Source organism: Nesoenas mayeri (assembly GCF_963082525.1).
Source record: "Nesoenas mayeri genome assembly, chromosome: 4".
NCBI classification, from domain to species: domain Eukaryota; kingdom Metazoa; phylum Chordata; class Aves; order Columbiformes; family Columbidae; genus Nesoenas; species Nesoenas mayeri.
The window spans coordinates 69184160-69256248 of NC_137540.1; the positions used below are offsets into that span (position 1 = coordinate 69184160).

Sequence of the window (72089 nt, forward strand, 5' to 3'; positions counted from 1 at the left end):
AGTTTTGTACATTTTCTTTTTTCAGTACAGGAAAACTCAACGCTTCGAGTACTTGGAATGTACACCATTAGCAGACATTTGTAAGAAAATACCAACAAATTCTTTTTTATTCCAACGAAACAAAACAAAAATCTATAGAAATCTACGTCCTCAAACTTCCATTGAAATAACCTCAAACTATAAATTATTTATTTTAGGATAAGGATTTTGTGGCTCTAAGGAGAGAAAAAAAAATATCTTAAAATGAGATGCTGTCATCCTGTTATTCTGAAACACTGATATGTAATACGCACCAGAGAAAAATGGAAAGAAAGAATTCAGGATGCAACTTGCCTCTTCGTGGTAGTAGATAAAAGTCTTCTGGACAATAAGACCCAAAAAAACATCCCACAAAAAAACTCCAGCCCAAATCTGCCCTTTTGTCAGCTTGATCCACGCTAATATTCCCTAGTTCACTCCTGTGCTTTTACACAGCTATAGGACACGGAGGAGCAAAACAGCACAGCATTTTAACAACAGAAAATCAGGCATCACTGGCATTTTCCAATGAATTAGATGCAAAAGAAATAAGCAGTCGTTGCACTTCTCCTGCAAACAGTGTCGCTTTTCTGGCTATTTTGCTCACAAGGCATTTCTGAAGCCCAAAATACAACGGTACTGGCAAAGGGGAAAAAAAAATTATCCCGCATCATCCAAAGTCAACATTTCGCTTTGCTGCACGCTGGTTATGAAGTCGACCACAAAGAATACCTTCATTTGAAAATAGAAAAATAAACATCCACACCCCCTTAATGCACAGTGGTTAAACTGATGGAAGAATTCTTGGCCCTGTTTTTCTGAAATATGTAAAAATCATCTCTTGGCTGCTATTTGTTTGGTTTTAACCACTGGTGATGTATGGAAAAATAAACTTACCTCTGCTCACTGCAATCCAGGATAAACTAATACTTTTAAAATGAATACATATATATATTTATAACATTAAATGTAATTTGTTAAAGGACTGTACACCTATACATTCTTTCAATATTTCCCATAAACACAAAAGAAAAACTTGATTAATATATTTTTTCTCCATTTTTAATAAGTTAAAAAAAAACACCCTTAAGCTTGGTGAAATTTGAAGTTTACAGTAACTCTACGCTATTTAAACCAATGAACAGATATGTTAATGTCTATAAATAACTTTACAAATATACATGTTAAAGTACAATTTTTAAAACAAAACTGTGAAGATATAAAACAAACAAAATCTTTCCTTTTGCCCAGATCAGTATATCCTAGATTGCAATGCTCGTATTTTGAGACTCTCAGTACTGCTTTATGTTGCATTAGTATTATACATTCTTTTTTTTAATATATTTATTTATATATATACAGGATATATTTATAGATATATACACAGATTCTCTGGAATAAACCTTTTTGATATAAGTTAAAGGCTCTTGCCTACAGGTACCCGTAACTTCTTTCTCCGAGTCACTGCACGTAGATGGAGCCAAATCACTGGCGCGAAGGGGCGGACAGAGGAGCTGCTCCCCTCCTGCTCACCCTTGGCAAGCAAAACTATGCAAACCCCAAAGAGAGAGATTTTCTTCCCCAAAATGGTTGTTCCCAAGGGTGGGGATGAGGCTTGAGACACTGTGTGGGCATCCAGGAGCTCGGTCCCCCACTATTCTCAGATGATGCTCTGCTGGTCCCCAGGGTCTGCTCCTGCATCCGCATGGCCCCATCACTTGCAGCCCATGGCAGCTGCCGAGCCCGGCCAAAGCGCTGCCATTTCAGATGACTTGACTGTCTGTTTTTATTATTATTATTATTTTTCCTTTCTCCATGATGATTTACATTTTCCTTTTTTTTTCGTTTTTCTTCTTCCTTTTCCTTCTATGTAGCTGGGTAATACGATCATGAAGCTATAAAAACGACGACAACAAAAATATAGATTTTTTTTTTTATAAATATATGAATCCCTGCAGGCAACGTGGCTTTTCAGCTCCACCAAAAAGGTTCATGTACAGATTGCATAAGCAAAGAATTTCTACATTCTTTACACTTGTTCGTGTGTTTTTTTTAAAAAAAGGAAGATTTTTTCTCTCTTCGTATTGCAGGCACAGAATGGCTACTCTGGCACTCAAAAATGTAAGCATGGAGGCTGGGGGGTCAGAGCCCCCCAGGTTCAACATTCTGCTTAGTAAAAAAAAAAGAAGAAAAAAAACCAGAAAAATAACCCCCCAAAAAATCATATATGATAGATCATCTCGGCAAGAAATTAGTTCCTTCAGGCCAAACAGTGCTTCTTGACTTTTTATACAGCAAATGGGAAAAAAACCCAAAAAAACCCTAAAAAAATGTTTGTTTTTTTCTTTTTACCCTGAACAGCTCAACAACACAAATCTCCAGGCACCACCACACAGTTCCACTGGAAGATCCTTCACTACGGTTTCATCCTCGGCGTCCCATGCTTAGGCCTCCGTGGGCATGCTATCCGCCTGTCCATCCACCTGTCCGTCTGCCCAGGGGTGTCCTCACGTCCGGATGACGCCGTTGCAGGGGGGGTGCTTGGGCAGGCAGGGCTCATCGGGCAGCAGATCATGTGCAAAGACCGAGTCGTCCCCCGAGGAGCAGGTGCTGTGGGTGTCCTGTCCAGCCGGTGAGTACTGCTCGAAGGGCACCGAGAGGTCCAGGTATTCCTGACAGGGTGACAGACCCATCAGTGCCAAGTTTCACCCACCATGGACCAAGTGAGCCCTCCCCACGACCACTCCACCACACTCACATCGGTAGATGTCACGGTGAGGACCCTGTCCAGGTCTTCCACCAGCTGCTTAAAGGTTGGCCGCTGCGAGGGGACGGCGTGCCAGCACTCCCGCATGATCATGTACCTGCAGGAGGGAAGAGGGGACCATCATCCATGGTGGGGTTAAGTGGTGCCCACCAGCCTCTGCCCGCCCACCCCCAAATTGCCTGAGAGAACAGCTATGGCCAACGCAACTTCAGCCATGGTGGCCTTGGTGCGTGGCCGCCTTGGGGGAGGAGGAGGGTTTTGTGAAGCCATGCTCCTTGTTACTTGTCACCCCATGCATGTCCACACTCTTGAAGCAGGAGGGGGAACCATTCTCAAAGTGACACACCAGAGCTTCACCCCCAACAACCATTCACCAAAAGAGGGAGGTGCTTTATGTCTCCTGGCAGTCATGGACTGAGTCAAAACACATGAGGGTGGGTGAAACTACCCGCTGCCAGCCCCACAATTGCACTCTGGGGACGTCCCACCAGCTGAACCACGGCCTGAAGCCACATTTGGCCACAGAGGGAAGGGGGAGTGGGGAGAGGAGGTCACCCCCCACCATGCACTCACAGGTCGTGGGTGCAGTTTGCGGGTTTGTCCATCCGATGGCCTTCCTTCAGGAGTTTGAAGAGTTCCTCAACAGGAATTCCTGGGTATGGAGACCCTCCCAAAGTGAAGATCTCCCATAGTAGCACTCCAAAAGACCAGCTGGAAACCAAAGAAAGATCTTTAAAATTCAATGAGTTTTTTTTCCAGCTCCCCCCCATATTCCTTTCCCCCGCTCAGCTTTATTTCTGTGCAGCCATGCATAGCTAACAAAGTCATCAATAGCATGACTAATTGCCTAGGCCATTTTTACTAGTTACTTGGAGATCTCTGCTGATCCAACTCAATAGCAAAGAAATCCCAGGCACCAAGTCTGAAATTGAAATGAGCATTTAATCAGATAGGTGACAGCCCATCTATTACCCCCAGCTCTTTGTTAGGTCTTCCACCAGCTCCACTGAATGGAACAAATCAAATTATTCATGCACAGCTTCACTGAATTGCAGGCTTGGAACCACAGGCCACTAATTGTGCAAGCTGATACCAAAACTTGCTTGTTACAACACTCATTTCACTGGCCAAGCTGGGAGAAAAATACCCCAACAAAAATCAGAGGAGCACTAATGTTACACACTCCAGTCCCGCAGCTGTGCTCTGGTTAAAAATCCTCTTTTTCAAATGTATCTTTTGCCTTCTTCATTTTCCTTTTAAAAACAGGGATTATCTGTCTCTGTTTTGCTTTCATGCATGCTTGCTCTCCCATTCTCTAGCTTTGATTTATCTGTCATGCCTGTTGCAGCATTACCTAAGCATGGAAACTATGATTTAAGATCAATAAAAGCCAAAGTATGTGAAAAATACAGAAATAGAAAGATTAATTTGTCTGATTGCAAGTGGTGAGCCTTGAGGAGCAGGCAGGCTGGCTGCTGAATTACTGTAAAAATGCCATTATCAACCAAATACTGAAATAAAAAGCCAGTGTGTACGATGAGCTACTTAAGCCCCTGCAAAGTTCAGATGCGATACAGATTTACACGTCAGGCAGGCTCTGCTGTTTGCTTACCGTGCAGAGGCACCAAAATGGACAAGACAAGGATTAGGAAAAATAAAGGCAAATAAATGAAGCAGCAAAATTAATCCAAGAATATATTTGTTGAATATTCTCTGATCGACTCTCTGCTAATAGCAGACAGAATATTTCAGGCTCACCCCATGCACCCAACTGAAGTATAACCGTCTGGGACAAAGCGTGGAGGAAGGCGAGGGGAAATTATTTTTGCACGATATTTTTATTTAAGGATTAATCTTCCCATCTATAACCAGACAAGAAATACCTGCCAGCATTCCAATAACTTCTCAGCAGCTTACTAGAGATCCTCAGATGAAAGCAACTAGATAATGGCAAAATAAAACCACGTGTGCAAAGCTGCCGCTTGGAATCAATTCATTTGCTTTTGCGTCCCAAGGTGCCCCAGCAGCAAACGAGCCCTGCTGGTGCTTAGCAGTATGTTTGTCTTTATGATACTATAGGTGTTGATTTCTCTGTCATTTAACTTTTTTTGAAAAAGCTTGGGTATGCTTACACGTCGCTCTGGTGAGTGTAGACCCGGTCAAACAAGGCTTCTGGAGCCATCCATTTCACAGGCAGCCGACCCTGTAATTAGGAAGACAATGGGAACATCCCATCAGCATATTCCCCCAGCCACAGAGGCACCATCTGAATCTTCTCTTCTAATCCAGTTTGAAACATTTTCATTAACAATCACATCTGCCTTCCCGGTCACTGGGCAAAACAGTAGTGGCCACATATAAACAGATTAGAGGATTTGATCCCTGGATCTTCGCTGACAATCTCTGCAGTAAATGCTCTCTGTAGAGGACAGTATTTCACTGCCAAGGCAGATTTAACGTATCAGAGCATCTAAATCTTTGCGTAGGAACAGCATCCGTTGCTCAAAAATGCAGTTCACTCTGCAGCAGAGCATGGGGCAACACTTTCCGTCTCTTTGGTTGCAAGAGGCAGTTTTACTCAAGGTCCAAAACCTGCTTGGAGGTTGAACTTGAGGGGAAACTTCCAGGAGTGCAGGCAAGGGCCAGATCCTGTAAGAATCAAATCCCAGTCCAGCTGGAGGATAAAGGAGGAAGCCTGATCCCAGGTTTCCAGGGGAACATGCTACATCAGGGTCATAAATATGGGCTGTCACATAAGAGAAATATGAAGAAGACTAGATTAATCATAATTCTTTTGGGCTTTGCTTGGCCTCTGGATGGAGTCAGAAAGGACTGTTTCATGTTTGAGGCACAATTTGGCTATGGGAGGGTTCTGTCCTCTTCTGACCTGCTGTCTCAGTGGGGGAGACAACTAGAGATGGGACATAGGCAGGATGCACAAACAGGATTATGCTCTCAGCTGTCCAACACAACTCAATCAGGAAATTAATCTTATTTGGAATTAAATTCCCAAGAATTTTTATTCATTTATGATTAAGAAATCCTGGTATTTAAGAAAGATTTCTGATATGATATTGGAAAGGATCAGTATGGGCATAGCGGGCTTTGCAAGACTGTCTGGACATTCAAATCCCTTGCTGTTGCAAGGCCCTCAGGTTCTGCAATGTCCTCAACCTCTTCCACTCTTCCATCTCTTCCACTGCCATCTCCACGTTGTCATAGTTGTGGCTTTTGCTCAGAGCTCAGCGTCTGCTGCAGGGCTCTGAACCAAGACACAGGTCTTCACTCCAGCCCTTCTTTGTAAATTAATCTCTATAGAAAATATAAATGACTCCGGGACTCAGCCTTTGTCTGCGACTAGACTCACCCTTGGCAGTCAAGGAGCTCAGTTGTAAAAAAGAGAAATGCATGAAAGCCAGGTAGCTTCAGATACACAAAAAGAGACATTCCTCTGTCAAGGGCTCTGGTCGGACAGAAGTTGGCTCTGTGGGACCTTTATGAACAGTAGTGGAGCAGACTGGAAAGGGCTCTGTTCCCCTTTGGTAAAAACCTTGGCTTCTCTCAGTCTAAAGCCACCTGGCCAGAGCAGAGCCCTCACAACCAGCTGCCAGCAGCAGCTGTATCCATCAGGAATAAAATGGATGGTGGGTAGACTCCTGGAACCAGCCTATCTACAGTCCCTCACACTACGTGAGGCCACTGGCAGATTTCTTCCTCCTAAGCCCCTCTAGAGAGGGAGACATGGGACAAGTGCCACTTACTGCAGGGATGGCCAAGCTCCCTGCCAGAAGAACTGTACGTGCCTGGCAGCTCTGTACTTACATTGGTGGTTTTCTTGTAATAGTCGATGTTGTGAACGTCTCTTGCGAGGCCAAAATCGGCAATTTTCATCACATTGTCTTCAGTGACTAACACATTCCTGGCTGCCAAGTCACGATGAATGCACTGTGAAAGGTGAGCAAGTCAATCAATAAGGGCTCGTTAGCTGCTCACGCCCGGAACCAACGGCACCATGTGGTTTATGAGCTGTTGTTTCATTGACTCCCAAGCTCATAAAGCTGTGGGCACTGCTTTAATTCCTTGCCTTCTGTGTCACTGCCCCATCATGCATGCTCAGTGGGAGCCACCTCTTAGCAACACCTAATCGGCAGTGCTGACACAGCCACACGTCTTTTCTCTCCAAAGGGGATACACAGATGAGAAAGCCAAACCTCCTCTTCTGTGGGTGCCTACTGGGATGTGAAACTGTCTTTCTGCCCTGCTTCCTCCAGGAAGAGGAACACAGGCTGATGTTTGAAGGAAAATAATCCTGAAATGAAGACATTCTCAATACATCCAAAATACACCATAGTTGTTAGGTGAGGAAGAAGCTAAATCAGCCTGGACTGTGCAGAAAGGGAGTTTAGAGCCACCACGAACCATCCACTCTGAACTACAGTCACAGGACCAAAGCACCTGACAGGTGAAGCTCAACTTGCTCTTGCCATAGTGCTCCCTGCCTGCAAAACGAGGTCACGCCAGCTTCCCGAACCCAAAGCCTAATTCTCCACTTGCTGATGTCAGGGTAAATCAGGACTAATCCCAGGGTATGATGCAAGCAAATGCAGCAGCCAGCTCAGTGTCAGCAAACTGCTCCCCTGGGAGCATCTTGGGCACAGTCACACATTGAGCCAAATCTGCTGCCAGCTCCACTCCCTCTGAGCCTACACGTGCTGGTGACAGCCAGAAACACGTGAGCTACGTACACCCAGGGCCTCAGATTCCTCGTGGGTGCTCTGCATCTTCAGCAATCTCAGAAGGGAGATGAGGGGCACAAGGGTACATGCAGCTCCTGGCTGTTGTCTAAAATAACGTCTCCCACAGTGGAAGCTCACAACATGGTGTGATACCCACCCCGACCACTGCTGCCTGAGCCTCAGGATCACACCTCTGAAAGCCAGTTATCTCTGTGAGTGGTGCAGGTTGAACTGGTGAGGAACAGCACCAGCGTCTGGGTTGCTTGTGCTTTTGTATGTGTTTTGGAGATGCTGGCAGGCCTTCGGGCGACAGTGAGGGCTATACAGCTGCATGGTTCACGCATACAGATGGCATACGGGAACTCCTGCATAGGGCTGAAGCTATCTCAAAAAACCCCATGATAAATCAGGTCTCTAATGCCTGCAACACTTTGCTTGAGTTGTCCTACACGTAGACAACATCGCATGCTTTTGAACAGATGGGCCTGACTGATGCTTCTACCAAATGAGGTTTCCCAGCTCACCTTCTGAGATGCCAAGTACTCCATGCCACGGGCCACCTGGTAGGCGCAGGAAACCAGGTCTTTAAATGTCAGCTGCTCCTCAGGTAGCTTGCAGGTGTCAAAGGAATAGTCCATGCCAGGTGGGCGACGTGCCCTGAGGTATTCCCGCAAGTTCCCCTTCGACGCGTATTCCACCAGCACATAGAGCGGTCCTGCAAGCAAGAGCATCATCAGCATCCAGTGGAGGAACAGCACATGCTGCCCAGGCGCTAGGCTGACCACTGAAACCTCATCTGGGACATTTTGGGCAGCCAGTGACCAATTACATAGAATGGACAGTCAAATCAGAGCCTCCCACAGCCCTGCAAGCACTGGGCTGCCGTGCTACGTACCGTCCTGCGTGCAGGCACCGAGGAGGTTGATAATGTTCTTATGCTTCCCAATCATTTTCATCATTTCCATTTCAGAGACCAGGTCAGAAAGGTCCTTGTCTGTGGCATCATCTGGAGAGAGCAAGAAAGGAAACCAAAAAATGATAGGAAGAAAAGAAGTGTTTTGGGAAGTAGTTAATGCAACTGCTGCATAGCCATGTGGGGCTTTGATGGGGAAACAGTACTTAAAACATGGCAATATTGGTTTTCATTCTACTTCAGGAAGAAGAATCAAAATAAACCCAAAGCTTACTACCACACAAAAAAAGAAGACAAAAACCCAAATAAATTGAGGTAAATGTTCATATGGAAATCAATAAAGCCTTTAATCTTCTGTTTCATCCTGGCAACAATTAAAGAAAAGAGGTCAGTTTCGGTATCTGTGATTATTTTCCTTTTCTGCTTGTTTCCCCCATCTCGAAGGACAAAGAGTAAAGGATGGTGGAAGATCAGAGCTGGAAGAGGGGCTACAGGAAAGAATGTAATTTTCCTACAAAAGCAGAAAGATGGAGAAAACCTCCCGAAATTAATGCTTTGGTTTGGAAAGAGGGAAACATCTCCACTTTCAAAAACAACTTCAGAATGGATTAAAGGAAATGTAAATTAAAAGAATCCTTTTCTGACAAGAAATATTACTTTTTTAAATATATGACCCCATGTAACCTCAGACCTGGGCTGCTCACTGTCGGAGCACCTGCCCTGTTTATTCCAGCTGAACTCCTCGGGGTGATTTTGTCTGTGCATTGTCTGTGGTTTCTGTGTGTGGGAAGGATGGGAAACAGACTCATTCCAAGGTGCCTTGCGAATCGCCCATTTTGGCTTCCCTTTAACCTCTCAGGAGTTTGGGGTCAAGTTTCTTCAATGAAAAAGCTCTTCAAGAAGGAGTTTGTCAACTGAGTTTCTGCAAACTCCACCTCAGGTTGTTGCATAAGCTTTTAAAACAGGCAGTGCTGGTTAAGGGAGGAGTAAGGAGTGGGTTGATTCACTGAGCTGGCTAGAAGGGAAGGTGGTTCCCCTTCTTCTCAGGGATGCTATTACCCCTTGGCAGAGAACTAGATAATTTCCAGTCCCTCTTCCTGGTGGGATTTTCACTTTTACGTGCTCTCCAAGGAGACAGCCCTCACCTCCAGGCTATGAGGGTGAAGGGCAAGAAAGGCTGTTCTTGCTTTCTTCTATTGTATCTGTTTGTAAAAAAGACTTAAAAGAGGCAAAGAGAGGAAATCCCAGCACAATATGCCATTCTGCCCTCTGTGGACTCCCCATACCTTTTAACATCTTGACAGCAACTGTGATGGCCTTGTTTGGCTTGTCCTTATCAATCCCAATCGCTTCAGCCATCACCACTTGGCCAAAACACCCCTCGCCGAGTGGCTTCCCCAAGGTCAGGCTGGAGGGAGGAACAAGCAGGCACATTAGTGGGTACCAGCTGGTGACACCAGCAGCAGGCACAGGGACCCCAGCCTGTGGGTTGGACTCACCGAGAGCGTGCCAGTTCCCACTTGGGATCAGGAGGCAGCTCCAGCTCGGAGACATTGGCCAACATGGGCCCATCGCTGGAGGAGAGACGTGTGATCCGGACAAGGGGCGTGTTGGAATTCATTGAAGAGTTGGACTCCAACGACACCTGCTTGGGTAGAGCAAATGAAGTGTTATTGCCACCTGTATTCCTAGGGAAAGCAGTGCCTGAGATGGATCACTGAGGGAGTCTGAGCTATCTTTGCCTACCGACACCTTTCTGGTAACTTTGAAATGGGAAATCCCCCCCATCCTCCACCTCTGTCCCCATGCCTGCAGAAATTTTCTGATCTAGGCACTTGTGGTCAGGTTTTTAGCTGGTGGTAAGGAGGACCAGGTCTGACAGTGCCCTTCAGCAGGCAAGAGGTACAATTCATTCATTTGCTCTGTGTGCATCTCCATAGTACCTACAGGCTATTGAATGACTTTTCCTGTTCTGGCACCATAAATGCCCAACACGAGTTTGCAGCCCAAGCCATGGAATCTGCATCCATCACTATGTGGTTTTACATGGTGCCGTCTGCTCCTGCCCTTCTGCAATTACATATGGCAGAGCATCTCTAAGTGCATGGAGAACGAGGAACTTCTCCCACCTCCATAGGAATTGGTTCAAGCCACCAGTGACCTCTGTGAAAGCAGGACCAAGCACAATTAAATGTCCTCCTGCTCTCCAAAGGCATGCTTCACCAGGGAGCCAAGACTAAACTGTTTCTTTGCAAAATGTGCTTTCTGTGGCATCCCCAGCTGCAGTGCCAGCCCCTCTGGGATGAGGACAAGAGAAACGTGGCTGCTTGGGAGCTGCTCATAGACCAGAGTCAGCTGCCACCAGCTACTGCTCCACTGGAACAGAAACAAATGAGTAAAAGGGGGTTAAACTACACCGCAGCCAACTTATGTCCCTCTTGGGCAATGATTTTCTGGTAGAGCTCCTCACCTAGAGAGAAAAATTCAAGTGGGACCAAATAAAACAAAAGGAGGAGTGACGATAGGGGGGAATAGGAATCTTGTATCTACTTTCTGTTACCTGTCTCTTTAGTGGAAATTTGGAGACTTTCTGTACAGTAGGGGTGTTCATGGCTTTTTTGTTTGGCATTTTCATCCTGCAGATAATCACAATGACCACCACCAGGATGAAGAGAACAAAGCCAGTGCCGTAACTGAGAATGCCAGCGTACACTGAGCCTGAATCATCCATTTCCATGAGCTCCTCTGCTGTGGGGTGACAAGAGATGGCAGTCAGGACAGGGCATGCAACTACACACATATAGCGCAAAGAATCTGGGGAGGACTTGCTCATCTACGCCAATTTTTTGAGCAACTTGAGTGAGGGGATCCTCCTAGGCCAGTGGTTTACCACCTGTGGCTGCAGCTAAAACATTAGATCAGTTTGCCTTTTTTGGGCTAGTTTTACTGCCATTTGATGCAATCCTGGGGTTTCTAAGAGTCTTCAGCTCACAGGTTGAAAATCACTGCTCTAGGCTGAAGGCACCTTCACATGTCTGTGCTGTCCCTCTGACCCAGATCTTGCTATCCCTGCACATCCACACCATGTAGCTGGACACCTTGGATGTGCAAAGGCTGCAGGACTGGGGTTTGCTGCACTTCACTCATTCAGCTTCTCCAGCATCTCCATCGGACCAGTGCCTGCCCTGAAGGACCAAGGGGTTTGAAGGGCACCCATGGGTAAGGCATCACATAGGGAAAAACCTCACAAGGGTAATCATAGAATCACAAAATAGTTTGAGTTGGAAGGGACCTTCAAAATTCACCTAGTCCAACCCCCCTGCCATGAGCAGGGACATCTTCACCCAGATCAGGCTGCTCAGAGTCCCATCCAGCCTGGCCTTGAATGTCTCCAGGGATGGGGCATCCACCACCTCTCTGGGCAACCTGTTCTTTCTTCTTACCATCCCCATTGCAAAATTTCCTTCTCATGTCTGCATAATCATTTCATGAAAACTTAGTTCTGCTGAGAAAAAGCTGGAAGGTCTGGCCCAGGGGTGATGGCATGAGCCCATCGACAGTGGTTACCTGCTGGCAAGACTTTTTTGCAACCAGCAAAGCTCAGCTCTGATTCTCCCCTTGTTCCTTTCAGGACAGGCACGTAGACCAGAGGAAGGAGCCATGGTGGGACTGGTTTTCTGTCCCCCAAAGGTGTGTTAGCATCAGAGGAACAGCCAGCAGTGGGAAACTTTATAATGAAGTCATGCCGGCACAGTTAGCTCACTAATGGCTTGCATACACCACTGCTGCCCCAAAGCAGCATGTTCGGCAAGCAGGAGATTTCCCCCGGCAGCAGCAGGCTCCGAGTTAGGTCTTCCATGGCTGTGTTCAGGGGGACATGGGGAAAGGGCCATCAGGGGCTGGACTACCCCCACTGGACTACCCCCACTGGGGGCTGGACTACCCTGTGTCCCAGCTGTGCAGGGCTTGATCCTGCCAAGCGTCCATCCCTTCCTGTGGAGAAACATTACCAGATCTCTCAGGATCAGGCACTATGGTTGGTGCCATGGATCTGTTGCCTTGGTTCACACCATCTTTCCTTCCGTATTGTGGACAGGGGTTTACAAGGAGGGTTCCCCAGGTGACCTGTATCCTGCACCCTCTCCATGGGTAGCGCTCGGAGGCCTGCTGCTGCACAGACGGCTGTCCTCCGCAGCATCTGACTTCAATATAAAGTCCCACTTCAAGTTTTTTGTTGTTTTTTCACCATTTGTTCTTTGCTTAAATAAGAGGTGTGAGTTCATACATTGTAAAAACATATGCGTAACAGTTGGATGAGACAGTATCAGGAGATGCTCAAAATAACAGAGACATTAGTCTTCTAACCAAAGGAAACGATTTCTCATCCAGCGGATGGCAGAAGCAGAAACAGGATCAGTTCAGCTATTTTAGAGCTGGCAAACAAACAGAGAAAAGACCAGCAGATCCCACCGGCAGCAGGGTTGGGCATGGAGGAGACCCTCTTGTGCCCCAGTAAGAGTGATTACATCCAAACCACCCACATAGATAAAGTCAAGATTAGAAATGCCAAAGTTTCCAATTCCTGAACACATCCTGAGCTGGACATGTTGTGAGATGGACCTAAATGTGGTCTATGACTGGGTGACCCAAAGTAGGGTGTAAAGGATTTTGGTTGTTCTTTTAGTAAGGGTCTACTGAACACACTCCAGGTCTGTTCATGAACTCTCTGCAAGGCACAGAACCTTTGAGATTCAATATGAATATTGCTGGTGCTTTCCTAGACCATGCTCATGCCTTCCCTGTAGCTGGAGGCAGATTCTGCAGGTAAAGGGACAGCACAGCCTCATTACTCTCTTTTGGAGAGCAGATCCCTCTGTTGCATATTCTGCGCTGGCTTCATTGTCAACGAGAGCTTTTACACATGAAAGGACCACAAAACTGAGGTCACTCTGGCCTCGGGTTTCAAGCCCACTGCAGCTTTCATCGATCTCAGCTGGAGCAGGCAGCGTGCAATGCCCCTGGGATCCCGGGCTCCTGGTCTCTCTCTCCGGATGACTCTCCTCGACCTTCTGTTTGAGATCGCTATCATGGCCTGTTCATCCGTGAAGCGGAAATAATACCACAGGCAGGGAAGGGTGTACTCACACCAACCACTTATGCATCTAATTTTAGGTTAAGATATGAGGTTAGACAGAACGTTTCCTTCATAAGATGATCCACAGTCCATGTGCAATTTAGGTGACCTGGATCATCTGATGGGGAGGTTTCCTTCTCCCACTGGCAGTGTAAGAAGACAAAGCTCCTGATTTTGGCACTTAAAGACAGTCTCCTAACAAAGAGGCTGTAAACACCTCTCTGTTATCTAGACAAAAAAAGACACTGAGCATTGGTTAGCATTTTTGCAATAATAATTTAAATCTGGAGATACAATGCAAAAAGTGTCATCTGTGAATAGGCAACAGAGGTTTTCTACTGTGTCAATTTGCCACCGGCAGAACAAATCCCAGAGGAGAGCCCTCCTTGGATAACACACCCTCTTCCAAACAAGGGGCAGTCTATGGGAACTTGGCATTTCTAAAGCAAAACATGAAAGCACCCTGGAGAAGGAAGGAGAGGCCAGCACAGAAGGAAATACCTGGTAGCACCGTCAGCCAAGCAGAGTGATGTGAGAACCCAATAGAATTCCCTGCGAGACAAGTATATTCCCCAGCATCCTCAAAAGTAACATTTCGCAAGTACAGAATCTCTAGCTCCTTATCCGTTGTGTTAACACCTGCTGTCTATGGGGAAAAAAAACACACACATATAGAAAGAGGGAAAACAGAGAATAAGCCACATTCCCAGCAAGTGTGAGGACACCACAGGCAAATTTCAAAAGCAGATTAAGATTTTTTTGTATTTCTTTTTCCAATGGCCCATCTTTCACATTTATTTATTCATTCCCCTCTGCAGTTTGTAGTCAAAAGCAAAAAAAAAGTTCCCTTCACCAGGTTCTTACTCTGTCCCACTAAAGAAGCATGCAAGCAAAAGCATCCAAATGAAAAATTTACCCCACAATATGACTGACTTTGGGTTAGTAGGGTGAGTACAGGGCGGGGAAAGAAAGATGATAAAAGGAAAGACAGAAACAAAGGAGAAAGGAGGGGAGATGTAGTGGGGAAAGATTCAAGTGCTGATCAGAGGAACATACAAACATTTTGGTTCATTAGCTCGTCGAAAAATACAGAATTTTAGAATTTTTTCGGAGTGGGCATTTCAAAGCTGTATATTCACTACAAAGCCCTTGATGCTGTAGTAAAACTCTGATTACAAGAAGGTGCTCATAAGGAACATAGCATCAAATCCTCTAGGCTGGAGTCAAACCCCAGAGCCCATGAGATTGCTGCGGCTCTCTATTTGACGTTTGCTTGCATGAGCCAATGTTGATATTTATTTATCCATTACTTCTCCAAGGGACAAAACCGATCATATTGGTTTTATGGGTGAAAATCTTGAAATAGCTTGGTTTTCCAGAGCTTTGAACGTCACAGGTCATTAACATGCAATTCTGTTATCAGCACTCAATTGTAAGGAAGGGAAAGGAATAAAAGTGTAAAGAGTTGATAGTAAAATTTGACAGTCATTTTATTGTGGGAATTTTTCCATGGCAATTGCTGTATAGGCGTTACAATTTTGTAAAAAAAAAAAAAAAAAATTAGCAAGAAAATAAGATAAAGCCATTCAGCGTCAGTTGACAGGGTATAATACAAAATGAATAGTGATTTTAATCACTAGCTTCTTAAAAATGTTATAGCTCATTCTTGCAGTTGCCAGGGCCTTGGGACAGAGTCTGTGGTTTACCTGGTTTTGGTTTGCGAATGTGGAGCCAAAATGGTTTTTCGGCTATGCCTACGAAATTGTTGGCTCTACACAGATATTCTCCTTCATCTTGTTCTGTCACATTGAACAGATTTAGGTTAGCATCGGCTTCAGCGTTTTTACTGATCCAAGACTGCAGGAATAGACAGAAACCTGAACTTCAGTAAACCAAACAATACCTCCATCGCACCTACATTAGCTAGGATTGACTGTTCATGACTATTTTCTTTTTGGCTGTGGCGACATCCCCGGCTCGCCCTGCGGTGAGGGACCTAACCCAGGACCTGGGCGAAGAATATAAGTAGCATTTGGCCCCCAAATCACATGCAGGTGAACTCCTTTCCCTTCGCTACCAGCACACATGCAATTTCTTTTTTTAAAACAGACCGATTTCCCCACTTCTCCATCTGACAGCAGCCAATGGCCCTCAATAACTCTGCAGACAGGAGCACCAGAGAAAGGGCTTAAGGAGAGATTTGTGTTTGCAACCCGGCTCAGCAAATATTGTTTCAATTATCAGATTCCAAAATAGAATTTGGAAACAAAATATAAGCAGCGGCGGTCTGAAACGAGCTGCTGACTTTGCCTTTCAGAAATTAGCTGTAATTTTTTCCACTGCTTATAGGAGCCTCTTCTTTACTAAATAAAGTGGTGCATATAAATCAAACAAATTTCAGACTGTTAAGCAGGGTTTTATTTCTCTTCTTCCATGCTGCCACAACAGCACATCAGTTTGTTCCCTAAACAGTTGTTTTTATTTTGGTTGAAAATGCACAGCTGTTTTGGGTGGCCTCAGAAGTGGCCTAGGGAAAGCCTAGAAAAAAATCAGCTTCAGTTCTGGAAATTAAAATAAAGCAATTGGTTTTCTCATTTTTTGGACTTATGCTCTTCAGCTCAGTCTTGGCATCTTCAATTTCAAAGCCCGATCACGCCTATGTGACCTGCAGCCATTAAAATCAACAGGGCTGCCAGGTCTGATCCAGGTTATTAGGAACTGAACCCAGAGGTGGCATCACAGAGGAGCCCTGATGTCCACGTTCGATGGCAAACACCACTGGTTTTGACTTGATCTCATCTCTAAGACTTACATGCTGGCAAGTTTGTCTTTCCTGATTAGTGGGGAAACGTGCCTGCCTGCTGTTGCTGCCTTGTTTATAATTAAACCGGGCATGTTTCAATGCAGAACATATAATTTAGTCCTTGACAAAGCTTGGGCACAGTGTTGGCAGCCCCCCCTCCGTAACTGGAATGCATTTAGTGCTCTTCTGCAAAGAAAAAGGAGTTTCTTTTGATCACAAATTAACCCAGGCTTTCAGGAACTGATGCAGGTGATGGCTTGGTTTTGTCAGGCTGTTTAAAAAATGTGTTGAAAGTACGGCATTCAGTTTATCCATCTGGAGTGGGGTGGATGTTCCCCCCCCATTTAGATGTGAAGGGGAAATGTCACATGCTGGGCATCTCTCAGTCCCCCTCACTCTGATGGAGACCAGGATACCCCCCATATATAAACTGCCTCACAGCAGCTCCTACACTCCAAAAAATCTCCTGAAAGCAGGAGGGAAGGGCAGGCTGATAAAAAAGCCTTATCTCCCTGCAGGCGGCAGAGCATCGGGCAGGATAGAGCCCTTCCCAAAGCAGCTGGTAACAGCTCCCTGCTCCGGCAGCGCGGCCGGGATGCTGGGTCAAAGCAACAGCACCACGTGGCGCCAGGGGAACAAGTCCATAAAACCAAGGACTGGCCCCAAGATGCCAGTGAGAGATTTTATCAGATCTTTATTTAAAAACAAACCCAAGCGCACACGCATTAAAGAAAAAACAATATATATCCCTGCAAAGCTGGGTCTGATACAGCTCCATGAAGGCCCAGTACTGGCACACAAAAGATGCATCCCAAAATGGAAATGCTCTGTGCCCCAGCGCTGATGCCGGCATTAATACAATTCAAAGCATTTCTGATTAACCAGAAGTAGTAAATAGACGTGTGCTGGTCCTATTCAGCAAAAAAATAAAAACCAAACAAAACTTGTGCTTTCAAATGCCTGCCTGCGCTCCCCTTCGAGGAATGCGGAGCCTTTGCCGTCCACAGAAGAGAAGGTATTTGGCAATTCTAATTACCTAGCCACCCCGGTGCCGCTCCAACTTAATTTTAAAACACTATTTATACGGACTATTTATATGTTCTTTGCCACAGCAAAATGGGAGCTTGTGCTTGTGACACAAGGCACTGTTCGCAGCGGCTCTGCAAACTTCCAAAAGGTAGAACTTTATCCCACGGGGACCACACACGGAGCTCAGAGACTATACTAGATGGCATGTGACACAGCCAGCTATTCAGAGCGTGGTTCTGGGCTGTGAAACCAGGGGGAAATTCAAATATGCATAATTCAAACACATTTGGAGAGACGGCAAGAAAATAAAACGTTTTATCAACTCGCGAGAAGCGCGTGTTGCCAATCCTGAAGAACTGTCTCCAGCCATTTCTTCCAACCAATCTGTTATTTCAATCTGTGTAATTATTTCCAAGGTCTCTGGCTTTTATTATCATGTATCTGGCTGAGTTACAGTTTTGTAGATGCTGCTTGATAAGTGGGGTTTTTTTAACAAAGAGAAGGGTGTGTGCAGCAGGATGTGCACGGGGAATGTCCCTGCACAGGACAACCTCGGCTTGAAACTGCAGCGACAAAACCTGCTTTCAGCTATAATACAGAGCCAGAAAACTTGCATTTGGCCCTATATATTTAAATAAATACCAACATAGGATGCCTTTAATTATGAAAAGAAAAAAAAAAAGGGATTTTAAAAGTCCAAAGTGCTTTTGACTCTCTATTATCTACTTTTTATATTTGCATACGTTGAGGGGAAACCAGACCCACTGGCTTTGTTCTGGCTGTAATCTGGAAGCTGCCTTTCCAGAAAGCATTTTACCAAGCAGAGTCTTACCAAGTGAGTTTTTGCTCAGTTAAAAACAAAAAAAAAGTATAATAGCAATGCTCACAAATGTTAGTGGCTGGAACAACACTATCTGGGCTCTCAGGTGCTGGTACTTCAGCATTATTTAGTATGTGCACGCTGCACTATGTTTACTTGGTAAAGGGAAGAATGTGTTTTACTTGGGAGCCTTTTGTTTTAATAAGCCCCAAAAATGCCTCTAGTGAAGCTGTAAAAAAGGGTTATTTTTACAATTTTAGGTCCAATGCAATCTGACAGCTTCTCTTGTATTATGCTGCATTTCTCACAGCTGCCTCAGCTCTTACAACTACTTTGCTTATCTGTGCCACTACAGTAGTTGTGTTATCTCTGGCAAACAGAACAGTCTGCAACATCAACTTTAGGACATTTTTGCTGTACCCCCTCCAAAAAGCAGAGTATTCCACTGCACGGGCTTAAAGGAAAGAACAATCCAAACAGCTGTCCTTGGCTTATTCTAATGATATTTTTTCTTATAGGCACAAAATAGTTACAGAAAATGAGACCTTGAGCTCCCCAAAATCTGATTTAAACAATGATTACCTTTCTAAGAACTGTGGCATTGCAAATATTCTGTTCGGAGTTTCTGGTTTGTATTTCACTGCTAGTCTATGGCTAGTCTAGGGCTTATTTATAAACATGTAAATAAAGTTTATGGCTCCCATTGACGGTGAGCATCTCTACCCAGTGCTGATCTCTGTTGCCCTGAGTACGGCAGTGGGTTTCTCTGAGGGGCATCCCCACAATGTGGCTGCTGTCTCTGTGACACCGAGACCGAAGCAGAGGAAGGACTGTCCTGAGGGTGAGAAGAAGGAGCATGGACCGACCTTCAGCACTGTGACATAGGGCGTCCCATCGGGTCCATATTTGCTGCCGTTGACTTCCACGTGTTTCAGCCACTGGATGTGAGGCTGGGCATCGCTGTAGACCTTACAGTGAAACTCCACATTGCTCCCTACCACCACGGTCTGGTTGGCAGGGAGCCCTGCTTGTAGGATTGGTCGGTGGGGTGACCTTTCTGAAAAAAAGAAAATAAAATCCTAATTAACCCGTACTTCCTCCAGCAGGGATTCTCCTCTGAAGCCTTCATCTCTTGGCTTTTCAGCAGAAAAGGTGCAGGCTGGTATTGTCCCTGCTTAAGTGTCCTGGCCACCACTCTACACAGTTCTTCTTAAGCCAAACAGAGAAGAACCGCTTGGGAACAGAGGAGACATCTCAGCCCTGCCATTCCTTCTGGCCCCTCTGTAGACCATCTACTTAACTTATTGATCACAGATCTGAGGCTGAATTGTTGGCCCAAAGGAAGCCAGAAGACACATGATCCAGCCCTTGGGGAAAGCAATCAAGCTCCCACTTCCCATATCCCATCACACGCCCGTTCAACCTCACCACGGATCAGCTGTTGAGGGAAAACAGTGAAATCTCACCTAATACATCAAGCTGGTATGTGTGCCTAATATTGCCATATTTGTTCTCCACAACACAGGTGTAATTTCCTCGGTCTGACGGCACAACACTCTCCATCACCAAGCTCCACTGCTGGTGTCGCAACTAGAAGAAGAAATCAAATCATCAAGCTTGTGGTCTAGTGCCATCATCACCAGACCATTCAAAACAGTGAACTATCAGTGAACGTCTAGACACTTGGCCAACATGAACAGGCTGCAGAGTATGCCTGAACATCACAAGGACCCATTTCAAGGGTCATTAAAGGCTTAATGTGAAAGGGAATTAAGACCGATGCCTGAACAATGCAACGCAATGTAACATGCTGAGATTGCAATGGGGACTTGTAAATGCTTTCACAACCATAACAGTACTGAAACCAACTGACAGCTGAATGTGGCATCCCCCATTAGAATAACAATTTCAGAAGGCATTAGCTAAGATAACTTTGTTCCACCGGTCCTCTCTGTCAGACCGCTCTGGTACAGAGACTGTCAGCTCAAAATATCACACTCTTGTTTGTGGACCTTTACCAACTGCTACATATAACCCACTAGATGACTAGAAACAATAAAGATCATGCTTCTTCTCCCATCTATGTCATATTTTAAAGATGTGTGCTATGGAGGCAACAGGGCATGGCATCTGTCTCAACAGAAATGGGTGATCAGGACTAAATTAGTCCCCTAAATTCCTTGTAAAAAACAGGAGAAAACATGTCCAGCCTCAACTGTGGTCACTAGGATGCCTGGTCAGCCCTTCTCTTTTGGCCCCAAGTTTTATACCAGTTGGTTTTCTGGATGTGGCTCATACATCCAGAGTTGTTGCTCGTTCAGTAGCAGAAGGGAAAGAACAACCCTTGTCTCCATCCTGACCTGGTCCCCTGTGCTCCCAGCTAGAACGTTTGTTTCTAATGAATATAAAGGAAATAACGCATATGGAAAGCAAATCTTGAATTAATACAGAAAGCAACCAACACTCACAAAGATGACTTCAGGATGCAGAGTGCATGAAAGCTCTCTAAATCTCTGGATATTAATTTGATGCCTTCTGCCGCCCAGAGCAGAACATTTAACTTTAATAAACATTTTGAAGGTGACTCCAAGGACACAGAAGCAGGAGATTACAATAACGCTGTGCTACAGAATGTCAAGGGCTGATGGAAAAAACAAGGGTGTAATTGCTCCTGGAGGTTTCTTGCTACAGCAGGTGAACTCAAATATGAAGTCATTTAACCTCTTCTGCTACACATAAATTGCATCCACATGCTTTCTTTTAAAGGGCCAAGTCGCAATTAAAGCCAGAATTTTGTAAAGAGAAGGTTTAAAGTCATAGGACTAGACAGCTTAGTCACAAGATAAGCAAGCAAAAGCCATTTAACAATGACCCTTGCGTTGTAGATCTGTGTCCCCAGGAACAGCACTGCTGAGCACCCCACTTTTGAGACACCACTGAATATATTCTAGTATTTCCTTTCATTTCAGGTTACAGGTAATACAGAAATCTCAGTTGCAGCAGATGTCTGGTCAGCTCTGACTGCACCCTCTGCCCACCCAGGACAGCACACATGGAGCTCAGTGCAAACCACTATTACACCTTTTGTAAAGCAACATCCCACTTGGTGTATCTCTGCAAGAGCACTACAATTCCAGGTAACAGGAGCTCTTGAGAACAGAGAGCCCTGAACGTACCAGACCGTCAAGGAAGTTTCAATGCAAATTTGTGGCTGCTCAGTGGCTCATTTCCATACTGGCTTGTCTCATAGTTGTGTCTGAAGACTTCATTTAATCTACTTTTCAGCATTGCAAAACATTTGCCTCTGGAACCCCTAGAAAACACTCCAAGTAAATGGGGCTACAGACATATGGGTGACTCCCTAGTCTGACCTGTATAAAATCAGGTCCAAATTAGGTGTTTTACTTGGGATGTACTTTCAAAGACACCTTTATGACACTTTCAAGGAACTTATGTATGTCAGGTTTGTGACAGGGACTTTGAAACAGAGAGCAGAACCTGGGGGGCATAGACTCATGGGGCAGAACTTGTGTGGAAACTCCTCTACAAGCAGCAAGAGCAGCAAGATTTTCTTTTTTAGGTTGAGACTGGTGTCTAGATTTAAAGGATAATAAAAAGGGGTGCTCCCAAGTTAGGACAGTCGTCGTACTTGATAAAACACTAGAAACATAAAGTGACTTATTGCAGGCATTAATCAAGTCAGTGAGATACTGGAAATCCCTCTGGTTTATTTGGTGTTGTCATTCTTGGCTCCTTGTGAAACAAACATTTGCAGACACACTTGGAACCTCAGTGGTGTTTGCCAGACTGGTATGCAAGTCAGTGCAATGGTCTGGGAAGGGATAATCCTCTACCTCCCTTCCCCCTCCATCTTCCCTTCTAGGGTCATTTAACACACACAGGCTTACGATATTAGAGATTCCAACAAGGATTTAACCATTAATGCTCTTTGGGAAATTTCATATGATAAGTCATATGAATTTCTTTACCAGTTAAGGATGAACTGTAACAAAACTAGGTTAGTCTGAACTTCATGTTTTCAACACCCGCTCATCTTTCTTGCAGACTTTACAATCACACAGGATTTAAACATCATTTGCAGGAGGCAGAAGTGGAAGAGTGGTCACCTTTCATCTGCTGACCACAGACCTTTCGCAATCAATGTTTAAACTCTTCCACACGCTGAGAACAAACGAGAACATTCCCAGCTCAAGGATTTCTGGGTTAAGAGATGAAGTAAGCCAACCAATCTCTGCCAGAACTGGATCTTGCCCATTCTTTTCAAGCTGCTTAATCCTGTTATGAAGCTAAGTTGTAACAGGGAATTTAAATCTTAAATATATGAGATACTCAGCATGTTTTCAATCCCTTCTTTTCTGGCTAAAATCTCAGCTGATATCCATCAGTATATTTATAGTGGATGAGATTTACATTACACTACTTACATCTAACTACGGCTCAAAAGCAAAAGCAAGCAAATTAGGGAAGGAAAATTACAAAGAGAGAAAGATGTCTTTATAACAAGAAAGGGAAAAAGAACTACACCTAGACAGATAGAGAGCTTAAACCAATCTTGCTGTAATTGGCCTGACATTGCCTTCAATAGCTCTTTAAGCATCAGCTTGTTGCTGGAAGATGCCCCTAGAGAAACAAAGCACAATGATGCCAAAGACTCACTACCGTGTTGCAGAGGATGAAACGTGTCAATTTAAACTCAAGGATAGATTAAAACCACTGGGAAGTGGGTAGGGGAATTGCTTTCAGCTTCAGATTTTATTCTGCAAGCATAATTTAGTGCAGCTGATGTCACATAGTTTTGTAAAAAGCCGCTCGAACAGCACACGCAAGCCTGAAAATGATGATGATGATCCTTACAGCCTGCAATTAGTAAAAGATGCTTGTGCTCTGCGAATGTTATCTGCCAAAAGGCTGTTTACCCACAGCAGTTTCTTCCTCGCTTCTTTTTTCTCCTTAACTTTTTAGAAGTTCTAAACCTGAGCGTGTCCTCAAGCCTCCTCCAGGCTGGAGCAGGGACAGGGCTGAGGAAGGAGCTTCAAAGGCTTCACTGAAGCAATCACAAAAGGCTCTTTCAGGAACAGGTCTGAGTTAACAGGAAAGAAACGGCCCAAAACTGTGGGGAGGGAAGACTTTTTTTAATCCTTTTCTGGTTTCTGGAGCCCGGCACGCTTTGCATGCCTAGCCCCCTTCCAAAATGCCGCAGATGTGGGAGGCATCAGCACACAGCTATTCAGAGTGCTGGTGAAGATGCCTTCCTAAAAATCACCTCCATAGCAGGAGCGCAGGGATATGGCAGGGCTGGCAGAATGCAGGCAAAAATTGCTGCTCTGGAGATATTTATTATAATCAGCTGCTGCTAGTTTTATTCTCCCCAAATACAATCAGGAAGGAGAACAACTCAAAAGGACAACCTAATAACAACAACAAAATCAGAGCAGAACAGATTTTCCTGTTAAAATCCTGCCATAATTCATCATATACAGTAGCATAGAAACTTCTAGCTAATTAAAACATCTGAGTACAGTAGGGTTTTGTGTCCCTTAGCTCTATCTCTAAACACAAGCCACAGCATTTTCCAGAACACGTTATGGTAGGAAGGAAGGAGGGAGAAAAAAGCAGCCAAGGAGCAGATGCTATTAGTCTGGCTACAAGGGAATCCAACTTTTGACCAAGGGTCAGTGATTTATACCACAAGAATGTTAATGACCACCAGCACAACAGTCCAGCTCTTTGGTGAGGTCCTTCCTAAACCTTCAAAGGATGCCGAGTCGGTTTTCCTTGAAAGCTGGGCATAGCTATGGCTCAGTCTAACATGTCTCCACACACTGGGCTGATATCCAGAAATCATAAGTTTCTGCTCCTGCTTTCTCATCCCTGTCCACAATGAAACCATAAACCCAGCCCCATTTTTACCTGGTCCCACTACAGACAAACCTATAGCGATTTACCCCTCAATTCAAAGGGACAGCAGCCCTTTTTAACACTTTGGTGTTGAAAAGCTTTCAAAACTGCAAGAAAACACCTCTAACCCCACACAGTTGCGATCTTGCTCTTCCATGTACCAACGTTAAGCACCTTGAAACACAATTAAACAGAGATCCAAACCAAAGTCTTACCTTGATGCCTCCGATCCTATGCTCTCCCTTGAACTCCTTGCCGTTTTTCAGCCAGTAGATGGAAGGAGTTGGGTTTCCACCCGCCGGACATCGGAAGCGAACGGTGTTGGCGGCGGGAACTGCCAGCAGCTTCTTCTCCATCTTATCTGGCCGGGTCCAGAAGGGGACACCTGAGAAAGGAAAGACCAAGTTGAACGGGCCCATTTCTGCCGCGGAGGATATCAGCTGGTGAGCAGATGCATTTGAGGAGGCTTTGGCATGTGTGGAGTGACAGTTAAATTGCTACCTGCTGCAGTTAAGATAAATGACACAGAAATGCTTTCCAGCTAAATGACTCTCATAGACGTAGACAGGGTGTTTGTATTTTAGGTTTGTGATGAAAGGTTCATGACCAGGTTCTTGTTTCAGTAATGCCAGTATAAATCTAGAGTAGCTGCTTTTAAATCAACAGGGAGAGTTATCCCAGATCGGGATGAGAATCTGGCCTCAGCCTGTGAAAAGATACAGATGTACCTTCGGGACAATAGTAGCCAAGAAGCATGACCAGCAGAAAGATGTTGGAACTGTAAAAAAACGTTCATGGGCCAGTAAGGGAGCAGAGAAGAAATGTTAGCTGAGTACACTGGAAAATTTTGCATTGCAGTGAGCACAAATGTAGTGTGGCCTCCTTAAGGGAAAGAAAGAAAGAAAGAAAAAAAACCAAAACAGTGCCAAACTGGTTTATCATGTTTATGTTCTTTAAGTACAAGTGATTTTAGTTTTAAAGATTCATGTTACCTTTGAACAGGGATAAGTTTTAAAACACCAGTGTTAGCATGAGATACAGTTTATAATCTGCCTCAAGTACAGCGCTGTTTCTTGGCTGTGTTACAAACATTACGTATTAACTCCAAATTAAGGCAGCAGCAGCAGTAAACTCATTATAATGGGAAGAAAGAGAGAGAAAGTTTTTTAAAAAAGCCTCCCAAGCTTTCATTTCTGCTTAAGGAAACACTGCAGAGCTGCAGGAGGGATGTTTCCGCTGCCATGCTGGGGGCCACATCCAGCCCCCCAGCTCCCTGCTCCACACCAAGGCCAAAAGGAGATGGGGGCAGACAGGATTCGGAATGCAAAATAGCAAAGAGGAGGCCAAAGACTGTAACTGGCATCTCCTCCCGATGGGGAGGAAGCACCCACAGAGAACCCAAACCCACTGCTCGCAGAGACCTTTGTGCTTCTGGCCAAGACAAACTGAAGGTGTCGGTCCTTCAAGAACTGCCTTGGAGAACAGGACGGCCACCAAAGCTGTTGGGAAAGCGTTGCTGCTGGCCTCTCCCGCAGTGGTGAGGATGCTCAGGAACACCAACCAGCACCACGGCCTCACCTCAGTGCTGCTCTGGAGCCTCTGCAATCCGCTTCCCCTTAATTACAAGGGTGTACAAAGCTTTTCCTCCTGTGGCACCCCTCTGACATGCAGTTGAACTGCTCGCTTTCTCCAGTGCTCCCTAATACACTTGGCCCCAATGTGTTTGGCTCCATGAGACCTAACCCATTGCAATTCTAGGTAAGTCAGTGATGAGCCCACCTTAGTCTAAGTCTCCAGTGTCCCCCATGCAGGCTTCCTGCTGCATTTCAGCTCCCAGCATTTTGGAGGCAAGGTCATCTAGCACAGCCAAGGCAATCCATGCACCCACCAATTTTTAGCACACGCTAACACTCTCCGCATGCCATCGTCTCTCCATGGTTCCTTGTGAAGCCCAACTGGCTATGGAACTGGATGTCAGGAGCTACCTCCAGGAGGCCCTTCATTTGCTGGAGACACCCCTGTTGGATGCATCGCTCTTGTGTCTCATCTGCTTTCACACCTCTGCAGCTGGACACCTGCATGTAGGTACCACCCCAGTGAGGGAAATCCAGCTTCTGCCCTCACACTGCCTTGCACAACATGCTGTGATGCCTATCAGCGTCAGCTCCACGTATCAGAGGGATCTGGTGCTCACCCATGCCGCGTACGCCTCATTTTTTGAACAATGAAACTGCTTAAGGCCGTTTTCTTGCCGAGATGGCACTGGAACAGGAGTAAAGCTGGCACAAACAAAAGCAAAAGGGGGAATCCCTGCAATTCTCATGCTCCTGCAAAATCACAGCTACAAACTTTGCAGTAAACAGACTGCACATCCAGGAGAGGCCTCAAATGCTAATGTGGGCTAAAGCGGGACGTCATGTAGCTGTCTACCTTCCAACATCTGAGCTTAGAAAAATGGCAGAACTGCACAAAAAAAAGGAAATTTAAAAAAAAAAAAGTTAGAAGAGTGGGTGCTAAATAAATAAATATCAGGTCTTGACGGTAAAGGAAGATGCTGCTATTGCATGGGTTGGGAAGGGCAGAAACCAAGCAAAGGCTGGGCAAAAGCCCAGGAAGCAGCAGGGGGGTAAATCTGGAGATCAGTTGGGGTGGTGTTGGGAAGGCTGAAGAGGAGGGAGCTGCAGAAACCATGTTGGGAGACATCTGGTGCTTGGTTTCCAAAGCACAGGCTATTTTCTGGCCAAACGCTTCCTTTTGGCAACGCACCCTGATTTCCTGGGGACTTTACAGGAAGGTAACGGGGCTACAGGGGAGAGTTCAGGGAAAGGCCAGGCATGGATGGAAAAGTCCCCCTTCGCCGGCGCTGAGAAAGGCAGCCGAAAAACCTGTTTATTGTTTGATTAACGTATCTGCCTACAATAAATCCCATTTTATGGCACAGGGGTGTAACTAGATCGCATCATGGCCACCCCGCCAGGACAGGGCTCCTCCTTGCACTGTGTTTTGGGGGGGGTTTTTCCCTTTTCCACATTGGCTGCATATGCTGCAGTGTGACATTTCATCATGTTTTCTCACTCAAAAGATGAGTTTGAATCTCACAGGAGACCCATCAACCCACTGGCTGCAAATTTTGCCACAGAAGCCAAGCGGGATTTTGCCATCAAATATCAGAGAGGAGCAAGATGGGGCTCAGGAAAGTTTCCAGCTGGGGATATTCTCCATTTGGAGCAAAGGCAGGATCTGCTCCTCCCTCCTGCAATTAGACACGGCTTCTTCTCCAAGAGCCTCCCCTTCGTTTGGGTACTCTTCCATGCGATTTGAGGCTTGCCAGGGCTGGGCACCTTTGGATTCATGTGCCAAGATTCAAACAACCACGGCATCGCTCTCAAGTCAAACTGGAACTGGAATAAAGTGTCTATGCATTGAAAATGATGCCTTTGTTCTCACTTGCAGGAGCAACGAACAAAACATCACTGCTTTCAGTTTGCTGTGCCCCTAGAGTCCTGTCATTACTGCTTTTTAAGGGGTTGAAAATGTTGCTAACTCTTCTTTTCAAGCAAAGCTTGCAAAGCTCCAGGGAGTTTCAGGAGTGAAGAAGGAAGAAGGATGAAAAACAGGAAAAATTTCAAGACCCGCTCTCTCTAAATTAATTACGAGTAATGATTTTGTATGTGCAGGTGTGAAAAAAAAAGGGACCCACAAACATCATCACTGGCCCTTTCTCATCATCAAACACTAAGCCCAAGGGTCCATTTTGTTCGTCAAAGACACTGGCCACCCATCCGACTGGAATGACCAATTAAAAAAAACCAAGAGCAATACTTGGAATAATTAATATAGCCGAGCGCTCATTTAGCAATTAGGAGCTGCCACAAAGTTCTGTGGCAGACAGAATCAACCCTAATTGTGTAATTTCCTCAGCTGACGCCTCCAAGTACATAGCCAGATTTAATTAGAGATTATAGGGGCTCTTTGAAGGTGCTGGGGCTACGCAGCAGGGGCTCCAAACAAACAGATACAGAGGGGTAGGGAGCACTGGGGCAGAAGAGTAGTGTGTGAAAAGGGAGTTTTGGTTTTGTTTCAGGGCCGGGAAAAACAGCTGTAGAGAACAGAGGTATTGGAAAGCCTCTTTTCACAAAGGCGGATCGCGGTTTGTGACAAGGCCACAACAAATGGGCCGGCGATTTGAAGCTGCTGAAGTTCCTCTGTCTTCTTCCCTGCTGAGTTAGGCACTACATGTGGAAGGCCTCTCTTGGTGCTCTCCGAGAGTTTTTGCACCAAATATTCATACATTTGAGGGCAAATTTCCTCTCATTCTCTTGCTTTGGTATTTCCAGCTCCCATTGTTCAATAATTTGGGGTCAAACCCCCAGAATTAACAAGATTTGCTTCAAACTCCTGATGTTATTAGAATCAGCTCGCCAAGCTCTTATCTATAAATATAAGGATAATAAACTCTCTTGAACAAGACAATTAAGCCAGAAAATTAACTTATCACTGCAAGGGGAGAGCAGACAAGGTTTTTGTTCAGTGATGTGTAATATGGCAACACATAGTGAGCCAGTCCTGGATGGATTAGCTCCCCCTAGATATGAATGACTCTCGATTATTTTTCTCTTGCATGAAAGAGAAAAAATAGCTACTGACCTGTAGCTACTGACCATGGCTACATCTGATGTCCAAGCAGGGGCTCATACACCCCCTTAGTAGGGCATGTTTCTGCCACAAGAGATGGAGGACACAAATCTTTGGGCTGTCCATAAGACATGTCAATGGCTACACCTACATGTCCACCTGCTGCCCGGGATGGTCCTGCAGCCCCTGTCCCCGGTGGGATGTCCCAGCACTGGTGGTCCTAGGGTTAAAAACACAGCTCCCCAGACTCAAAAGAAGAGCTGTGAAGGTTATCCAGAGGGTCTAATGTCAAACAAAGCAACATAAAGTACATCCACATTGCGACATGCCATGAGGTTTTACCACACCGGCACATTAAGCTGATCAACTGCTTTTAAAGCAGAAGAGAATCCAACCTTTTTATAACGAGACCTTTAAGCAAAGCCAGTCGTTACCTTCAAGTCTAAAAAAAGAGACAGTTTTGAAGTCAAGAAGACCCAGAACACAGGCTATAAATACATGTGGCAAAAAGTGTGTTTTCCTTTTCAGTGAAGAAAAACGTGTCTTTCTCTACCATAAACCAACTGATGTTTTGTGATACCTGTTGCTAAGAGATGGGGTTTACTACAAACCACATTAAAAAAAAGTACAAAAAGATTAATTGTGCTCTTCAGAACCTGCTCTGCAGCAGGAACAAATCCTGACCAAACCTGACTATCCCTGTGCCTCTACCAGGCTCCTGCAGGCATTGGGAGCCCTGAGCACCTCTGCAAAGGTGCGGGTCACCTCACAGGATCTGGTGCTTAATTAGAAGCTATTAGAAAACCACTAACTGCTGCCGATGGGTCGTCTGGCAGTGTAAGCCACCATTACTGTCCACATACTGCACGACACAGCGGTATGAATTTACTACAGTGGGAGACCTGTTTTAAAGAGTCCTGCATCTCCAAAGCTATGGGCAGGAGAAATTTTCCAGTCATGTTGAATTTCTGCCAATGTAAATAGCTGATTGAGAGTTCAAATGCAAGACGTTTATTTATTAAAAACACATACGCACAGGCAGCTAGCTTTGCAGAAATATAAAGGCCATAATAAAACACAACACTAACCCCTCCGAAGCATGTAATGATCCTGATTAATGCTATTGCACTTAAAGAAACAAGCACTGGGACTGAAAGAGAATCAGTGTCAAAGCTCTAAGAGGCTCCATCCTGGGGGCTCCCTTCCCCATGTGAGCAAAAGAAAAAGCCAGTACTGCCAAAGAGGTTGCTCCCACTTATGGCATCAGTAAATTTGGCCCTTGGCTAGTGAAAACGTTATGCTTTGCCTCCAGCCAAGATGCTGGTAAAGACCAAAATCAAACTAGCTAAAAATAAAACAGGCCAAGGTTTGCAATGGTATAAAACTGGTATAACATCAGTGTAGTAAAAAACAGTAAGTGGGTTAATCTGGTTTTATATGCAAAGAAAGTTTATAACTCTGGCTCATCTGACCAGATTCGCAGAATTATGTTCCCAAAAATAAAAAATCACGCTACTGGTGCTGTAAGATATTATAGCAGCAATATCACCTTAGCAGCTGTTTCTAAACTTCTAGATAAACACCATCATGGTACCAGGTCAAGAGAGCTGGTTCTCCCCATCTTAAGGTCGGTGATTTCAACACTGATAAAAGAGCTGCTGTCTGAACACCCGTATGAGCTGCTCCGCTTGGGAGCCACATCTCAGAAAGACAAGTTACCTGTATCTTCTGACTCATCGTCGTCATCTTCATCATCACCTGACGAAGGGGAATCTAGGAGGAGACAGAGAAATAAGTGAATGAGAAAGAGGGTGACATGTAGGGACACCATGGTCGACCAGTCTGCCAGTGGGTGTCAGCAAGGGAGGACATCCAAGTGAGGGGTTACCTTTCCTTGCAGCTCCACCAGCCCATCCCTCCCAGGCTGCTGGGCCAGGGATAACTGGTCGGGAGCTTTCCAAACTGGGAGAGAGGTTTCATGAGTTTGCTGGTGCTCTGCCACCAGAGACCAGGGTCCAATGCCAAATACTTCTCGTGTGCAAAGTGCTCTTCTCTTTAATACAAAAGCAATTCCAAAAGGGGAAGTTTATATTTGCAGAACAAGCTCTCCCCCGCTCTTTTTTTTTCCCCCCTCTAGCATTCACTGTGAAGGCTTTTTATTTCACCAAGCCTCAAAATGACAGGTCAGCGTTTCTAATTCACTTTCCCTGCATTTTTCTTTTAACTCAATACACCCCTGCTACATCTCCCATCATTAACTCCTTGCTCAACCACTCAGACCAAAGCTTTTAAAACCTCCCCTTGCAGTCAAAGCTCTCTCTCAATCGACATTTTGATGGCTACTCTGTGAATCTGTTCCCTTCAGTTATATTCCTCCTACAGAGGCACCTTGAGGCTGTAACTGAATACAGGTTAACAGGTGGGAATTTTCCATCTGTATCTCTCCAAAACCTCCTGAATTGTTTCTCTTAATGTGGTCCGTCACCTTGCCTTCTCCAGGCTGTCCACAATGAAGTCTCAGTCCCTCCCGGCCCCCAACAAACAACTACTGTAAATGTAAATCCCATGATAAAATAGCAGCTTAGCGTTTCATTTCGTTTACACAATTTAGTAGAATTCAGCATCTGGAAGGTTTAGCATCACTGACTTTATATAATCTCCAGGAATTTCTTTTTTTAAATAAAGGCAAAATGCTAACAACCCAGCCTTTATATTCTGAGATAGCAGTAAAAGAACTTGGTATTAAATGCTAGAAAAGAAGAAACTTTATGAGTGTTCAACATGTGGCCAGAAATGTAAAGTGCTACTTCAGACCAAGCCAGGCAGAACCTCCTTAATTTCAAGATGCAGTTGAGTTTTCTGCCGTTCTCTGACCAGTTCAGCAGAGGTGAAAAAAGAAAGGGGAAAAAAAAAAAGGCAGGGGAAAGGTAACAACAAATACTACTTCTCTGCAGAATCTGGGAGGACTATCCAGATATATTTAACAACTACAGGAGCAAGTAACATAGGAATAATCTCCCTGCTTTATACTGCAGTGGTGCATCATACTTTGTACCTTCTCCTTGGTAAAGTCCCAAGGAAGACTTGGGGCACGTATCTAACTGCAAATCCACAGCTGAGGTCCTGCTGGCAGCAGAATGATGAAAATGCCATGGGGCTTGCTGAAAGTGAAGTGGATGTTTAGGTGTTTCGGCTGAACCAGCAAGTTCACTCAAGCCCCAGCGAAGGCAGAAACAGAGCCAAATCTCCACCAGCATCGACAGGGAAACCAGCACATTCTCATCCCTGCACTCTCAGATTTGGTTACCCATATAGTTTACTTCTGGTTTCTAATGAACCAACTGCGACCAGAGACGCAAAATCAATTTTTAAACCAATTCAAAACCAATTCCACAAGATTGAGGGAAGAGTCTTCGATCTTGCTTATGTTTTGGATCAGAGATTCATCTTAGGTTTTAAGACTGAATATCTCATGTTCAGAACCACTGTCCTATTGAGGTTACCAAAACATCACCTTTTTTTAAAGGTGACTAAAAATTTGTAAGCTATTTGTTAATAATTTACTAAAATAGTAATCCTTTTCAGAAGCTGATGAGTATTGACATCAGCAAGAACTGCTAGATGCTACTCTCAAAAGGGCTTTAATTATGAATGGAAAGGGGCTTAATTCTTTTAGTCACCTGTATTGAAGAGCTCAGTCTTGAGTATTTGAAAGCTCTTTTTGCCAGTATAGTACAGTCCGTGCTTGTGTCAGGAGTGCTGCTCAGCCACTAAATCCAAAGGTTGTTTTGTGCATGAAATGGTTGCAGAAATGGAGCTTCTGCCAACAGGGCTGGAGATCAGTTTGGGCATGTAGCCTCTGTTTGTGATCCACAGCAAGCGCTCAGGCTTTAAGAGGACAGTATGTTTCTTTCTGTGCACTAGCAAAATGTTCAAGTCCCATGTCTGCCAAGGGAGGCATTTTAAAGAGATCAAACCCTGCTATTAATCAGCCTGGTTTTCAACCCTGAAATACCAGCTCCAGCATCTCCTTGTACTACTTTCAGCATCAAGCATCTTACCGGGCACACCACGAATCACTGCACAAAATCCAGTTTGTGCAAAAACTCAAACCCAAACATTAGACATCCACATAAACACCCAAACGGATACCTGCGCTAATAGCTGGTGTTACCTTTAAGAAGTGGGAACACAAACCACAAATCTCTGATAACTATCTCATCTCCGCAGTGCCACACTGAGCAATCAATACTAATTATGAAGAAATATCTGAGCATACGAGAGGCGCCACTATTGCCACATAAAGCAGGGCTTCAAAGTTTGAAACAAGTGCTGCTGACAGCTAAAACGGAGACTCCCACATTACCAGCACTTTGGTGATAATGACAGTGGGCTAATAGAATCAAAGACTCATAATGCTGTCAGAAAGTAGGTTCAGGTTACTCGCTTGTTCTTAAGCTGTTATTAGCTATTATTAGAGAAGAGGAAAAATACAGGGGCTTAAACTATTTAAAAGCAGAGGATTATCAGCCCTTCCACTATTAAAAACAATTTCTCACTTTACAAACTTTTGGGGCTGGCAGCTGTTTCATTTGAGCGTGTAACCAGCTGCCCTCTTCTGCCTCCCTGCTGCCCCTTGAACTCAAAAGCATTTTAATGTCACTTAAAAAAAGAGAGAGTAACATTTCTAACAACCTGCAGTTCCTTGGATAGTCCCAATAATCGTACCTAGTTAGAGAAAGCCTTTCAAGAGCCAAATACTTCTTTAACCATTTAATTGATATGACCTTGAAGCATTCACAGCAATCTCCAGTAACATTCAATGAAAAGCAGATGTTGCTGAAGGCTTGCTGAAATAAGCTTTTATTCTCATGATGGTTTGATTCTCTTACTTACACAAAATCCTATTTCTGGCACGAGAAAGCCCTTCATGGAGTAGATGTGATTTACAATCACAAACTTCTCTGTGTTTGGTTTTCAGACAAAGCCCCTTATTTTTTGAGGGAACTCAATTTTTGGAGGCAAGGACCTACTCTTCAGGGATGCCTAAAAAAGCTCCAACAGTGCAAGGGCAAAGGAAAGTTTTCAAAAACTGAGATCCACAAAAGGTTAATCCTTCTGAAAATGCAGGCTTTTAATCTGTGTGGTCAGGAGCCTTTCTGTCTGCTCACATCTACCAGTGCAGCAGCCTGAAATCATGGAGATGATCTTGGTGTTAGCCGTTAGCTATCCGGGAACAACAGACTTTTCTGGCACTCTCTGTTTAGTGATCCAGGCTTGGACAGCTTGTGGCTGTTCTGTCCTGCTCTCCTAGGCATGGAAAATATGGCCAAGCAAATAACACCATGTGCTTTGCTAACGCAGCACTTGTTTGCAATGTATGAATCCCAATAAGTACCTTTGATGAAGCACATATTTGAGATCTGCACAGTTACAGATAAGCTATTTCCGAAACAAGCTAGTAATTTCTGATAACCAGGACGGACGGAAGAGATTTATCAGCTACAAGAGGAAAACTGTTTTCAAGAACCTCTAGCTTTAACATACAATTTTGCTCCTGATTTGTCACATAAAGTGGAAAAAGTCACTTAACCTCCTCGAGCCACAGTTCACTCACTCACAAAAGACTTCAAAGGCACATGTAGCATTGCATCAATTTGAGTGTTAAAGGGGGATTTGGGGTTTAATCTGACTAGCACTGTTTCTAAGTCTCTCTCAGTATTAACATCAAGGTTTAACATTTGGTATGGACACGCAAGCATTCTTCAATGGGTTTGTTTTGTCAGTCTAATCACTGCCAGGAGTCACCAGGGAGGTAGAGACCCACCAAGTACAGACTAACTCTGCAAAGCACCAGCAGTGCTGAATACATGGAGGGACAAAAATAAAACATAATAATAATAATAAAGCATCAAGACAGCTGTATTTCTGCATGTACCTGTAACTCTGACTGTAAAGTTTCCCAGGACCTCGTTGGAATGCCTTGGCTTGCAACTGTACAGCCCCGAGTCATCATATGAAACATTGATTATCTTCAACAGTTTTTGTCCAATGTGAGTTCTGTTGGTAGGTGCAATCCCAATACCATCTTTAAACCAGAAAACAGACACAGAAGAGCCTTGGGTGTTACAGGAAAGTTCAATGGTATCTCCACTTCCAAACACCAACTCTTCCAGAAAGGCGGTCTCGCTCCTCAAGTATTCTGCACAGGGAGAAAGAAACAGAAATCAGTAAATAAGAGCAAGTGTTGGAGAACAAAAAAGCATTTTAAAAATCAACATATCTTATGTTTGCCCTTCTGATACTTCCACATGCCCAGAGCTCCTCCTTGCTAGAAGTAAACAGGTAGTAATGCAGAAAGAGAACTGTGCACACCACAGGCAGGGCTCTGGCCGATCTACATGGATGGTTTCAACCCTGGAGTGACCAGAACACTGCGACACCACCAGGTGTATCACAACGAGCAGCGCAGACCTCTGTACAGGGTCATTGCAACACCCAATGTTGCATGTATGCGGGGGTGATTTGGCAGAAGTAAGTGTGTGCTGAAAAGTCCACAATTCAGTCTCTGGATCTTGATATTTTTTTAACCCTGTGAGTCTGTCCACAGCCCCTGCGAGACCCAGCATGGAGGGGATACAAGGAGCAGAAATGGTGATAAACCAAATTTCTCAGGTGACTCTGGGTGGCCCAAAGGCAACCCCTGTGGGCTGAAGGAAGCGAAGGGGAAGGCGGGACAGAAGATGCAGGCTGGGATGGGTAAAATAAATGAACACATTACTAGCTCCCTGCTGGAGTTACTCTGTGCAACAAAGAAGTGCAGAACCAAAGACTGAGTGTATGAAAGCTGAAATCCCTGTTTCCTCACTCTACCTACCAGCTGTGGCAGTTTGTTCCGTGAGTGATGACAGTGAACCCTGCCACAGGCTGGAGAATTTTGTTTTACCAAAGGATAATGACACAATGAAAGGTTCAAACTCAGGAGTCTCCCCATGTAGGAACGTGGGGCATGTTGAAAGTACAGTTGGATCTGATGGTCCTCAAGCTTATTTTAGTGACATATAAACTCACTCTTGACACAGAATGGTTTATTCATCCTTTATGTCACTTTAATAAAGAAGAATTAGCCCTCCACAGCCACCCTCAACCCCTCTAGATCAGCTGCAAGACTGCCATTCTCCTCACCTTGTCTATGATAACCAACATTTTCACTTGGCATTGCCCTGTCTGTATCTTCCAGCTTGCACCGGCTTGGAGAACGTACACTCCACCAGACATAATAGTTGTATTGGTTTTGTACAATATGTATAACGGGGGGGATCCTGTTCCATGACAAAGACACCTTGATGCTACGATCACATAATTACACAAGCAAAAAGTAATTCAGAATAGACTGGGCTGAACCTAATCCTGTGATCCAAACCCAGGTGGCCTGAGTTGATCTCCAATAGTAATCACCTATGGACAGAGATCCTAATTTCAGCATACTCAAGCATACTCATAGATTACAATTTGACTGTGAAACCAACGCAATTACAGCAGCCCTGAATATCTGAGGACATGCAAGGCATTGGCTTCAAGCTGCTCTTTCACCATTATGTGAAAGAGCTGGAGCAGGTTAGAAGAGAAAAATATATTGCTTTTCTCTTCTTGTCATGCAAGTTTTACTCTGGAGGAAATTTAAAAATATAAAAAAATATTTCAGTCAATAGCCTTGCAGGGTAGAAATTAAGAATCCTGGAGCCCTAAAATGTGGTATTTCATGGGAGGTATCGTCTCGCAGGAGGTGAAGCCCACACTCATTGGAGTTACAAAGAACCTTTCCTGTGATGCCCTGGCAGCAGTTCCAAGTCAAATATTTTAGGTTTTGGCCAGAATTTTGTGGTACTAACACAGTCAAATGTTTAGGGTTTTTTGTTTTGTTTTGGTTTTTTTTTAGTGAAAAAGTTTCCCCTGAAACCATATACTTTTAGTAAAAAGAAAAAGACAGAGCTCCAGCATCTCCTTCCTATCAGACCAGCATCTGCTGTGACATTGAGTGTTCACCCATGGTCTCTTCCCAACTGGGATAAATCCTTGGGAGAAATATGGCTGAGAAATATTCTGGTTTAACTGTTCCTTTCAGGTATTTTTCTTCCTTCTTCTAGACTATAAGGATTTTTTCAGTGGTATCAACTTTGACTTCCAATTAAAAAGCCCTGTATACAGCTTTACACTTGCAGGACTGGGTACTGATCTTTGTTTGTTGACTCTGATGGAAGCTCTTGCTAATTTACTCTACTGGAAAACAAACCCCATGCAGCTGCACAATCCCTCCATACAAAATACACAGTTTCACCCAAGCTGTTTGCCAAATGATCAAGATTTGTGTATTTTGGCTTTTGCATCATAAACCTACCAAACAGGAACAAGCCCAGACTAAACATAAGCTAAACTCTTTAACCATTTAAAAGGTAATCACTCTTTTTTGAAAGCCATAATGAACCTGGGTTAATGACAAAGTGACAAACTATTTTTATAAAACACAATTAGGCAATACTGAAATTAAGAGGAACTTCACTTTTGACTCAGAGCAGAATGACTGGGGTCTGAAGCTTCTTCTGTGGAAAGAAGCATCATCTGACAACTTTATCTTGGCATTTTTGCCCTCAATTTCCTCAGCCAGATATCCTGATGCCTGTTAAATGCGAAGTTCAGCCCTAGTGATTTTATTCCTACCAACTGGTATTAATATTTGGAAAGACGGAGCTGTGAATTAAATGGAGAATGTTACTAATGGTTTTAACCTCACTTCTTTAAACAGTTTTTCAAATTTCAGTTTATATGCTTATGGCTTAAAAGAAACAGAACCCAAATTGGAGACCTCCACAAAGTGCTTATATGTGCAACAAAGTGCTTAAACACTTTGCTGAGCTGTGACCTTGGAGAATGAAATTTTACTCTTATTATTCCTCATGTAGCTTTCAAATACAAGGATAAATCTGAAGGCAGAGACAGTCTCATTTCCATGCTGAGAAGAGCTAGAGTTCAAAGTGGGGAACCAGACCTCACATCTCCCACTGGGTGCCTAGAGCTCAGAACCTCCTTCCCACCTTCCAGCTGCAAGAGCCTGGTCTTTCCAACACCTTCTCAACAAGACTCACCAAGACATGAAGAAGACATGAACTTGACCCCTCTGAGGCCAAGCATCCAGCCAGCAGGCTGACTTGCAGAAGTCTACACCTCCAAGCAGGAGCTGGGTATGCAGCCTGCACTTGGGAGGGGTTTAACACAGATAGGCTGAGCCCTCCCGGGGACCTGGGCAAGGGTTTGGCCACCTTCTTCATCCTGCATCCATTGCTAAGTCTTAGGGAAACCAGTACAGAGGAGCAGGCGACAAGCTCTCCCAGTATGGTTGGGTCTTGCATCTGGACATGCACCTTTGAGGGACTCAGAAAACTTCCCACTGCAAAGCAGCACTGCAGGGAGACAGGGTTTTGGCTTTACTGGGGCTGAACACACATCTCCGGGATCCCAGTCCTTCATCCCAAGAAAACCATCCTCGTTGCTGGCAAACAGATATCTCCACACATCCTTTCAACTTTCCTAAAGCGTTTCTGTTGTAAATCAGGTTGCAAAATTGCCCCCGGCTCTCCCAAAGGAAACTCCCATTTGGGATCTAACATTAACAGCATTTTTTCAAAATCCACAGTAGACATAGGTATAAATTACTGGGGAGTTAACTCGTGTAGGGGTTACAGGAATCTACTCAGTCACCTGCCAGCAGAACAGGGATTAATGAGTTTGCAGCTTTAATGGGTTCTTGGAGAGGAGGAGGCAATCTAGGTTGTGGGCTCCCAAGATATGACTAAAATTCGACCATTTATTAGTTTAGCCAAAGCAGTAATGAGTTGGGAATCACCAAGAGACGCTTCTGATGGAGATCAGCACTTGCAGCAGCATCACCGCTGCTTGTAGCAAACACAATACAGAGAAAAAGGCAATTTTCAAGCTGTTCAGAGGAGCAAAAAGGCAGCAACTAGCTGGGAAGCACCTTCCACAGTGAGGAGCAGCTGGCCCAGCAATGCTAAAATGCTTTTGCAAGTATTCACTTATAAGGATAAGTTACATCATCTTCATAGCTGCCTGGCTCATCCCAGTGATAATTCACCTTCTGTGTGGCTCATAGCTCCAAGTGCTTAAGTGTGCCAGTATTTCCATCAGGTGTCTGCTCCTCTTCGATATCAATACTTGCTTCTGGCTGAGCTTGGAAATGTTTTATTTTTGTTTTAAAGCAGGCAGTTCTCCAGAACTGCAGGAGGATACGCAGTTATTTACTTTTCAGCACAAAAGGATGAGGAGGTGGAGGGTGGTAGGGCATTCCTGGGCTGCTTATGCCACCCAAAAAACTTCAAGCCAACCTAGAGCCTGGCTGGTGCCCTTTCCAGTGTCAGAGACTGTTTTCAGGTGCTGTGGCAGAAAGCATGGGGGTCTGCTCTTGGGCACTGAAGGTCCACAGTGCCCATGGGAAGCTCGGTGGGATGGGGGATATTTGAGCCCCCCCAATCACCTCACAGGGTGCTGAGTCCTGTCTCCAGGACACTCCATCTAGTTATTTCTCTTCACCTATGTTTTTCCTCCTGGAATAGCTTCCCACAATTCCGCTTTTCCAAACATCCAAGTGTTTGGGAGCATCCCAAGGGACTGCTCAGGAGGGTGCATGCCTCCCCCATCAGCATCATCCTCCTCCACACATCCCACAGCACACATCCCACAGCCGGGGCACATCCCACCACACAACCAAAACCCACGGGGACTCCCACCACAGAGGGCTCAAGGCACTCAACATTCAGTACCAACAGTAAGATATTCCCCACTCCACCTTGAACTCTAGTAATGCTGAAGAGGCTTTTCAGGATTGCTTCACAGCCCAGTGGTGGAATGGACTAAGCGGTTCATTTCTCAGTGGATCGTATTTTTCCCTTTTCAAGCTGGACAAGTTGTATTTGGCACGTTAACAAACAGAAAGACAGCAGTACTCAACGCATGTCTCTCTTCAGGTTAATTCAAAAGCATTTATTGTTCTATGTATTTTATTGCATGAAATCCACCGTGACAGTGGATTATAGGATCATGGAGCAACAACCATGACAGAGCTTTCTCCTGTTGAGTTTGGTGTCCCATTCCCAGGGGGACTATGGTCACAACTACCGAGTCACTGGCCAACTGCTGTAGGGATATGGAAACCTCCCCTGGCCCCAGTAGCAGTGGGATGAACAATGCCATGATGGCAAAGAGCCCACAGACTATCTCCAGGCTTAGACCAGCACCATGTCCTCTAAATAAGTGTCCAACAATAGGGTCCACAGTATTATCGACCCCTCACAACCTGTGTCACTGCTCGTGGGACAGGGACACTTCCCCATCTCACCTCGGGACTTCTGCAAAATGATGGACCTGGGGGTTCCTGGTGGACAGCAGGATGACCATGAGCCAGCACTGTGCCCTTGTGGCCAGGAAGGCCAATGGTACCTGGAGTGTGTTAGAAGGGGGGTGGTTAGTAGGTTGAGAGAGGTTCTGCTTCCCCTCTACTCTGCCCTGGTGAGACCACACCTGGAATATTGTGTCCAGTTCTGGGCCCCTCAGTTCCAGAAGGACAGGGAACTGCTGGAGAGGGTCCAGCGCAGGGCAACAAAGATGATGAAGGGAGTGGAGCATCTCCCGTGTGAGGAAAGGCTGAGGGAGCTGGGGCTCTTGAGCTTGGAGGAGACTGAGGAGTGATCTCATTAATGTTTATAAATATGTAAAGGTGCGTGTCACAAGGATGGAGCCAGGTTCTTCTTGGTGACAACCAATGATAGGACAAGGGGCAATGGGTTCAAACTGGAACACAAGAGGTTCCATTTAAATATGAGAAGAAACTTCTTCACAGTGAGGGTGACAGAGCCTGGAACAGGCTGCCCAGGGAGGTTGTGGAGTCTCCTTCTCTGCAGACGTTCAAACCCGCCTGGACACCTTCCTGTGTAACCTCATCTGGGTGTTCCTGCTCCGGCGGGGGGATTGGACTAGATGATATTTTGAGGCCCCTTCCAATCCCTAACATTCTGTGATTCTTTGAAGAGTAAACCCTGTTGCCCAAACTCCATTGTCCAGAAGGGAAATAAAACACTTCTCTTGCTGAACACTGTTCTTTTGGGACCTGCCTTATTTTAAAAAGCAGTCAGGATGGGTGACAAACAGCCCCAGTGCCACCTCCCCATGAGCTCCTGCCACGTCCCTACTCCCTCAGAGGCAGACAAGCCCTGACGGAATATTGAAAACCACCAAACCAGCACCAGGCCCTGTACCCAGCAGCAGCCCCCATGGAAGGTGGGCACGATAAGATCGTGGGATCACCTCCTTCCCCACGTACCTGCCTTCTCAGGGCAGATAAGATCAAGGGAGCGGCCCCCACAGCAAAGCGAGCTCAGCTAAAGTCACTGCATATCCTCACTACACCGTGGGGAGCTGATGGGGTATTTTTTGTAATTGTATTTCTAGTGGTGTTTTATGCAAGGCAAAGCTTCCTCTCTTCTGCAGCAGCTATGACAGTGCCAGTGGCAGAGCATCCCTGCCTGGCCACAACCCTGCCACCCCACAGGGCACATCACCAGCCTGGCACAGCATAAGACAACATAAAATATAAGTTTTATGTGTTTTATATATAATATTAAATATATTTTATAGTTATGTTTATATATACACATACATAATATTATGTATAGGATTCAGGTATATATAATATTATACATATAAAAGTGTTATATAAAATATACATCCTCTCTTCTCTCTTCCATCCCTTTTCTCCCCCTCCAAGGTCAAGCCATTTCCCGGTGTCAGGCTACAGCCATCCCAGGAAGAAGGGGCTCTGGCCATCACAGCAGCAGGGGATGCTTTGCGGAAACATTATTTCCCCACATGGTGTTTGGCTGGGTTATCTCCCCTGATTACTGAGGCTCACACCTTGGCAAAAATTACAAAAAAAATCTGTGTGCTTTTGTAAAAGCCTAAACTGTGACTGAGAAACGTGCCTTTAGGAAACCACATCCGAAAATGGTTTGACTCCATCATCTAAAGGTGCCACTTTATCTTTCACCTATTGTGTGTGTTTGCGGGGAGGCATTAGGAGGTGGTAGTTCTCCTGGAAAAGCTTAAAATAGCTTTCCTAATAATAATGCAATGCAAACTGTTTATACTGTATTACCACACAGCAGTCTACGCAATTGTTACCAGACAACGTTTCTTCCAAAGATCTTAACAAGTGTGCTGCAATGTTTTACCACCTGGCGGGGTCTTTTTTCTTAGATCTGTGTTAGGAGGAAAGCAAATTTTTTTCCTAAAGAATTAGCAGAAAGATAACTGTGTCATACACAGCTTTCTTCATAAACAAGAGATTATGGAAAGAGAAAAAAAAAGTCTCTAATGTTTAGCTTGGCTATTCCCGGCAGTGACTTTGGAAGAGCTTCTAGAATGGAAAAGCAGATGTTGCAAATCTGCCTTATCTATGAGCAACTGTTGTCTCTGTTGTGCAAATCCTAATTTACATCTGCATGAAAGGTTTCAGAGATTAAACGGCATTCAAGGAGGAATATTAGCTTTTCTCCCTCCCTCCAGCCTTCCTTTGAATGGATTTACTACTGGCAATTAGCTTTCTGTTCCACCGGCCAAGTAGAAAACAGGATTCATCAGGACTCTACAGTATCCTCCTTTTAATGGACTGTTTTCTGAAATCACCCAATTCAGATGCTGAGAGTTAGAAGAAGAAATAAATCGTCACAAAGCTAAAAAAGTTACAAAAACACTTTGGCCAGGAGGATTTCCCTGTGGCACTTGGAAATCCCTGAGGAGTTAAAAGCAGAGAACAAATCAAAAGGGTCTCCTGGCTACACCTAAGAAGAATGGGAATGCAAAACCCAAGAGACACAAAGCTTTGGTTGCTGCTGAGAGCCCAGAGCCAGTCCCAAGGACAGACTTCAGCTTTTCTGGCTTAAAGGAACAGGCAGTGATGGGGAGTTTTCCTTAAAATTTGGCCAGCCTGTGCTATCACTTTCCTTGGTTCCCCACTCAAAACAACGGAGCAATGACTACTCCTATTTATCTCACAGTTCTGTACTCCTTGATTTTTTCTTTTTTTAACAGAAATAAAAGAACTTGTATGAAATGCCCTCCACTTCTTCATCAATGGTCCCTAAACACAAGGAATGGTGGAGTGAAGACACAGTAGCGTGAGGATGCTGAGGTCCCCAGGCTCTTCTGCTCCATATGTCCTACGAGAGCTCCTGGCTTGTGCTGAAGCACCTCAAGGATGCCCATGCTGATGGTTCCTGCTCTCCCAGGCACCAAAGCCTTTGTGCTTTACTCAACAGCAGTAAAGCAATGAACTGTATCAGATCTCAGCAACCCACTCTTGCAGCGTTGGACACCACCAGTCTTAGCCTAGCATGCAAGCAAACGCACCCTTGCAACTGGTTTCATAGAACCATAGAATAGTTTGAGTTGGAAGAGAGCTTCAAAGGTCATCTAGTCCAACCCCCTTGCCATGAGCAGAGACATCTGCTCAGACCAGGTTGCTAAGAGCCCCGTCCAGTCTGGCCTTGAATGTGTCCGGGGATGGTTTTCCCACATGTCACACAGCCCGTCTCACTCAACTGCGGTGGCCAAACGTGCTCAACCCAGACTGCTCCCTCCTCAAGGTTTAGTGACAGGACACTCGTTGGGCTGATCCCAAGTGGAACACAAGAGACTGTGCTGATGGATCATCATCCTTTTGGTGTCTGCCTCTTGTTGTCTCTGAAGAACGGTGGCCAACTTGGCCCCAGCTTTTGAACAGCACAGCAGAGGCATCCTGATTTGATCTTGCAGACAGATCCCACCACAAAACAGCTGATGTTTTTGCATTCCCGCTTCTCATGCCTGAGGAAATTCAAAAAACCCTCATTCTTGAAGCAAGCAAGCAACAACCACAACCCCTTTCCAAAGCCACTGGAAGCAGCTATGGAAACTGAGGTACACACTGAGGCTTCCCAGCATTACAATGGACTCAGTAAAGTTTGTCCCCAGCCTCATTGGGGCAGGATTGGATCCTGCTAAATCGTGAAGGGCCTGAGCAAACCTGTGCTCCTCAGCAGCAGTGCTCTATGCCATCCCTCCTGCCCCGCTGGACCAGGATACCCCGTGAGGGTTTGTAGGTGACAAGCACCAAGCAATTCGCAAAGTTAGCAACAAGAATGGCAGATTACACAAATAAGTGCCCGACAAAGCACGAAGAACAGAGAGAAACTGAATCTGTTGAAATATTCTTAAACTTTCTTTAAAAATCCTTAGAACAATAATCATGCATTGCTGAATAACGCTTTTGAGTTATTTTTTTCTGGGCTCCTCCTCTACACCCTCCTTTCCTTCCTAAAGTCCTTCAGAACTCCATTACTTTTGGAGTTTTGACCTCCAGGGTGGGTTTTCAGCTATTCAGTGAATTATAACAAAATGCTCACCACCTCTCATGTGCTCCTGCAAACCAATTTTTAAGCAATACGTAAGTTCACCAGGCCCCGAAGTTTAGCTTTACCTCAGAGGAACTTTTTAAGGATGCAAAGACTCCCAGTCCCTTTACAATTCCCAGGCAGGTCTGGCCCTGGCAATTACTTGTGCTGCTTTTCTGGTACTTGTGATGCTTTTCTGAAGTGGGCTTTGAGATCACATGGCATCAGAAAAAATTTGCCATAAAGCCCCAAGCTTTCCCCTTCGGTTCACAGCTATGCAGCTCCCAAATCCCAGCTCCTCTGCATTTCCCTTGCACTTCTAATGTGCGCTCCTCTAATCTTCATTTAATGCAGGCAGCTGGCTGCAAATACCCCCTAACAATGACTTTAATCCTAAGTATCCTGAAGCACCCCCCCTTCCTTTCCTCACCCAAACTGAAGGGAAAAAAAAGAACAGCCTCATGACAGCAAGATGGAGAAATCCAAGCTATCCACTGGGCCAAAGGAGCAGAAAGACACAATGAGCTAAATTTTGCCTGGTTCGCTAATTAAAAACGGAAGCTACCTCACTCCGGAGCCAAGGCGGGGAGGTGGGGAAAGTTTTCATGCTATTGAAAAAATCGGCTTCCAACTGGGACCATATTCACTCCACATTAATTGTCATTCCAACTACGAGTGTCCTAGTTTCAAAATGAAAACTACTCTCCAGTGTAGCTAGTGAAAACTAACACCAGTTTGGAGGCATTAAATAAAATTTATTGATTGCATTTTCCCACCCATTAAAACTTTAATAAGCATTAAACCTCAAACTCCTGGCCCTGTTTCCTCCCCCTACCTTCTCTCTCCATAAAAAGGGTCAAGCTCCTCTATATGGAGATTAGAACTTAATGTTTGGTATTTGTTTATGAGCCTATCAATTGCCTCTCTTTCAGGGTGGGGGGAAAACACATCTTAAAAACAAAACAAAACAAAACACAAAAACCCAGCTCTTGTACATGGATTAAGAGAGGGCAAAGGTTTAGGGTAGTTTGTGTGCGTTTTTTTCCAACCGATTGTGGGGTTTTGATATATGATGGATCATGTTCACATGAATGAAAACAAGTCAATATTCCCCTTTTTGCAAATTTCCCTTGAGTTACCTAAAATGGCATTTGTTAAAGATCCCTGTTTCTCTGTAATAGGACACAGAACTTCAAGTCTTCTCTGCTAGCTTTATTCAGCTGTGTAAAAGGAAGAAAAAATAATTTGGGGGCTGCTCTGTCTGCATACTTAGTAAAGAAAACAAAGGGCAAACATTTGAAATGCAAAGGCCGGTGATTAAGCCCAGAAATCCATATCTAGGCATCAAAATGAGCAGCCAGATTTTAAGAGTGCTTAAGTGATTTAAATGCAGAGCCTGACCTGGCTCAGCATCTTTCAAAACCAAGCCTGTTATTTCAGTGCCTCAAGCGAGATTTAGGTGCCAGGTACCCAAGTTGGAGAAGTTTAACAGTAATCTCCTTTCGGGAAGTCTGATCCATTTAATCTAAAGTCAGGAATGACAAACGAAGATTTTGTTATTTAGAAAGGAAAGCACATCAACTAAAGCTGCAACACTCTGCCCTTGTGCTAAACTCATCTCTTATCCTTCAGCATTATCGGAAAGAGTTGGGATGGATGGCAAAAGAAAAGTAGATGTCAAAAATTCTTTTATTTCTTTTCTTTAAAGAAGGCTGCTAAAGGGATTAGACAGCTTTGAGTTCACTGCTCTGTTAAATCAACCCTACAATATTTTTTCAGCTTGTTTGACTTGCTGTTGCTGTATACATTTGTGTTTTCACCTTTCTGCATTCAAATCCCACGCTTAGCGTTTGTTCTGCGCTTCTCACAGGAAACTTAGCCGGTTCTTTATTTGTATTAAGTCTATGGAGTTATAGAAAACAGACTTGGAAAACAATCTCTAAATTAGCAGGACTTAACGGCTTCCATGCATATGCACACACACACAGGGCATCGCATACCATCCGCCCCAAACGCAGCGGTTTATCATTTCCAGCAGCAACAGCGGGGCATCAGGTTCACCAGAACGGACCTTTTAATGGTCTCCTGCAAACGTATCTATTACGGTGGGTTTCGGACTGCACGTAATAAATTAAGAGAGAGTTCAAGGAAGTCATGCGTGTCTCGGTTCCCACTCCCTTCAAGTAGTTTTAATGCCCTCAAATAATCATTTTCTCCAAACTGTACTATGTTAGGCTCCAGTAATGCCCAAAGCAGGTTAGACACCTTTACACTCAGATATTGTAATGCTCCCATAAGGAATTGCAGACCTTCTGCAGAGGGCAGTTTTCAGTGTCCTGCAGCAGGACAGGGATGGTCAGGGACCTTCTACAGGCACTTTTGGACACCTGTCACATCCTCCACAGTCTGACTTTCCCAACTTTTCCCTTCCTTCCACCACCAGAAACACTTCTAAAACTTCTTTCTCTCTGCCAACAAGCACCAAAGTGTCCAAGTGAAATGCCCCATTGTCCCTCCAGCCACCTCGGTGGTTCCCATCCCTCCACAAAGACTTCCCTGATGGAGAAGCCCACTGTCTTCTCAAATCCCAAGATGCTAGAACACTTACGCATGAAAATGAGGCAGAAATCTCATACCTTCACTAAATAATACACAGGTTGGAGCCCCAGTACAACTCAGCAAACACTTTCTAGGAGTTATTTTCCGTTTTGTCTGGGCAGATCTCAAAGCATTTTTGCGGCAGGAGGTTTCAGGCTTGGGTTTCCATTGCCTCCTTGTCCAAATAATGGCAATATTAATTGAACCACTGGCCAAAATAAAATTAAATGTGACCCTTTCATCCGTATTCTGGGTGTTCTCATTTGCTCCTGCAACTTTCTCTGCTCTGTCTGAAACAAGGGCAAAAGAAGGTGCTGCTGTCAACCCCCTCTGAAATACTCACGGCTGAAAGAAACATCTGTAACAGAGTATCTACACTGTATTTATTTAAATCTCAGAGTATTTATGGTATTTAGGTTGTATCCCAACGCGGATGGGAGCCGGGGGTGCAGGAGTGTGGCTTTACCTCGTATCTTCAAGGCTAATACCACCCCCCCCCCCCCAACAGCAGCTTATACTCTTGTTCCCAAGCCAGGGAAATCAGGAGCCTGGAAAGCCTGAAACTTATTTTTACGCTTAATTACAGATTTGAAGTGCCTGACACCAGGTCCTCACTCATTACACTTCTGACACTTGATGCCTTTGGGCCGAGCTGGAATAAATGTTTCACAGTTGCTCATCACTCACTACGTTCATGAGTTTTTAAGCTCAGAAGAAGGTGGGTGATGGATTTGTAGCAACTTTGGGCAGGGATGCAGAGAGGACACCATCTGCTGTTTCTTACTTGTTCTTTTTTTTTTTTTTTTCATTTTTTCTTTCTGTAATTAATCAGTTCACAAATTGGGAGGCAGTTTCCTTGCCGTCTCCTCTTCCAATCGCCCTGCGGAGTGAAGGCTGAGGACACGGGAGGGCGGCTGCAAGGACCAAGTGCTGCCCATGAGCGTGAAGCCGCATTAGGGCCGGTCAGGGGGAGTGTTGGGCTCCCATCCCCACTGCTCATCCCACCCAGGGGCCTCCAAGGGCCCGACCCACCGCATGCTGCAAGAACCAAGGCTTTCCGAGTTTTCCTTTGAAATAAAAATAATAATGCTTTCATAGAAAGCTGCAGAATCATGCAAAACACACCGGCTGTAAAAACGAATGTTTTAAAATACTTTTTTCCAGCTGCACTCATTCGCAGCTCATCTCTTACGAAGTAAATGCCAGTTAATTTATGCACTTCCATTTACCAGCCCCCCACTTCTGCATGAATCCCCAGCCTATTAACATAACTATTTAAACTGGACATGTTTTCTTAAACATTCTCCTTCTTTCATAAACTGCCAAGTGACAGTTGTTTACTGTCAACAAGCCTGGGTACTCTAAGACAGGGAGAAATATGCCCTTTCAGAAGGCAGACATATCGGCTACCAAAGGATGATTAAAATCTGGTGTTTTTCTCTTCTACCTCCCCAAAAATGCTTTATTCGTACAGATATACATGATAGAGATCAGGAGAGGTGGTACTTCTGCCTAATTCCAGTCATTCTTTTAATTAAAGACAAGCTCATCACGGATTTATCTTTGGTTGCACATGTTATTTGTCAGGGCACACTCTTAACCCCCTAATCTTCCAATTGCAACTGGTTTTTCTTCTTCACTTATAGCTCAGATACCCCCATGTCCCAAAGCACATCCTGGGAAATCAGCACGCTCATCTTGCACAGATCCTGCTACCGGCCAGGAACAAAACGCTTGCCTGGGGGGAAATCTATATAGAGGAATTTAAAAAACTGAAACAAAAATCAAATCACCGGTTAGTTCAAGACCTACAGTCTCCAAACAAGCTGCTGAAATAATTTTGCTGGGAGGGAATTTCTTGTGCTTGAGTCCTGCAAGTGAAAAGGGGGTGGGAGGTATGAAAAAACAACCCAAACACTCTGAGAAAATTCTTTTTCCTTTGCTCTGTGCTGGGAAAGCTCCCTGGCCAGCTCCTGTCCCTGTAAAAATGGCCCGGGCAGCCTGTGGCCCCAGCTCAGTCCCAGTTCAGCCCCAGCTGCCTGCGGACCCCCGCAGGGGATTATTAACACTTTCCCCGGCGCATTGTGCCGCTCCCAGATCACAGCACTGGGGGCTAATGCCGGCCGACACTGATACGATGGCACCGAGGACGGGACACGAAGGGACATCAGCCGGCGCAGCAGCTCGACTCCACGTGGGACTCGCGCCAAGCGGTGACCATCACTGTGGCCTCTGGCGCTCACATTTGGGCTGCGATGCTGCTGCTGGCTTGTATCAAAGCTGGAGTTATAGAAACCAAGATGGGAAGGGAAGGTTTGTGTTACAGCAGGTTGAGAGGAACAGGTCAGGGAGAGCCGGCTCCGGGGATTGTCCCCATGAAGCAGCACGGGGCATCTCCCCACCCTCAAACTGGCGAACCCTTTTACTTGTGAGTTTCCTCTGCTTGTTAAAATGTTTGGGTCATTAGAAAACTTTCCAAACAATCCACAAGTACATTAAATAGCTGCTCCCAGCACGATCTGTGAAGGGCTTCACCCTCTTCCCTTGGAAATCAATGTGGGCTTTTTTGCTTACTATTCAATAGGCGCAAGATCAGGACCTCATTATTATTTTTACAGGACTACAAGCAGCAAAGAACGGTGAAGCCCCCAAACAAAACAACAACTCTCCGAAGTGAGAGCCAAACTTGCCATGAACAATCTTTACAAGCTCTGCCAAGCATCAAAGTAAAATCAAAAATCCAATTATTGGGAGCTTTTCAGTTTTTTGACAGGGAATGTGTAAGATTGATAAAGGCTGGTCTCATGACTGGATGCAGGAACATCTCTTGTAGCTCCCTTCTCCTCAAATAAAAGCTTTCATAGATGTATATTTTGCCTTCCCCAGGGGGAATGACTAAGAAGGGATGAGTTGTCAGTCCAGGGTGATGCATGTTACCCTGCGGTACCTCATGGAGTCTAGAGTAGAAACACCTTCAGGGCTTCACATGATCTCCTTTGCTCCATGCCATGATGAAATCCCTCAGGTAATTCCTCTACAGAGCCGTGACCTGCAACACAGGGAACCAGACAGCTCCCAGGATGTGAGTCCTGGTATGGAGACCACGTCCTCAGCCCATCTCCACAGAGGTCGGGTGCCACCTGTGTTTTGTGAGAGAAGCCTCAGAGATGCTCTCATCCTTAACAGTCTCCTCAGAGCTCTACGACAGTCAAATTCTCCACTTCTTGCCTTCCTCTGCATTGCTTCTCTCCCTTGGCATCAGTGAGAACTCACCCATGCACCGGGTTTGGTCCCTAAGCAATACCCAGCTATTTTGCTGACTGCCCTACACCCAGCTCGCCTCAAGTCAACTCCAAAATGCTTCAAATCCATTTTATTCCCTTACCGCTGGGTACTAGCCCAAACTTTGTAATTTAGCAGTGATGTGGTCTCCAAAGCTTTACCGATTTAACTTCGTTAGCTGAAATACTTCAGTGAGATTCCTCATGAACGGCACAAGGCAGTACAGCGCAATAAAAGTGCAACTGTGAAACACTCCACTTTTGAAGACAAAAGTATTAAATTAAGCCGACAAATACTTTTATCAGTTATCAAATGGCAGGTGTGGGGAAGTCACCTTTGCAGGTCCCTGCCATGCACCAGGATCGCCTGTTACCTCCTTTCCCTAAAACCCTTATACTCAAACTAAGGGATATAGCGATGGTTTGGCTCCTTGGCTGAAAAGGAAAAGAGGGAAAATACCCCAAACCAATATGCTGCCATGTGTCAGCTCGACATTTCCAGGTAGTTCGACAGCTCGCAGTACAACGGCTGGGTGCAAACACCAATGCTGGGGTACCCGTGCCACAGCGTTCCCGGGGAAAAGTGCCTTCAGCACACACCGCAGCCTGCCGAGCCGAGCTGGCTCGCAGCGAGCGATCCAAGACTGCGTCCTTTCCTCACCCGAAGACTTGGAACCCTTCTCACTTCTGAGTCATTAATACTTTTAACCCCTCGCAACCTGCAGAAATGGCATGGCCCCAAAATCTCACAGATGCTAAACGTGTAAGCACATGGTAATTGTTTTGCATACAGTTCTGCGCGATAAAGAAATCTCCTTCCAAGTTTTAATATAACCTTTTTATTTAACCAACTCTTTATCTTCCCTTGCTTTCTGGATTTGAGAAAGCAAGGGCAGCACACAAGACCTACCTCCCCCTCCACAGCAAATACCGCACCTTTTTTAGATGAATACTTCTGAAACTGAAGCAGTTACTGGAGCAATGTTTTGTTACTTGACTGTGCTGCTATCCTGCAAAGAAATGCTTTGCAACACTGGGTAACCTGAGTGTCACAGAAGAATAAAACAAACAAAACAAACAAAACATTTACCTGGCTAGTCCCTATCCACCTGAATGTGACAACCCCCCAGATAGTCTATCAGAATAATAGGGCAGGTTTATGTCTGATTACCTTTCACATTTTAACTACTAAGTTTACCAAAGGTTTTACTCAGCTCGTATCTCACGGTTCTTGTTTGCTTTTGATATTACAGAAACTTCCTGGTCATTCAAGCCAAGGAGCAGATACTTCAGGGGTAAGCACACAGGAATACTGCATTCACCACAGGAATAAAAGCCCTTCTTCACACATCCAGAGTTTTAAATCATATCTACAGCACTTGGCAACCTGAGCTGTGAGTGTATCGGAAAGGAGGCACCGCGACAGTCAGCTCTGCTTCAGAGAAAAGGGACTTTTTTTTTACAAGATCACCAGATAAACAGCCAAAAGAGGGGCAAACAGTAAACTGATAAGCCATGCAGGAGGCCAAGGGAAAAAAGTCAAAGTGTAACAAGGTATTTTAAGGCACTTTCAGCATTGTACGTGTCTTCAGACATGGTTTTAGCCCATCGTTTGCATAGGGGGTGCTATCGGATTTATTCCTCCTAGCAGCCTGGACTGTCCGCTTTCACATACCATGAATGGCTTTGCTGAACCACAGTCCCATTTGCTGCAAAAAAGGGAGGTATGGTGAATTTTTACCAAGCCACGACCCTCTCTGGCATCCAGCCCGGTATGTGGAGGGAAATAAATTTTATTAACTAACCAATATTAAAAGAGATGAAATGGCAAGCCCTGAAGCAGCTCTATCAAAGCAGGCTACCAAATGGCTTGGAGGATGCTGAGTCAGCAGGAGATTTCAAGTGTGATGTTTTTTGCCTTTGTTTTGTTTTTTGAAGGGTCAGAAAAAATAATAAACAGGTATGCAGAGCCCCAGACAAACACCCAGGACACAGGAAAAGTTACAAGCGTGTAGTGCTGCACTAGGAAAAAGAGGAAAGTCTATTCAAACAGGGAAACAGAATAAAAATAGGGCTGTTTTTTAATTGACCATCTGCGTATCACGTCCAGCCTAGCTGGGAAAAAGTCACCAAACTGGGGAAGGAATCTCGTTTGTATTTTTAACAGAAATATCTGAATTTGTAATATTCTACTCCACATATACTAAAAACTGCCAAAAGCTGTACTACGAGAACAATACAGCAAATTCTTTACCGATTCTGAAGCCTCAGGGCTCATGCTCAGGCTCCTGCACTGCATCCTACACACTTTAGCGACCAGCCAGAAAAACCTCCCGGTAGACCATGCCCTAACCAAAATTAAGGTCCAATTAATGCCTTCAGTCACAGCTCTGTGTGCCGGCTGACAGACCACTGTCACAAACGCCTTGGTCAAATGCTTCTGTAAACTGGAAACTGCTCAGTAACTGGGGTGATTCCCTGTCTTTTAGGGCCTCCAACTGAAATAGCAGACGTATCCAGGAAGTTTTCAGGGAGGTCAGCTTTCTAAGCATATAGCTGGATATGAAAGCTCATTTTTACTGACCATATTTTAAGGGGAAAAACTTTGTTTCTCAGAGTTATAGAGAGGAAAAAAGTCCTCCCTGAGCTTCAAGCAAAATTCCAGCTTTGCCCAAGCAGCCGACTGTGTCCCACTGGATGAAAATGGTCTTGATGTAGCAGGATACAGCAATCACGATTCCTTCAGTGCTCACCTAACTTCAAAAACCACATTCACACAGGCTTCTGGGCAGGTACGCTTTCCCAAACAGCGCTGAAAATTTGCTGGAGTCATAAAAGTTAACATGCTGGTCAGAGCGGCTTACTTTAATTGCATGATTTAATTAGCAGATCAACACTTGGCTACACAAATTTCAGATTTACTTTCATCACATTGCCTACCCAGTGGTTGTTAATAAAGTCTTAATTAAAAGAAAAAAACCCTCTCTGGTTTAATTGGAGTGACCCTTGTCAATACGCGTAGAAGATGTGATGTTATACAGCTAGTATCAAATACATTAATGAGCCCCTCTCTGCAGCGTAACAGACTTTCTAGTTCACTATTTGCTAAGAAATAGAATTTTTAAAAGCCATATTTCATCATCCTCTTACTTTATTGCTTAGCAAAGTATACTAGCCTCAATAGCTTTTTCAGCTGCTGCTGTTAATGAGAACAAATGGATCAACTTTTAATCTCAAAACTGTACCCCGCAGAGCTGCCCACTGAATCTAAAAGGTTTCTGGTCTCACGCACAAAGTATATATATATATGAGACTCTTTTTAGAGGGTTTTAACGCATAAACCCTGAGGCTGGCTCCAGGAATGGTTGGTGCCATTTGGCACCCACTTCAATCCCCTTATAATTTCAGAGTGAACTTTGAAATGCTCAGATATGCCAGGCGAAGCGATGCGGGACGCTGTACCCTACACCCCGGACCCCTCGCTGGGCGCTCGCTGGAGGGCTACAAAAGCCAGGTTGCTATCAGCTGCGTGAAGAAAAACACCTTGGCCACTGCGGCACCAGTTCTTTCGAAGCAGAAAAGTCACAGGAATTGGTACAAGCCATCCCATTCAACTCCAGCAAAATCCCAAAATGGCCCCTTTTGCATTCTTTTGGCTTGAAAACTGTCTGTGCAGTAACTCTGGGTGACAATTTGACTCCAGCACCGCACAGGGAAACTTTGGTTCTTGCTCCTGACAGACTGGGAGAGCTCTCCCCTTCCCGCACAAACATTAGCAGCTCTCTGTAAAACTCTTTCAACACACATAGGCAACTTTAGCAACTAACTAGTGCAATACAAATCCTAAGAAGCCACAAAATTCCCTTTTTCATGTATACTGTCTGTACACAGACAGACACATACACACCAGCTATGGGAGACAGGTCGGTTATCATAAACTTTTAAAAGTGAAACGCTGCCATTTCAGTTGGTCTGCTCTCTAAGAAAACAGCCAGCGTTACTTGACATGCACAAATCGTACGAAGTAATATCTTTATCTGAATACTAATGCAAATTGGACGGGCTTTTTTATATTGATGTCTATTCTGTGGCTGCTGAATAGAGTGACCGCATGCTCAAGGCTGCAAAGGAGTTCACTGACCTCCCTAATCATCTCTGTCATAGCCCCTGAATGACATACACATTCAATCCTGCCTTGCCTCTCTACTTTCATTCATAAAAAAAAAAAAGAAGGGGGGGAGAAATTTGACATTGTTCTTCCTGCAGCAGCCCCAAGAAAAGGAGAGAAGAGAAACTCAGCCCAGATGAGGCCCCTGGTGTTTTTAGTTTAGCTTCTATTCAGCAACAGCCCCGCCATCTGCCTCCTTCCTGCCAACAGCCGAACACCTCCCTGCGGAGATGTTAAAACCTGCACCCCCTCCACCTCCGCTAATAGCGAGTATTCATATTAGCAAACATACACATACCTCGAGAATGCCTCCCTTCAATGTGTGTTTTATGTAGCTGAGTATAGGCACAAAGCAGTAGCTGTTACAGCCTTCACAGACCCGTGTGGAGAATTAGATCACTGGGGAAAAATCCTTCCAAGCCCCTTTATGGAAAATAAGGCCTTAGACTGTAAATGCAAAGCCCAGCGAACAACAACCCTCAGTAATGAGCCAATACCCCATGGCCCATTTGACTAGGAGAAAGAATTTGCTTTTTACCATTCAATTCAAAAAGACTGAAAAAGTAAAATGTGTTTTTACTTGGCTCTGAAGGTTTATATTCTTTACAGTTTCTTTTGCACAACCTTTCCCCCTCCAGGGTCAGACGGGCAGCGGGTGCTCCTGCGCTGGCAGGGCTGCTGGTTTCGGCACGGAGCTGAGCGAGCAGCACCGGCTTCACGCTTCCCCACACACGTGGTCAGCGCTGGGAGAACCACCGGCATCACCAAGCTCCCCCTGCCCTTGCCAAGCTCCCCCTGCCCTCGCAGCTCCCCACCTGCAGGACCCTCCAGCAGTTTGCAGTGACGGGCAACTCCTAGAGACATTGCTGGGTGTTGGGGTTAATAGGAGCCCTCTGCTCAGGGATGAATTCTGCTCTCAGGGAGCACAGGAGGGTTTGACAGTTACGCCTTTGCTTTAGAAAAAGCTGACAGAGCGGTAACAGAGCCTGTCCTGAAGATTTCCAGCAGAGCCCCTGGAATCCTAACCCATCACTCGGCTCACAGACATGACTAGAGGGACGCTTGTCACAGTACAGCCTCCAGCTACACCACTTGTTAAAATTCAAACGTTATCCTAAAGCCTTAACGGACAAAGGTGTCTTAGAGCACAGGAAGGGTTTAGCACTACTTGACAACATCATCAACCCCAAGCCTTGGGCTGAAGATGCAGGTGGAAACCCAAGCGACCGCCGAGGTTGTTCCCGACCCCCGTGGGTTTAGCTGTGCCCAAAGTGACAGAGCCAATATGTACTTCAGGCAAAAATGGGGAGAACCGGGTACACTTTGTTTCTGCCGCTTCCCATCCCTGTGACCAGCACAGGCTGCTCGCTTCCTCCCGCGCACCGACCTCATCTGCTCTGACCAAGTCGCTGAGATATTGCCCCATAAATCAATTCTTTTGGCTGTGAAAAATGAGCCAAACGAGTTACACTAAGAATCTGGTGTTTTATTAGGACTTTCTTGAAAACAAAACCAACCCCCGGTGTGATTTATAGCTTTAACCAAAAGGGGTATGAAAGTAATGCCCCCACCCCCAGCCTCCACGAAGCCCATTTATTCCCCTGTCACTTTTTTGGCAAACAGGCTTCAAACCCTTTCCTGAACAATGGAAACTTTCTGCCGGGTATATGCAATCCCGAAGACGGGGGGCTGCGAGGGGGCTCCCTTCCATTAAAGAGCTTTGAAAAATAAACAGGGACTCAGGTAGCAGCTGAGGCATATCAGAGAGACACGACGTTTCAAACCCGCCGTGTATTTTTTTAAAAAAAACTTCTTTGGTCCGAAGTGTTAACTTTTTTTCACTTGCAACTGCAGTGCTGCCACTCGAGGGGAGATCTTTACTGCCTTCCCTGAAATGCTATTCCCTTCTCAGCACCGCCACAGTTATTAAGCCGCGATCCAGCGTGTATGCACCCGGAGCTGTTGCAACTCCAGTTTTGCTCCTAAGGTGTGGATATAAATGACTCTCCTTTTTTCCCACCCGAACACACATGGCCTGAGCACTTCTGACGTGCGCTGAAGATGCGCGCTACACATGTACGGAGGCACCTTTCCTTCCCCGGCTGCAGTTATAAACGCAGCCACGGGTCAAACGCAGGGGGTTGCATGTACTGCCATGGCTGGGACAGGACTTCTGGGGCACAGGGATCGTCTTAAAACCTGTTTTACCCTCCTGGGCGCCTCTAAGCCTTGGCGGAGAGGTTGTGAGAGGAGGCTCACCCCGGCCCCGCTGCCACCTCCCCGGCGCCGCGTTTGTAACTCCCGCTCCAAAGCCGGCTCCGGCGATCTCCATCCGCCCCCTTCCACTCTCCGGGACAGCGCGGAGACTTGCAGCGCGCTAAACCCGGCCCGCCGTCACCGACCCGCTCCCCGGTCCGAGCCGCAGCGCGGAGCACGTGTGCGCGGCCGCGCAGCCTTACCTGCCGGCTGCCCGCCGCTCCTCTCCGCCGCCGCGCCGCCGCCCCGCCGCCCCGCCGGCATCCCGCCGACGGCCGCCGCCAGGCACAGGCACCAGACGGAGCCCCAGGCCGCCCGCATGCCTCCGGCACGGCGCCGGGGCAGCGCGGCCGCCGCCGCACCGCCCGCCTCAGACATCCCGCAGCCGCATGCTGCCGCCGCTCACCGCTCCGCTCCGCCGCCGCGCTGCCGGGAGAGGGAGAGAGGCGCTCAGGGGGAGGAGGAGGAATCCCAATCCCCCCGCCCCCGGTGCCGACACGGAGGAGGAGAAGAAAAAATAATAAAAAGGAAAAATAAGCGGGAAAAAAGAGGAGGAAAAAAAAGTGCTAGGGGAAGTAAAAAAGCGTAAACGGACGCGCGCAGCCCGGGCTCTGAGCGGCGGCGGGGCGCCTACCTGCGCAAGCCCCGCGGCTGGCCGCGCACCGCGCATGGAGGGACGGAGGGAGGGAGGTAAAGAAGGAACACGCCTGGCCGAGCCGCCACCGCCGCCGCGGCGCTCCTGCGTCTGCTCGGCGCGGCGCGGAGCGGAGCGGGGCGGCCGCGATGTCCCCGCCCGCCGGGCCGGGCCGCCCGCCCCGCCGCCCCGCCCCGCCCCACCACCGCGGGGGGCCGAGCCCGCCGCCCGCTCCGCTCCGCGCCCGGCCCCCGGGGCTGCGCGGGGGGAGAAGGGGGCGGCCGGGTGCCGCTGGGAGCGGGCGGCGGCTCGCACCAAGCCCCCGGGGTGCGGCAGGCACCCTGTTCCCATGTATTTGGGATTGAAGTTGCCTTAAAACCCTGCGGCAGCCGGTCGCGGCTCCATCGTGTGCCGTGGAACACACCCGTGTGTTTTCTTGCTCTGACCATCTAACAGTGCATCTTCTGAAAAGAGGCGGTGGGAGTGGGCTGAAGGGGGACCCGTGAGTGCGGGGGGCAGCACAGAAACTGAAGGCAAAGCTTCGGCTCTGCCTGAGGGCTTGCACAGCAAATGGGCGGCACACCCACTCCCCTGGCAGGGTTGCCACGCTGAACCCCGACGTGAAGCCACCAGCCTGTTTAGGGCACCCTGACTTCACCCACGAAACGCACAGACTCGCTGTTTTTTGTTGATGGGAGTAATCACATCTACCATTGACTCTGTGTGTTTGCTGTCACTAACTGGGCTAGCTACTTCAATAAAATCTGATGAGATATCACTTGTATCTAGTTACATTTATGATGATCTGTCCCAGTTCTGATTTGGGACACTGTGGTCATCTCAGAGCCCCCCGACACAGCTGAGTTGCCAAAGTGACATGCATCAGTTACTGCTGACAAGCAATCCAAGCTGCTTTGTACAGAGAAGTCACAGCTCTGCTTTAATCCCCCTTGACGTAGCAGCTCATTCACCAAAAATAGATGCAAATATTATCAGAGCTGAAAATACTCCGCACAGACGACCCAAAAACCCGACCTGCGTAACAGTCAAGCTGAGGTTGTTTGGGACAGATGAAAAATCGGGGCAGTGTGGTTTGTCTTTCAGTGAGCATGTACGGTGGGGATCTCTCGTGGCTGCCGTGGAGGGCTCAGAGTTGGCGCTGCTGTCGCTGCGATCGGGATCTGTCTTGACACCTTTATCAGGCACAGAGACTCTGACATCTCAATACCGTTGCATTGTGTGGGGAAACATTGAGACAGGGCTGCAGTGAGGAAATCCTACATGTCAGAGGAGACCCTCGCCAGTGACACCGTGGGTTTAAATGAAAACAATGGGGGGAAAAGCAGACATATAAATAAAATATGGTTATTTCACCGTCACAGAGGTGGCTTGGCAGTGTGTCAAACTGCACGATGTTTGGTCTCAGAACAGCTGTGCTGGAGGTGCCAGAAAATCGATAAAAATAAAAGTGACAACAGCAGCATAATTATAACACTGCATCAGGAGCTGTTGCCGTCGTTATTTTGAAGATGAGTTTTTGCAAAAGCAGGGCCAAATTCTGATCTCATGTAAAGTCAACAGAGTAAGAGCAACACCCATTATTGTTACTATTATGATCCCCATTTTCCAAGAGGAAAGCAGCAAAGGAGGATCAGGAGCTTTCCCCAGATCACAGCTAAAATAGAAACATGAGAATCCAGGGTGGTTTCTCTTACTGTGAGTACACTGCAGAAGCACCACAGTGATTGTTCCTCCATGTCAGGTGAAGGCAAATGCTTTTGTGATGCTACTGGAGTGGGGTAATAAGACAGAAATGACCCATCTGAACCTGGGGAGTTTTAGGGTTGCTGGGAGATGTGAAGGTCTGCATCTCAGATCAAGTCAGCTCAACCCTTTAATGGTTTTGAACTGGTTTTCATTTGGAGGCAAACTAAAAGCTTATAACATTTGGAAGCCCTTTACAACAGGAAATCAAAGGGATATTGAGATAGTCCTGTAAGAAGGACTTTAAGGTTCGCACTTTTCCCTAGAGTGGGATATTTTTAGGTTTCCCGTTTATTAACCTCTGGTGCAGCCCACTCACTTGGGGCTGAGGAGCACAGACCCGATTAAATACAGATTTTCAGATGCCGCTTCATCACTGTGGTGGCCACTGTAACAGAACCTGGGATGTAATGCTGTGCAGCAAAAACTACAGCTCTGGACTATGTCTCAGACACTTTCTTACTATAAAAAAAAATCCATGTACATAGTCTAGTAAACCCTGCACAACACAATTGCATTTATTTTAGGACTACTATGCCATAAGATGCATATTAGCTCCAAAGTTTTCCTTCCCTCTCAAGCTAGGAGCGTGGATTCCCCCCTTCATGCTGGGATACTCTTGCTGCCAATGTGTTTGTTCTCCTTTTACCCTTTATTATTTATATTCCCTTCCTAGAACTTTATATTTGTTTATCCCCTTAATATCCAGAGCTGTCAGTGATGAAAATCAAACCCCTTTCGGCAGCTCAGGGATGATGAGTGGCTGCACTTTCCTGAATAAGCAGATGAAATACAACGCACTCAGTGATGCTCTCAGTGTCCCAGCCTGTCACCATCACACTCCCACGACACCTCCATCTGCCCAGACCCCACCAGGGACTCAACCACAAAAAGCAGCTGTCCTGGGAAGAAATTTGGGGCTCCTTGCACACCTTGGGGGCTTTGGCATGGCTCAAGCCCCTTGCTCCCTTCATGCGTCTCCAAAACCCTGTCTGGGAAGGAGATTGTTCATCTCTCCCTCTGAAAATGCAACCTGCTGATAGTCTCGAAGTAAGTTGAACCCAAGCTGCTGTCAGCAAAATCGGCTCCAGGTGTGAATGTTTTGAGCAGACCCTTCTGCCTCTCTGTCCAGAAGATGGGGATGGGACAGGCTGTGGGATGCTTGTCCAAAAGCCCTTAGGCTCCTCATAAGTCACCTTTGGTGGCATTGCTGGAGGAGGGCATGCAATGAGATCGGGTGCAGTGGCATGAACCCCTTCTCTTCCCCTGCAATCTCACCTGCACATCTGAGCTGTTCTATTTAGCAAAGCAGACAGTGAAGCAAAAGGACAGCCCTGAGCTAAAGCAATGCTGGGTAAAATGAGAGTCTTGCAAAACCGATACTGGGGACTGGTACCTCCATACACCCCCGTCCTTGTAGAACTTGCTTCCTTGGCAGGCAGAAAGTGATTCCTGAATCAATACTGAGCTGGAGCAAAGTGATGAAGTAGGTGAAACTTCAATGCAAGTTTTATGATGCTGGGCAAGTTTGATCACAGATGTGGACACATGAGTCTCTGAATCGTATCGCGTTAGGTACACACAATAAATATTGCCAAATATTTCTTATCAAAATGGGGACTTGTTAGCCAACTTGTTTGCCAGACTGAGTATCGCAGCCCCACAGCATCGTAACGAGCTGTTCATTTGGCCCGACAAACCGTTCCAAGCTCACATGAGGCTGAATGGAAATATCGGTTCAGAGATCAGTGTCAGTGTGCATGAGTAGAAGCATGAGCTGCCCACCCCCAGCATCCAGGGGTTAAATAGCATCAGTGGATGCAGACGCTGGAGTACATTTTCCAGAGCTCATGTCACTATCCATTTATATCAATAAAGTGCATTGGAATGGCTAAACCGTTTTTTATTAGCTAGCCAGCCCAAAGGACTGCAATTCTGGGCAGGTTTATTGAATTTCAAGCCGAAAGTCATTGTTGCTAAGATTAAGGATCCAAATGATTGTCAGGGTAAACACTGTGAGAGGTTAAGCCACCCTGCGAAGGCTCTCCCCATGCCTGCACCCTCTGCAAGCTCATTGCAACACAACCTCATCCTGTGGAATTTGTTTCCCACCAAACAGCATGGACAGATGAGGAATAAAAGGCTCTGCAAGGGAGGAGTTGTTTGATTTGAAGTGAAATAAGAAGGAACGAGTGAGCTGGAGAGACACACTGAGTCTGTTCTGCAAGAGCTGCGTACAGGGGAGTGCTGGCAGAGGTAAAATAATTTGGCAGCCTGGAGAGCAAAGCAGATGATTGGAGAAAGTGGAGATAAAAGAAAAAAAAATGGAACGAGCCTGCGGAGGGTTTGAGAAGCAAAGATTTAAAATCAGACCTTGAAATAATGCTGACTCAGCACAGCAGCTGTGTGTGTGCAGCCGGGGGACTGCACTGGGGTCACACGCGGCTCTTGGAGGTGCCACTGACGGCTTGCGCAGGCTAGGCATTCCCTGTCCTTGGAGTAAACCAAGACAATGCTTTGGAGCTTGGAGAGGAGCAGACAGAGACCACTTGTGCCTGCCAGACCTATTCATGCCATCACCATGCAGGATGTTTCAAGCAAATGAGCTGGAGCATTGCACTTGTGGGTGTAGCAGGACACTTTATTTTAGGGGGTGTTTGAAATAAAGCCTTAGCTCATTTAATACCCTATGTGCCTGTGCAGGCTGGTGCCCATGAGGACAAACCACAAGATGAACTGCTGGGAGCCCAATGGCCATACTTGAAGCCTTGTCTCCTGGATGTGACCAGACATCACTGAAGGGCACAGCTGCCTCCTGCTGCCTGTCTAACCCGGCTGCCCACCCATGGCAGGGGGTACGGGAACACCCCTCATCTCCAGCTATTTGGAGATGCCAAATGTTGGGTTCTTCCCCAAGTCCTGGCCCTGCTGTATGGCCTGGTGGCCACATCCTTACCCTCCTTTCTCCAGGGGCTTTTCCCCTGCTCTGCCCCACTCCAAGCCAGGGAAAGGTATGCTTAGTGAGCAGCATGGGAGCTTTCAGAATAAACAGCCACATCCTAAAATAAATACCAGCTGAAGGCTTTAATCTAGTAGAGACAGCAGAATTCTATTCAATATTAGGGCATTATTACTATGAGTTTGGGGCAAGCTCTTTCTCAGTGGCACGTTGTCTTACTTTAGGGGAAGGCTCAATACAGGGACAAGTCAGCCACTCTTAATTCTGCTTTAATACAGCCTGTGTGCTCCTGAAAGCCAGTGCTGACACCGTGCTGCGTCTCACTGCAGCCCAGCCACATCTAGACCCTGATTTCTATGGCTATCTCCTTGCAACTCCTGTGGTGGCTTTATTTTCTGGGCATATTCAGCTGCAGAGGTAGGGTTAGTGGCTTAGACACGTATCAGTGTGTTAAATACACGGGACATGTTACAGAATTGGGTGGCTCTATAGCTTTTACTGGCCTTTGAAACAAGAAGCAACACACATATGCATTCCAGATCCTATGTGCACATCCAGCAGCTTTGCAGTGGAAAAGCAATGGAGGGTCTCAGGATACATTTTAAACAGAGATAACTGCATAGAGGATAGTTAAGTGTTATTATCCTCATGGTACAATCGGTCACTCCAAAGCCCAGGAAGGTGAACTGCCTTCCCAAATACCCACTCCTGATCTGCATCTTGGCTTGTGGGACCACATCCAGCCATGTCATAATGAAGTGATAACTACCTCAGGGATCCTGTGCTTTTGTAGAAATGTGATTCCCCTCACGCAGCATGCTGGATGTCCAGATCAAACATCATGAAGAATGCAACCTGTGGTCAGGAAGATTTGGCCTCTGGCAGCCCTGAAAGGCCTCTGCATAGTAATTGTGGCATAAATCATTTCATTCATCATTAAGAGAAAAACATTTATGGTGTGGAAAATGGCGGTTACATAAGAAATTGGATAGGAGGCAGGTAGGTATTGACTTTACGATGTTGTGTGGAGCCAGTGCCTTTAATCAACAAGGGAAATGTTTGAATGTTAATAGAACTAACAATGAAACCAGAGTTGTGTTTTGACAAGTATTTCCAAACATTCCAGGAACACTGTGAGGCTCTAGCAGCCTCTTTCCTCGGGAGGGAATTAGTTGCTTAAGTTATAGTGCAGTTTTCAACATGCAAAGAACCTCACCAGCCCTTGCTGAACTGGGATGCTGTGGTGGGCAGGGGCAGGTGGTGGTCCTGGTAGCACTGGGGAGATGGACAAGTGAATATTTTGAATAAATTAGAGCACTCTCACCCTAAACCAGAAAAACATCCTTCAGGCTTCTTAGAAGAGAAGTGACCTCTATGCTGAGAGCTCTTCCTGGAATAGAAATTATCCCTTTATAGGAAGAACTTACAATGCATTTTTTTACAATGCAGAACTTGGTGATGCTCCCCCTCCTCTGGTGCATTTTGCCCCAGGTTTTTGCATGTACTTTTGACACAGGTCAACTATATACGTTCTGAAAAAAAACCCCGAGTCATTTAAAACATAACCAGAAAAGTGCTGGGGGACTGAAGTATTGTTGAGAATCAGTCCTGCAAGGCCTGCTTGGCTCTGCCATGCTTTTCATAGCTGATTTTGGTTTAGGTCAATGGATCAGATGAATCATTAATAAGCATTTGGAAACACTGGATGCCAGATACCACTGATCCTGAGGGCCTTGTAAAAGATTCACCGACAGGTCAAAGGTTTTTATTTATGGAAAAGACCCAAGGTTTACCCCAGATTTGCCATTAACTGTAATTCTGGAAACTCCCCACCTTCTTTGAGCATCTCCTGCCTCTGTAATGCTTTGTCATCCATGTCTGTTTAGGCTAAAAAACCCACATAACTTCAAGCGAAGTCAGCAACGCACCTGCATTAGGAGCCTGATGGACCTGAGCTGCTGTTATGGTCAATGGAGAGAGCTAGATGCCTCCAAAATATGACTTTTTAAACTTAAGCTGCTTCTGATGGTGCCCCTCTGGGCTGATAATGGAGGGATCCTGGATGCTCAGCTGCTGAAGGGGGAGAGATTTTACCTCATTTTAGCAGCCTGTGGGGTTTCTTTCTGTGGGTGGGAGAGGCTTCAAGGCTTTGCTGTGAGGGTGTAAAGTGCATCAGGATCCCCCTGAGCCCACGGGCACTGGCTGGAAGTGCCAGAGGTGGTCCAAGGTGGGAGATCCGTGGCAGCTGAAGGCCTTGGTTCTCCAAACCACCACCTTGCCTAAGATCATGGTCTTCATCCCCCATTTCACGCACAGCACTATTTCACATTTGTGCATCAACTTTAAATCTGAAAGATCACAGAAACACAAAATATCTCGAGTTGTAAGGCATCCTTAACGATCATGACATCAAACACCCAAGATGGCAATTTTTTTGCAAATCACAAACATATCTTCAATACTAGCGAAAGGTAAATAGACAATTCTGAAGGCATTTTTTACAGTGTAACTCCAGTCTTCCTTAAAAAAATGCAGACAGAATAGCCAGTGTTTTTCAGTCAGTGGTTTTCAATCTTTTTCATTTGCAGACATCTACATTTTTTCCAGCAGAGATTCAGCCCCTTGTATAGTTAAATTGAAGCCTACTGACAATAGGCTTATTTTGCTTCTTAAGTTTTGTGGGCCACTGAGAAGAAGTCAGTGTACCCCAGAGACCCACAGACTACAGTGAAACCAATTGGAAACTACTTTATACTTATTCTTCTGTAACGAAATATGATTTTTTTTGGTCATATATTTATATAGGCTGTCTGCTTCAGTCTCTACAGTGTCTGGAATCTGTGGACCTGCTAGTTAGGAGGGACAGGGGTTTGCTCCAAGGCTGAATCTAAATATTGTTTAGGTATTTTCAGTTATTTAGTGACATCCTTATGTGGACTGCAACGATGACAGTAACTGAGAACTAATATTAAGGTATAAAATCAAATTGTACCTCTTAATCATTAGTTTCCAAACTTGATGCAACAAGAGGAGAAAAGAGTTTAAATTAATCTGGAAAACAGAAATAATTGCCAAAAGACTTTGTGTAGTTTACCCAAAAATTGCCTCTTATTGCTTCTTAATTGCTCATGGTGGGCTCACAGGAGACAGTGTGCGAACAGCAGAGATCTTACACATCTCCATAGCCTAGTGCTGGAGTGCAACCTTCTTTTTTTTCTGGGAGGAAAAGTGTACAAAGCTGGGCACTTCAGAAACAGCAACAAGCAGGCGGCTGCAGTATCCACTCTGGTTCATACAAGTCACTTGATTGTGACAGCAAATTTGTGTCCTTCTCCAAAATTCAGACGTCGTATTAATCATGGTAAGACAAAAGGGTTGTGCATTGCCAGGAATATATTAGCTCCTCTTTCAATTGAGAACACAAGTAGGAACTTGGTTGAGGCAAAGGCCATATTTTCTCTGTGGCTGTTGATGCCTCAAACCATAGAAATATGAAAATATTTGTAATAGTTTGCGTCTTGCTACACAGTGGAAGGGGGATAATCCACTGTCAGACTGACTTCTCTGCAGTCAGCTGTGCAACTAGACAGCAAAGAATATCTGTACGTGTTAAACGTGTACCAAAATCAAATGATCTGAACTTAGAAAATATATTCATTTCTGCAGCTGACAGCACTAAAGTTAACCTGGGAGCCAGACATCACTCTGTCTGCAAACAACAGAAAATTGAAACACTATTTGCTTCCAGCTAACTGACTGTCTCACAGGGTAATAAGAAAGACAAGAAGACTACAGAAAAGTTATCACTTTTTTCTTGAAGGCTGTGTGACAAATTTCCAGTCCGCTCTTTGCCAAAATAGTTTCATAAATACTGGAGACACTTGATTTTATCCATCCTGAATTCATAGAAATGTTGAAGCATGTTCTCACAGGTAGCCATAGTTAATCTGTGTAATCTTGAAATGGCTTCCAGCTTTTAGAAGTTTACATTAAGTAAAGATTATCCAATTATAGTTTTCTTTAAAGATAAGAAAGATAAGGTTGATGGAGAGACACGCTAGATGACTAAAGTATGCTACTTATATTTCATACATTTTTTTCGCAGTGTGCCGTGAGACAATTCTAAAATTAAAACACTGATTTTGACTACGCAGGAGTGTATGACATAACGTGGTAACTGAGGCATAAACACAACAAATGATGACAATCGTTCGTCACAAATATTACTGCTATCTAAAACACATTGTGGCACTATGGATTTCATCCAGAGTTACACATTAGCTTTCAAATGTCTCACTTCATATTTTGATTTCAGCCAGCAAATTACCTGTGGCCTGACTCAGCCACTTGAAAATAAATGTTGACTTCTCAGGAAATCATATGCACTACTGAAAGGTCTGAAGTCTGACAAATGGCTGGTTATTGGCAATTTTGCAGGAGGAATATTGTGTTCATAGAAATGAGAAGAGCATTTGTGAGTTTTGTGTTAGGAAATGGACTTGTGCTGACTTTAAATTTGAGTTCTCTCAGTCTCTTGCAATGTGTGAAATGTATCTGCTCATACCTCACTGCAGCTTTGAAAAATACATTTTCCTTTTGTTAACTGGCTTCCACAGTCTTAAAAAACCTAGTGAATATCGATCCTGATGAGGCCAAACATTAAGTTAGTATCCATTTCAATTGCATCAAAAAAGCACTTCATGGAATGGTTGAAAAATAAATATTAGTGTAATGTGTCAAACTGGTAATAAACACAGCGTCAAATAAGATGTTGTGGCTTATCATAACAAACCATCCAACTGAAAGCAAAAGAAAACACACCTGGAAGTGAAAACACAGGATACACCTAAAGGGAATGGTGTTCACTTGGGGATACTTGAACTCTGAAGCATCATTTCCATCAGTGGAGCTGCAGCTGGGTGCACCTGCTCTGCCCTGTCCTGCAGAAAAGCTGCCTGGGGCTGCAGTGAGCCCACACTGCTCCAGGAACCTGTACAGGCAAATGCTGTGAATACAGGAATAATGAGAAACAAACAGCACGGCCGCATCACCAATGGCTCGTCTATTTTGAAATGGCAGCTTAGGGCCATAACTGGACACCAATGGTGGTCTAAAAGGAAACAAATAATAATTTTCCATCTAGATTCCTTGCTCTTTCCCCTCCATTTCTTCCAAGTTTGTGGTTTTCCTTTCCAATCAACGTTAAATTCTTAAGATCATAGAATCATTTTGGATGGAAAAGACCCTCTAGATCATTAAGTACAACCATTAACCTAATGCTGTCAGTAAACCATGTCCCTAAGAACCTTGTCTATGTGTCTTTAGATATCTCCAGGGATGGTGACACCACCACTTCCTTGGGCAGCCTGTTCCAGTCCTTCACAACCCTTTCCTTGAAGAAATTTGTTCTAATATCCAATCTAAATATCCCCTGGTGCAACCTGGGGCCATTTCCTCTTGCCTTATCACTTGCTACTTGGGAGAAGAGACCAACACCCTCCATGCTGCAACCTCTTTTCAGGCAGTTGTAGACAGCGATAAGGTCTCCCCTCAGCCTCCTTTTCTCCAGGCTGAACAGCCCCAGTTCCCTCAGCCACTCCCCATCAGACTTGTGCTCCAGACCCCTCACCAACCTCGTTGCCCCTCTCTGAATTGAGGAGACTGTTTCATTTAACGATCTTCTGCTGGTGTCACGCTGTGTGTTTTGCAGGCAGTTGAAAGATTTTCTGTGTTTTTTGAAGAACAGCTACCTTGCTGTTTGCATCCAGGGAGCCTCGGTGATGGTTGGTGTCTGTTGAGCAGAGTCAGGTCAATCCCAACTCCGGCTGGTCCCTGGCTGCCAATGGACACCAAAATGCTAAACATATGCTCAGGGCTGAGAGTGAATAAGAAAAATTGCCCCAATCAGACAGTCTCTTGCAGCACTTTTAACATCATGAGTGTTTATTTTTTTGCTTGATGATGTTGGAAAACTTTAAAAGATCTGTGAATTTAACTGAATGGGATCAGTGAAATTTTTAGGGCAAAATTCATTCTGCCAAGAGACTATGACACTTCTTTGGAAGAAAAAAAAAAAAAAAGAAAGGTTTGGGCTTTAACTGTTTTCCTATTGAAGGTACTTAATGGAGGAAGACTGAAAAATATTATTTTTCCTTTGATTATTGTGTGCAATAATCACTTGTCCTTATTCTGTCTCCTTTTATTCTGTTTCACTCAGTCTTTTTCCCAGCCTGTATTTGAAATGCCTCAACCTCACCTGGTGTTCGCAATGACAAGGGAATAAAAAGTCTGCGCCATTGTCACACCTGCAGACATATCTGTACTTATTCAAAGCCTCTGTATTTTGGGGGCTGGCTATGCTCTGACACCACAGGTCACCACTGGCAAATCCAAATTTGAAGACATTATGTTGTCTGGGAAAAAAAATGCTGGTGGCCATTGCCTGCCCCATGGCAGTGGGGAGCACAGGGACATCTTGAGAACTGTTATGAAGGAGGACCTGGGGTAAGAGGTGTAGGAGATCCACACTGAGCTCTGCAAAAGAAGCAGGTGACCTTTAAAAGGAAAGGTCTTGCCTTGCCAAAATCATCTAGTGTTATCTTTGAGGTACTTGCTTTGGTACTTGCTGTTTTTGGCATTTCTCACCTTGGTTTGTGTTGTATTTTTTTCTTCCTGCGGATGCTCAGATTTTAAAGGGAAAGCCCAAGGACTGGAGCTCTGTGAAAGGCATTGAAAGCTAACTCTTCCCCTGAGCTGTGTGTGTGGCCTTTTCACTTGGGCAGAAAATACAAGAAGTGGGCTCCAGACAACTTGGGCCAGAATTGGTGGAAAGATAGTTTTCTCTTCTCACCTCTTCATATTCACAATGAGTTTAGGAACTGCCTGCACCAACTGTATTCTTGATTCCAGATGAAAGACTTTGCAGACAGAGGAACTGAGCTGAGGATGAGTTTCTCAGAAATGAGAGAAGGTGCAAGCAAACAACAAGAAGCAGAGTGGGCAGAGGCAGAGCAGGTCTCTGTTTACATATTTCATACAGGGGATAATTTCTGCCCACCGATGCTATACCTTGGTGATGCAATGTGCCAAGAGAGTACCAGAGCTTAGCAGAAAGAAGAAGGTTGTGTCCCGAGTCAGTGCAAATGTGAGGAGAAAACAGCACAGGCATACAAATGTTATGGTGCAACAACTCCATCCTGGCCTGGAGCCAGCACGGGTGTTCGATGCTTCAGGGTCTTGCAAAGCAGCCAGCAACTGCCTCTGCAGCATCAGGTGCCCTTTGCCCACAGATCTTCCTTATGAAGCGAAGAGGAGGGTTTGAATGCTGTCGGTCTCTGTCTCCCTGCTATGACTTCCTTGGGATGCTGTGAATTTTCTAAGCAAGGAGAAGGTTTGATCTTGTTTGCTTGCAGTAATTTTTCTCCACAGCCCTTCCTCAGGATTTTGTCAGCATTGCAAATTCCCATTTCACAATCAGCATTCTTCCAGCAAGATGGACAAAGGCATTCAAAGCTAGCTGCATTTATCACTTAACGCTTGAACTGGATGAAAGACAGGGCTGGATCCTCCACAGGGGGGTTACGCCATAACTCCATCCACCCAGGGGGAGCCGTGCTGATTTACCACAGCTGAGAATCCGCTGGGTGGAATTTAATCTGGCGAGGCTCTGGTGATGCTCTGATCAAAGGGAGCCTCTGCAGAGGCCAAATTTAAAAGGCTGAAGGACAGAAATACCACGCTCTTGGGGCATGCTCTGCTCTTCCTTAGGAGGTGGCTGCTCTGCCTGTTGCACAGCAATGCTGTTGCAGATAACAACCATCTGCATACTTGGCAGTCTCTCTCTAGTTGCATGTCCACCCCTGAGGCAATTGCTGTCCTTTGGATGGCCCGTTAGACCAGGTTTAGGCAGTACTGATAAGATTAAAGAGGTGAAAGAAAAGATATGTCATTTGCCCTTGAAAGTGCGTTTGCTCAAGGGTCATCAAGCAGAGCAGTCCTGGGGAAGCCCTTTGCTCCCAGCTCTGGCCATGTCCACCTCGAGGGGTACAGTGAGCAGGACCAGGCAGGTTGCTCAAGCAGCTGGGAGCGTGGCTGCATCCATGCAGACATGTTCTTGAGGATCCAACAGGTTTTAAACTCTCACAGCATAGGCTCAGGCATCAAACTAGTTGCAAATGAGCAGCTAGTGGTGAAGTTTTCAAAAAGCAGTCTGGCTTTTGGTTTGATTTGTGTTTACCCAGCTGAACTTCAGCCACTTAAATTTAGCTCTGAATGCACTGAAGGATAGCAGTGGAAACAAGCCGAAAAATGAATTATTTCCTTTTGTCCTCAGTGCTTCTACTTACCCACTTACAAGACATTGAAGAGTCTGAATTTGGATGCTTCTCACACCATCAGGCACTTGAGGCAACTTCTTGGTCATCTCTGTCTAGCTTGAGCTGCTCTTTGCACGTCCTCTGAGTCGCTAAAACCCCATAAATGTTCCCTCCAGCTTCGTTTGTTGAGTGGCTTGCATCCATCCCTTCTGTGTTTTCTTCCAGTTGTCTGGTGGCAGGATGGCCTTTGCCATCTGCTTTCATTTTTAGCACTTATCTGCTGTGTGCCTCTCCCTTACTGCACAATGCTGGAGACTCAGATCTGATGAATTCCCCAAGTCCAGTCTGCCATCACTGTTGCGGCCATAATGCAGAGTATATTGATCCAAATCATTGATCTTTAGCAGCAGGTGCATGTTCCAAATAGTGGCAAAACCCATTCAAATAATAGGGTAAGTACAGGTGTAGTTACTCCCTGGTGCTGCTGGGTTAGGCTGCTGTTGATGCAGTATTTAAAGCTCCTTGAGGTACATCTGCTGGTTATATCTCCACTATAGAGGAGCCTTTGATCAAGTTCTGCAATTTCTGCAATAAATTAATTTAATTAGAGCATTCTTCGCAAGGGGTTTGCATCCAAAATCATTTGCCTGGCTCTATGGACCTTCAGAGGGTTGGGGTTTTTTTATTTTCTACCCATTTGCTAACATAGAAATAACATATGAACTGAAGCCTGAGTGATGGAACTTTAAGCTGCAGATTTTTGAGGCTCAAGTCTTGGTTAACACTGCTGTGCTGACTGTGGATGTGATTTCCTTCCAGACATTCCTACTGAGCTGCACATTGCTGCCAAGATATGTAAATTGCCTGGCTTAGATTCCTTTGCTTTCTAATATCACACCAAGTTAGGCATTACCTGGCTTCTCGTTAGGTTTGCTTTTTATAATAGCTAATTATTTAACCTCCTTTTTTGCTGATCTGGACAACATTTTGAGCTCTGCTTATATGTCAGTACAGCTTTCATCTAAGAAGCTGTACTGCCAGTAAAATCTCGGTGATGTAGGGTACTGCTGCTGGGCCTGTGTTGCATCTACGTACACTTTCTCTCCCACTGAAGTCCTGGGCAATGCCAAGGAGGAGAAGTGAAAGAAAACATCCTCGTGTGACGTCAGTGCCTGTGCGAAAGTATTTAACTACGCACTCTGCACCTCCATGTAAAACATTAATGGCACTCATTCATTTTGCTGGCACAGAGAAACAGAGTGAATCACCACATCGACATGAGCTGAGACAAATAAAGTGTGTTTAACAAGGACTTCAAAGCCAGTGACCTCTGTGGACACGCCACAGTCAGTACTGCCAGTCATATTTTACTACCATCATTCATAGAGAGAAGCATCTCTTGCCTTAAATACACCATCTGACTTTAGGGAAAGAGGCTGGAAGAGCAAAGCCTAGGTAACGGTTTGAGGGTGAAGCTCCATCCCATGGAAACAACCAGGTGAAGCACCTCAGAGCCTCAAATGCGAATCAGTTCAAGCAATCAATGTCTGACCTTGAGACACTGTTCTTCTCCAACCCGTGTTGCAAATGTGTTAGCATTTCTTAACAAAAGGAAGGTAGATATTTGATGACAAAGCTTTTTTTTTTTTTTTTTGCAGTTGTTTAATTAAGGCAGTTAATGATTATTTTTGTCAGCAGTTTCTATTTTCTTTGTCAGTGGCCTGAGGCTGAAGGACAGCAAAGCTCCTGCTAGCTCAAAGCATCTCAGTGCTGGGAACCACCGTAGTTTATTGTGCATTTAGCTTTTGTCAGCATTTCCAATAATGTGACCGATTTCTGATAC

The 72089-nt window shown here is 45.4% G+C and overlaps 1 protein-coding gene across 1 annotated transcript; it reads right to left on the reverse strand.

Moving 5' to 3' along the window:
- Nucleotides 1-2525: 2525 nt before the first annotated feature.
- FGFR3 (fibroblast growth factor receptor 3) lies at nt 2526-57413 on the reverse strand (the record flags this gene model as incomplete). Its single annotated transcript, XM_080343159.1, has 17 exons — nt 56778-57413; nt 34713-34976; nt 30494-30547; nt 24355-24524; nt 19687-19810; nt 19087-19277; nt 14070-14214; nt 10995-11182; nt 9934-10082; nt 9721-9842; nt 8417-8527; nt 8046-8236; nt 6608-6730; nt 4918-4988; nt 3359-3496; nt 2777-2882; nt 2526-2690 (listed from the first exon to the last, which is right to left on the reverse strand). Exons 1-17 carry the CDS (start codon nt 56950-56952, stop codon nt 2526-2528), a joined length of 2487 nt encoding a protein of 828 aa, XP_080199285.1. The 5' UTR covers nt 56953-57413.
- Nucleotides 57414-72089: the final 14676 nt, after the last annotated feature.